The sequence below is a fragment of the Lygodium microphyllum genome, chromosome 7 (assembly GCF_053477565.2).
Source record: "Lygodium microphyllum isolate KBCC chromosome 7, Lygodium_microphyllum_v1.1.10, whole genome shotgun sequence".
Lineage (NCBI taxonomy): Eukaryota > Viridiplantae > Streptophyta > Polypodiopsida > Schizaeales > Lygodiaceae > Lygodium > Lygodium microphyllum.
In genome coordinates, this window is record NC_141141.1 from 110077291 (window position 1) to 110149375 (window position 72085).

The 72085-nt window shown below is 39.4% G+C and overlaps 1 protein-coding gene across 4 annotated transcripts; it reads left to right on the plus strand.

Moving 5' to 3' along the window:
* Nucleotides 1–25859: 25859 nt before the first annotated feature.
* On the plus strand, nt 25860–59709 carry LOC148033819 (uncharacterized). 4 transcript variants are annotated; one of them, XM_087681821.1, is made up of 23 exons: nt 25901–26039; nt 26273–26514; nt 26609–26937; nt 43055–43139; nt 43268–43483; nt 43812–43865; nt 43956–44063; nt 44245–44427; nt 51161–51232; nt 51319–51480; nt 51577–51705; nt 51785–51913; nt 52000–52065; nt 52142–52216; nt 52380–52474; nt 52565–52669; nt 52796–52913; nt 54459–54629; nt 54797–54954; nt 55075–55233; nt 55362–55518; nt 55617–55709; nt 59215–59707. In XM_087681821.1, exons 3-23 carry the CDS (start codon nt 26813–26815, stop codon nt 59302–59304), a joined length of 2550 nt encoding a protein of 849 aa, XP_087537947.1. In that variant the 5' UTR covers nt 25901–26039; nt 26273–26514; nt 26609–26812; the 3' UTR covers nt 59305–59707. The 4 variants fall into 4 exon arrangements, 3 of the variants coding, with proteins under 3 accessions (XP_087537945.1, XP_087537946.1, XP_087537947.1); XM_087681819.1 differs by lacking the exon at nt 26273–26514 and having other exon boundaries at nt 25861–26039; nt 59215–59709; XR_015691384.1 differs by lacking the exons at nt 26273–26514; nt 59215–59707 and having other exon boundaries at nt 25860–26039; nt 55075–55249.
* The last annotated feature ends 12376 nt before the right edge of the window (nt 59710–72085 follow it).

A 72085-nucleotide genomic window follows, 5' to 3' on the forward strand; every position in this document is an offset into this window, starting at 1 on the left:
CGACGACGGGGGCAAATTTTGTTGTTTGTATTTTCGTCACTTTAAACGTCGGTATAAGGTCTATATCTTGTAGTGTGCCCTATCCAATCACATTTGTATAGGGCATGATTGGATGTATATAGGACATGAAATCACACATATATAATTAGCTTTGAATGATTGGATGCATATTTGTAATACTTGGAAAGAAGTAAAGTTGGTAATATATTCAAACAAATACTAGCTGTTAAGAGGTTTGGTCATATTCAGGGACTTTATGAGAAATGAAAAATATGTGTGTTTATTTTCGCATCTATATGCGTTTATTTTTGCATCTATAGACACGGATATATAGACGCATTCTGTATATTAGCGTAAATAGATGCGCTGATACATGCGCTTATAAATGCGCCCGCTTTTTTGCGTGTACAGTGCGCGTCTATAGAGCCTTTCTCTTGTAGTGCATGCAAAAGTTGGATCCACAATGCAAGTAGAGTTTTTCTAAAATTTCTCTCTAGAGTGTAAAAGTAAGATCCACGATGCAAGTAAAGTTCCTCTAAAACATGTCTCTAAAACGTTTAAAAAAGAAAGATTCACGATGCAAGTAAAGTTCCTCTAAAATGTGCCGTCATTAGCTTGTTGCATTAACTACATGCTTGCTTTACTTTAGTTGAGCCACACAAATGGGTTGTGGTAGTTCCATACATGAGCCATCGCAGAGTGAAGTATAAGAGATAGATGAAGAGAGCACCATGAGTAGTGGTGAGAGAGAGAGGCCATTGGGGGCTAGCGAGGCTATTGGAGAAAAGGTTAAGGTTTTGGAGGTTGGTGCAGTTGGTGTGAGGTCAAGGGAGATAGAGCTTGAGAGGTCAAGGGAGATGGAGCTTGAGAGGCTGGAGAAGTTGAGCATAATCGAGACCACTCCATTCCCCCTACAACCCATGCTATTAAGGAAGGTGCAAGGAGAGGCCATAGTAGAGATTGTTTTAGCTTTGACAACTCAAAAATCCACCAATGCATCTATGTGCGCATGTGTGTGCATGCATATGTCTAATGTTTCTAGTAGTCTCATCAGAGCAACTCTACATTTTATGTTTACAACAGTCTCTCCCTCTCTCTAAAACATGTGTGTTTTACTCTTTTATCTTTTTACCATCTACAACTCTCCCTCTCTCTAAAACATCTGTGTTTTACTCTTATACCTTTTTACCATCTCCAACTCTCTCTCTCTCTCTCTCTCTCTCTCTCTCCATATGAAGCATACTATTTTCTTGAAGCACCCCTACACTGTCCCCACTCTGCTTTGGTTCCCTTCTCTTCATAGATGCACGGTGCACCCTGTATACTCATCCGAGAGAGGAAGAAGGGTCCAATCATGCTTAAGTTATGGCCTGGTAACGGTGTTGCAAACTAGTGCACCATCTCCCTCAATCAAACTCTTGCGGGCATTTCACAGTGTAACGTTCTCTTTCAGCTGTCCACAATCGTGCTCAAGATTATGGAGTCCACTTATAAGCCTGCAGTCTGTGTAGCCACCTTCTTTTCCCTCACTTGAATATACTATGTAGAATAAGCAGGCCCCTTTCAAGGATGTTGCTAACTCCAAGCAGCTGTCTTCTCTACCTGTGATCCGAGCAGACCTGCACGTGGAGCTCTCACCTTCTGTACTGTGAGAGAGACGCCGTCTCGCTCTCCGATTATCCTTGTCTCCACGCCTTCATAATCTGGATGTTGCATTTATCTTCTTTATCCCCGATTCAGATGCCTTACTTTATTCAAGTCCCATAAATAGACCCAAATATATGGTGCTCAAGTATCAGCCTCCTGCAGGGAAGACGCAGATGTGCTCATATTGGTCTTGTCTGATGATGACTTTCAAAATATGGTAGAGGAGAGTATGACAAGCTTGAACTAAATGTCTGATGACCTTCAGAATAGGATAGAGGAGTATGACAAGCTTGAACTGAATGGATGAGTGTCTCGTCTGATCTATTTGGTTTTCTTCGCATGCACATGTGAGCATGAGACACAACCTGTTGGCCTCCACCAGCCAGCTGCTGCAATCCCAAGGTCGGAACCTTCCCTGCATCTAGATGGGTCTCCCTGCTGCACTATGTCAAGAGAGGCATCAATGTATCGTTTGCTGTATGGCGAGAGAGAGAGAGAGAGAGAGAGAGAGAGAGAGATCATTAATGCAGCGCACCTGCAATGGGAGGAGAGGGAGAGAGAAAGATCACGATATTAATGCATTACACATGCATTGCATGCAGTATATTGCAGTATCACCTCTCCCTCGCCTTAGAGTGCATCCCTGCGATGGTTGAGTAAGTTGAGCTCGGTTGCGAGAACAACCTCTTCTTCAAAGCTTGCACCCTATTGCGTTTCTTCACCGAGTAGCATGGGTAGTAAGGCGTGTGCATCAACGGGTGCATGTGCCTTCTAGAATATCGTGTCCTGTACATACATAGCAATCATGATCGCAAGGCAGCAATGGTGGCATGGACACGGGCCAACACAATGGACAAAGTTGAATAGAGCTCCAATGCTTGCCACCCTCAAGCCCATCTGATGCAACATTGCGTCCATGGCACTGCATAGCATGTCGCACGCCTGCTCCCATGTGTTCAACATCCTCACCCAGTCAATCGCATGCCTCCCATGTGTTCGACATCCTCAGCTGTCAATGTTCCACTTCATCTGATCTTCTTATCCACGGTTACAGGAGGAGAGAGATCAGAGAGAGAAAGGTCGCTGATCAAGAGGATCACACCTATGAAGCTATCAAGCGCATGCTCACCTAATGGATGAAGTAGAGATCATGGAAGGCAATGGAGCGAGAGAGGTGGCTATGGGTAAAGTGGGGGTGGCGATGGTTGAAGCGGAGGTGGGAGTCTGTCGAGGAACCTCTCGCACACACAGAGAGAGAGAGAGAGAGAGAGAGAGAGTGTGTGTGTGTGTGTGTGTGTGTGTGTGTGAGGAATGTGAGGAATAAATGAGCCACCTCCTCTACATGTATCTATGAGTTGTTCTTTTATTTCTTTATAAGAAAAATAGAAAAAATGAGGTTTAAAAAAGGACAAAGAGTTCGGGAGCTCATACAATTGCCATGTAGGCTTAGGGTTTGGCTCGGGTGATCTGTCATCAATAATAATAGTATATAGAATGTGTTGATTTTTATAAGATTTTGAGATGACAATAATAGTATATAGAATGTGTTGATTTTTATAAGATTTTGACCATTCATGTTTCAAGTGGTATCAACGTGATTCCAATCTAGGATGATGGAAGCTTTAGAACAATGAATCAAAGAACAAGAAAAACTTATCTAGTGACTCCTAATTTGAAAATAAATCAAGTTGGAGGGAGCCAAGAAGACACCCAATATTGTCATTGATTCGGATGGTGAAGGGATAGCAACCACCCCCCACTGATGGTTCCAACAGCGGTGAGTGACCATAATAACCAAGTACGCAGTAGACATAGAGAAAGAAAATACATTTTGAAGAGATGTAGGAGAATCTGCCATTAAGTCTTCAAGAAAGTAAAGCTCAATGATTTTGAGAGCAAAAAAAATATTGATGGGGACTTGGAGGCTTGGATTGGAGAGCTTGAGGATTTTTTTGAATTACAAGAAATTCCAAAAGAATCAAAGGCTAAGATTATAGTCCCTACTTCACAACATGGCAAACCTATGGTGGAAATCCTACATGCAAATTAGGACCCAAAGTAGACTTGTTCTATGGGAGTAGTTTCGTATGCATTCTAAGAAGAGGTATTATTCTCCCCATTACAACATGAAAAAAAAAGATGGAGTCTTACAATTTTAAAGAGTATGAGGAATATAAACATGATTTGGCTCTATTGATGATTATAAAAAGAAGTTTCTACCATTGCACAATATATGCTCCTAAGGTCACTATAGATATTGCTTTGAAAAGTATGTTTATTGAAGGATTAAAGATGATATGACTATTAAGACAAGTGATCAAGCTATAACGATTTCCTCGATGCTATAGCAAAGCCAAAGAACTATGAAAAAGATGCAAAAATACAACAAGAAAAATGTAGCTTCTTCTTCTAATCCTCGAACTATTTCCATAGGCCATCCCCCATAAAGCTCTTATCCTACTACATCAAAGGATAAGCCATGTCAAAATCCAAACACAAGCAAAAGGCCAAAGTAACTTCTAGAAAGGATTGGTACAAGGTTTTCAAAAAGCACATGTGTAGAATTAGAATGTCTTTAGCAACAACAATAATCAAAAGAAAATACAACCTTCTCAATGGCAACAATACCCATAATTCCTAAAAGAGTAAGAAGATTAGGATTGCACTTTCAAATACCTAAACAAAGCAACATTAATCTCTTGCAAGCCACGATTGAAGATGCATATGAAGAATGAAAGTGTTCAAATTCTTCCATTAGATGCATGATTTCTACTACTCAACATCTAAAAACTTTTGCTATTAAATTTTTTGGAAGAATTGGAAAACAAAAAGTAAATTTTCTTATTACTTCTAGAAATAAACATTGCTTTGCTTCCCCTCTCACAAACCAAAAAATAAAATTTAATGAAATAATAAAATGACATGTGGAACTAGCTAATGGGAGGAAATATTTTATAAAGGGCTTGATACAAAAACCTTTCCTTCGCTTTAAACAATGAAACCTATATAGGAGAGTTTTATACACTAAATACGGGGGAAAGAGATGTGATAATTGGGATGGATTAGCTAGTCAAAAATCATGCCTTAATTGATTATGAAGAATGAGCTTTACTTTTCAAACAAAAATATAACAAAATTCACAAATTTTTAGGAAATCAAAGAGACTCTAAATCATTAATTATTTTAGCAACAAAACTTCTAAGGGGAATCAAACGAGGATGCATGATCTTCTTGATTTTTGTTAGAGAATTGAAGCTAGAGAAGAAGAAAAGGAATCCTAATAAATGAGTTTTGGATTTTCAACCAACTACTTTGTCTAGTTTTGTCTTCATGGTTGACTTGGCTCTTGTTTGGATTTGCATTAAGCATTAGTTCTCCTTTTTGTTGGTTTAGTTGGCTATGGTTGGTGCAAGCATCTATGCAAGCGGTTTAGGTAACCATATCCAACAAATTCTTGCATAGTGCCCTTGAGTGTGTTCCTTTTTGGTGGAGCTTTTTATATTGACTTGTAGCAACTATAGGGCTTACTAGAAGGATCCTAATAGTGTTATCTCCCTCCTTCTCTATATCCAATAGGAGTTGTTTTGAGTAGCTTTTGCTTCTCCTCTTGAAATTTAATGACCTTCTTAAGCACTTTCTTGCCATCTTCACTAGGTTTCATGATTATCCCTTGAAAATAGACAAGATTATCTTTATTGAAAGCTACAATGATTTTGATATCGAGTAAGCTTAGGTGTATTAAATGTTGTGCTCCACAATAAAAAACATATAATAGTTATGCTTGAACATTATTCTAAGCAATACTTCCTTTCCCACATCTTCATGGTTTGGAAGCACAAATAACATAGCATGCATGCTTTCAATTTTGATGGTCACGAGAATTTGACATTTTCATAGAAGGGGATATGAGGATCCTCCATAAGGGTTGATGGTTGTATTTGTTGATACAAGCTTTGATTGTCCATATTTCGTCCATGCATCACTAATTGAGGTGTCAAAACTACTCCTTACTAAAAAGAGTATTAATGACATGCTCTCTTTTCACAATACGTTGGATCCTGAGAAATATCGATGGTAATAGCTCTCCATCCCTAATGCCAATGTTCTCTACCTTGACCTTTCAAATTGAAATGTTATATCCTATAGATTCAAATGGCATATTAATAAATGTTTTACGTTTAGGAAAATCTTGATACATATGAGAAAGGTGCACTAATTGCATCTTAGGTCTACTTGATCTTCTGATATAGGTTCTTATTTCTTTGAACAATTGCTTAACATTTGCCCAATTTGATTGTAATTCCAATACTCAATTGTTTCTCGATGATGGTTCATGTCTCTTCTTTTTTCATGTCCTAATAGTATGATTGGAGTTGGTTGAGAGTCCATGAGGACTACATTAGCCTCTTCATCATATGTAACATAAGGGCCTATGTACTGTTTCTCTTGCATGGTGGAGGGTTAGGGTGATATGTTAGGATTGACTCCACAGGTGGGAAGGGTCTCTAATCGATTGTTGATTATGTAGCAAGGTATGGAAGCCTTCTAGTAGGGGCTTGATAGTAAGCAATATTATGGCCAAAGTGGCTAAAATTGGAGAAGATTTGATTGGTTCTACAACATTCTAATGGAGTGTGATCTCTATCACAATGTATGCAATGTGCATTTGATCTATCTCCTCTTGGTTGCCTCGTCACTTTCATGAGATTTATCAGCTCAAGTTTTTGTTTTTGGAAAGCAACAAGGAGCTCTTTTGTGCATTGAGTTCTATGTTGCTTCATCTCAATTGAGATTCTTAGGTTCCTATTCCCTTTCTATCTCCACTTATCTCTTTGAAGAGGTCATCAATTCTAATTGCCTCATTTAGTACCTCATTGATATTGGATTGAGATCCTTCGTACTTGGCCTTTCTACAAGTGAAATCCTCTTTTAAAGACTTTGCACTTAAGCCATATAATCCTTCATACTTTCTCCTTCTAGTTGACATTCATTCATTAGCCATAATATGAGGTTGTCTTCATATCTAGCCTCAAAAAAGTGCATTATGAAAAGGTTCTTGAGTATTGAGAATTGTGATTTGATTGCAACATCCAATATAGTGAATCAAGTTTGCCATTTCTTGTGAAGACTCAATTTTCTTTATAAAGCTATTGGTATCATCTCCCATGATATATTTCTTCACTTATTCAAAAACAAGGGGAATCAGGCCTTACTCAAGGTCCAATTATTCTACCTAGTCCTATTCGCAAGGTATTAGTTAAGCACATTTCTACTTAGAGCCTAATTGGAGTTAACAAGAAGACATTGTACAAGATCTAATAGGGAGTTATTGAGAGGGAAGCAATGAATGGTACACTTGTTCTTTGTTATCTTCCCTTGTATATGATTGTATAGTGTGAGTAATTATACAAGGAGTGCTCGATTGGCTATTAGCCTTTGGCTTTACCCCAACAACTTCCCACTTAAAGTCAAATGTGCCTTTATTGGAGTATAAGAAAAAAGTGAAAATTTTTCCAATATCCATAAGCACTTTATAGTGTGCAAAGTGCTGAGAAGGTAAACCCTTCATGAGATGAGAATATCTGCAGGGTTACCATCCATATGGATATTGATAAGCTCAATGTACTTGTCCTCAAGCACCTCCTTGATGGAGTTATGCTTCACCTCAATGCACTTTGTCTTTGAATAAATGATAGGGTTTCATGCCAATCGAATGGCACTTGACTATCACAGTGCAATGTAGACATCCCTCTTATAATACTCAAGTCTTTCACTAGGCAAGTAACCCATATACCTTCTTCCTTGTAGGCCTTAGTAGCTACAATACATTCAATATCAATGGTAGATAAAGGCATACATGAATACAATCAAGAGACCTAAGAGACTACACCACCTATGAAAGTAAGAGACAAAACCCATAATAAACCTCTTATAATATATACTCCTTGCAAAATGAATATCTACATATCCAAGAACAAATGCATCCTCCCCCAAGCATATGCACATAGACCTAGTACCATTCAATTATCCCATGATACTCTTCATTTCCTCCCAATGTTTCTTGTTGGGGTTTGCCATATATCTGCTACCCACTCCCACTACAAAAGTAATGTTTGGACATGTAGCCACTATGATATACATCAAGCTACCAACTATGGATACATAAGGAACCTTGACCATTTTGATCTCATGCTCATCTAACTTAGGGTCATCCTCATGGTTAAGTTTCAAATATGAAGACAATAAAACATTAATTGCCGTCACCCTCTCCATATTGAAATGCTTGAATACCTTCCCAATGTACTCTTTTTGAGACAAATAGAGTGTCTTTTTGTCTCTATCTGACATAATGTGCATACCAAGAATGCAATCAACATTCCTTAAGTCCTTTGTGTCAAATGTTTCATGCAACCTTTTCTCCATCCAAATCCATGACCGACTTCCCAAGCAATCCACATGTAATCCCCATTGAGAATCAAAATCATAAGGTTGCTATCCCTAGCCTTCCTACTATATAGTCAATAGTTAACCTTAGTTCTAGTCTATCCTTGAGGCCGCATAAAGGTATCAAACCTATGATTCCATTTCAAAGGAGTCTATTTCAAACCATATAAACTCTTACGTACCTTACGCATTGATTGTTTCTTGACTTTCAAAACAAATCTTGAGGCTACTTTTACATCCATCTAAACTAACTCCATGTCCTCTTTTGCAACCACTGCAAGTACTCTATGAAGGGTGGTCCTCTTGACTACTAGCAAGGATATCTCATCAAAGTCAATCCCCTTCCCCTACTTGAATCCCTTGGCCACTAGTCTTGACTTGTAGTTAGGCAATGCACTAGATGGAGCATACTACTAAAGTCATTGAAGACAACAAACTCATTGCTTCATGAATAGATATAGAACTCATAAATAACAACCCACTTTCATGATAGTGCATGTTTGTCCATAGGCAAAGAAATTAACTCCCAAATAGCCTTTTTCATCAGAGAATCCATCTCTAACTGCATATCCCTCCTTTACTTATAAATATCATCCCTATTCATAGCACAAACAAGAAGGCTCACTACAATTCGTAACCATGGCATAGTCTGGAGAGAGTGTGTATCTACTTAGTGGTCTAGAAACTCTTATAGATAGTCTTAAAATAGGGGCAATTAGAGCATGTGGCCACCCCACCTGTCCATCTTATAAAACATGAGGCTATCTATTTACCTAGAGTACTTTCATCTCAACATTAGCTAGCTATCAGAGCCATGCATTATGTGAAATAGGCCATACATACTACTCATGTGATGGCTATCCATCTTCTTGATACACCACCATATGGATCTCAACTATTTTAATGGGCTAGCTATGCACCTTATCCTCATTGAAAATAACATTATCGCTACATACTACCTTCTTAGACTCAAGATTCCATAAATGATAGCCCTGTTTTCTTTTAAATATCCATATCTAAGAAATATGTACTTCTTGGAGTAGGATCAAGCTAACTCTGCTTGTCCCTAGGTACATGCATAAATGCTTCACAATCGGAGATGTAAGTGATCATTACTAGACCTCTTTCTAAACCACAACTCCTATAGAACTTATTTATAGTTTTAGTCCCCCCCAAAACCCATTAGTGAGAATTGCATTTAAAAGCATAGTAAGAACCCTTTCTTATGTAGTCCTATTCATCTTCATAGCCACACCATTTTGAGTAGGATTTTTAGGAGCTCTTAACTCTCTTTTGATACATAGCTTACACAAAAGTTTTAAAGAAGTGAGAAGTGTAGTCATCACCATTGTCAATTCTTAAGCATTGATGCTTTTTTCATGATTCATTTTCTACATATGCCCATAGCTTTTGAAATGCATCTACCACATCACTCGTTTTACAAAGAGGATAAGCCCAAACCTTCCCAATGGCATCATCTATAAAAGTGAAAATAATACAAAGCTCCACCCCATAACACTTGGGCATAGGTCTATATAACTTGGTATGAACCAAATCCAAGCACTTTGATCTTCTAGTACCATTACCTCTCTTATGTGACAACTTAGTTTATTTGCTACAAAGATAATGCTCACAAAAATCAGGATCAAAAGAAGTTCAAATACGAAAGATAATTGAAATGTTACAAATCTTTCATTCTACTAATTAACATGAGTCCCAAATAGTGATGCCATAAAGAAACTGATAGGTGATAGCTACAGCATGGTCTTGAACCAATAAATATGAAAAAGATACAAAATATCATATTTTGACCCTTGAGTGGCAGCAAGAGACCCTTTTTAAATTGTCTATACATGATCTCCAAAGATCACACTATAACCACAATCATCAAGTTGTCCTCTACTAATTAGACTCTTAGTCAAGTCTGGAACATGTTCTGTATCTTGCAAGACAAAGGAAGATCCATGTAGTGATAAATATATATCCCCAATACCAATCATGTTGCATGCATAGTTATGATCAAGATGTATACATTCTCATTTCCTAACATCATAAGTTGTAAACCACTCTTTATGTAGAGTGACATGGAATGATTCTCTAGAATCCAAAAGCCACTTCTACATGCGTTCATCTCCTTTATCTTTGCCTTGCCCTTCTCTTCCTCTTTGCCATTATCTTCATCATGATTTTTCCCCTTTTCTTTGTTCTTTCCTTGTATTAATCCTTCTTTATGCTTGCCTTATTATAACAAAAGTAATATTTCATATTCTTTTTGCTATAAGACTTACCCCTTCACTTCTCCCTCCCATGAGAGTTCCCCCTGGCATTCAACTTGCCTCTTGCAATGAGTGCACTAGAGCTTTATGACCCTATATTGCTCTTTCTATTCACCTCTTTAGTGATCAAACTACTCTTAACATTAGTAATCATAAGACCACCTGTAGGTGTAGGGTTTACTAATGGCTGTCTTGAAAGCATTCTAACTCTTGAGCAAGATGCCCAACAAGAACATAGCAGCAACCCAATCATCAAAGGTGATTTTCTATTATGTCAATTGGTTGAAAATAATATTGAATTCATTGAGATGATTGGACATAGAAGCTTCATTTTCTATGTAAAGATCAATGAGTTTTTTCAACCGATAAAATTATGACGATGCATTTTCTTTCTCATACATGTCACAAGATTTTTCCATAAACTAAATGTAATACCTTCTACAACTTTTACATTGAAATACATGGACTTTGAAAGTCTTAAAACAATAGTGGAATGTGCAACTCATCCATTTTTTTCCATACATTAGTAATAATGCCATGCCCTTAGGCTTAACACCCCTTCACTAGGCTTTACTTGCTCTTCCTAAACCAATACATTATAGATTTGCTCTTTTCAATAAGGAAATTTGGTGCCATCTAACTTCTCAATGTTAAAGAATGCATTCTCTAATGTAGAAAAAAAGACCATAGTAGTTGCAATATGTTCTTTTTCAAGATGCAGACAACAAGCATGAATGTCACAAAAGAAGCTCAAATCCTTGATCTTCACGACAAATATTTTCTCCTCATGCTCCTTGCTCCAAGCACAATCACCCACAAACATTGCTCTAATACCGATTGAGAGGAAAGCAATGGTGGATGGACAATAGAAGCTATGGTGTGCAAGAGGGTTAAGAGAGAGAAACACACAATACAGTTTTTGTGGGAATAATGAATGGTATCCTTATTATTTATTATATTCACTTATATATGATTGTATAGTGTATACTTATACAAAGGATATCCACTTGGATATTGGCCATTGCCTTTTATACCAATAATTATTAGATGATCTTATAGCTCTTGAGTTAAAAATAAACCTCTTAATACCATCAATCTCTTTTAATGTTCAATTTCTCCTTAGTATACTCTAAGTTTGATTCACATTACATGCTTTGATGAAATCTCATGAGTTGCAAGCAATTGGTATTGTACAATGGCTTGGATGAGAAATTTAGGTCTAAGCTTTACTTAAGAGGCTATTTCAACCAAGCTAGTTTGACACGAACTGGTAGTGCTTAGGTGAAATCACTTAGCAAGTCTCAATGGGAATGAGTCAGTAAAACTCACTTGATTTTGGTTCATGGAGGCAAGCAATTTACAAGACCTTTTAATAGCAAGCTGAGCTAATATCTATTGAGCTAAGTAGAAGCTTGATTGTGGCTCTTGGACCTGGACCCTAGTTATACATGTTTTAATCATTAGCTCAAGTAATATTAAATACTAGTTAGTAAATGAATGTTGGGATAAATACCAATGCTAAATGTCATATATAAGTGAAGATAACAAAGAATAAGGGCACCATTCATTTTGTGCCCACATAACTCTCTCTCTCTCTCTCTCTCTCTCTCTCTCTCTCTCTCTCTCTCTCTCTCTCTCTCTCTCTCTCTCTCTCTCTCTCTCTCTCTCTCTCTCTCTCTCTCTCTCTCATTCATCAAAGTGGCATTCGATGTTCATGGATGCTCATGCTTAGAGCAATGAGTGTGAGGAGTGAAGCTTTGTTATGAAGGTCAAGGGTTCAAGCTTATTCTATGACATTGATGCTTTTTGTCCACACATTGATAGAGGTATTATTCTCATCATCACCAAGATCTAGATCTAAGTCAACTTGAGCTATTGAGGCTCAATTTGGAGCTCCAATAGCCCATTTGGCATTGCTTAGGAAATCCATTAAAAACTAGGACTGAAGTAAGATAGCTTGGCTCTACATGCTTGGGAAGCAATCTTGGTACATGGTTTTCATGCATGCAAGCACAAGGCTTGCTTAAGTAAGGGGGCAACTTATGTCTTAGAAGCATGGGGCCTACTTGTTGCAAACATAGGGTTTAAGAAGAGGGCTCAAGTGCGGGTCTTAAGTAGAGGCTATGCTTGCATCTATAACAAAGAAGAGAGAGACTTGTGACGATTTGCAAAGATCACAATGTTTATGGATTGTGCTATTGATTGGAATACATGAAACACTATTTATACTAAAAATGACCTACATTGATATATTTTGCCATTTTTCTACTCTTTTTTATGTTCCAAAGCTACAAAGCATTTTTTAAATCATAGAAAGCTTTTTGTAAGGTTCAAACATTAATTGAGAGTGTGACTAGTTTGCACTTATAGGCTCTTGGATTACTCTTTGCTTCAAATTGCATATAGATTTCGATGGATTCATTATCTTGAAATATTTTCCATGTTAGTTTATACTCCATTTCCCAAGATTATCTGGGCTAAAATTGATTTGTGAAGGCATGCTTAGAAGATAGATAAAATACTTGGAAAAGCTTGCAACAAATTCATGTGCCTTTGGAAGTGTTGAATTATTATTTTTGCATCATTTTTATGCTAGTTCAATATTTGATAGCCATTGTTTGCCTTTGAGGATACGGTCTATTTTGAGCTTGTAGTTGGGTATATATTATTGTTTTTTGTGTGCAAACATACTTTTGTCATTATGGCTACTTCATTGAATTGAGAGAATCCATTATTTGATACAAACCTTTCATATGAAAAGTAGAAATCTATAATGTATTGGTCCAAAAGAAACAAATAAAGCCAATCAAATATAATGGGATTAAGCCTAAGGACATGGATGTAGATGTATGGGAGGAATTGGATGAGCTACAATGCTCTCCTATTATGTTGACACTCTTAAAGCCCATGTATTTTCATATGAAATACATGACTAGTATATATGCTATAGAGAAAAACCCTAGTGACCTATATGAAAAAGAAAGTACAACCTTGCAAGTTTATTGGTTAAAAAAACTCATTGATCTCTACATAGAGGGGAGAGCTTCAATGTCAAATCACATCAACAAGTTTAACATTGTTTTGCCAAATAGCATCTCAAAAGATTTTCTTCCATGATTCAGTAAAGGACATGTTCTTGTTAGTCACCTTGCTTAAGAGTTGGGAAACTTTAGAACTACATTTAGCAACTCTGCATCCATATATAGCCTTACAAGTGTTTATGTGGAGAGCAGTTTGCTCATAAAAGAGGTGAATAGAAAGAATAATGTAGGGCCAAAGAGCTCCAATGCACTTACGGTGAGAGAAAGATCAAATGCCAAGGGGAACTTTCACGGGAGAGGCAAGTCACGAAATTCATTCAACAAAAAGGATGTGGAGTACTTCGCTTATGAGACGAGAAGAGACACATAAAAAATGACTACTACGAGTGGAAGAACAATCAAAAAGAAAAAAATGATGATGGCAAAAATAAAAAGAAAATCAAGGCAAAGATGGTTGAAATAGATATATGCAATAGTGATAATGGTGATATTTTGTATGTATCTTCTTTGGTCGATGCATTCTTGGTTGCCATAGATAATGACATGTCTCTAAACTACCTTTTGAATTCTAGAGCATCATTTCATGTTACTCCACATAGGGGATGATTTTCTACCTATGATGCTAGAAAAAGAGGATGCATCCAATTTGGAAAAAAACTATGCACATTTGTCACTACCAAATGGTTCTTCTTTTGTCTTGCAAAATGTACCCTATACACTTGTCACTGTCAAGTGTTTTTCTTTTGTCTTATGAAATGTACAATATATTCCAAACTTAACAAAATGTTTGATTAGTATTGGGCAGCTTGATGATTGGGGTTATTGAGTGATCTTTGATAATCATGTGTGGAAGATTTGCAAATGATCTCTTCTTATGTCAAGAGGCCCAAAATCTAGTGCTTTGTATCCTTTGCATATTTCTAATGTGAAAGACCATGCTATCATTGTATAACCATTTTTTTCTTTATGGCATCACAGTCAGGGGATATGTCAACCTCAACGAGATTGAAAGCTTTGTTCCATTTGCATTATTTTTTGTCTGATTTGTTTGCTCTTGGCTTTTGTGAGCATTGTCTCTTTAGAAAGTAAACAAAAACATCACATTAGAGGGGTAGTCGAAGTAGAAGACCAGAATACCTTGGTTTGATTCATAGTAATTTCTATGGCTCAATGCCCATAACTTCATTAGGAGTAGTATCGTACTTGTCACTTTATAAATAATGCCACAAGGAAGGTTTGGGCTTATTCTCTTTGCAAAAAGAGTGATGTGTTGGATGCATTTAAACGATTATCGGCATTTGCAAAGAATCTATCAATTAAGAAGCTTAAGTGCTTTAGGAGTCACAATGGTCAAGAGTATACTTTGCATGCCTTAATGAACTTTTATGCAAGTCATGGTATTAAGAGAGATTTGACGACTTATAATAATCATGCTCAAAATGGTGTGTGGCTAAGAAGATGAACATGACCATCTAGGAAAGGGTTCATACTATAGTCTGTAATGCTAGTCTCACCAATGGATTTTGAGCTAAAGTTATAAAGAAAACAATGCATTTGATTATTAGGTCTCTCCTCAAAATCCATTGGATGGTAAGATATGAGAGGAGTAATAATCTAGCAAGAGACCTAGTTATGATCACTTGCATGTTTTTAGCTGAGGCATTTATGTATATACTTAGGGACAAGTAGAGTAAGCTTGATCCTAAGTCCAAGAAATGTATCTTTCTTAGCGAGGGTTTTTAATGCATAGTGATGAGAGTGTTTTTGTGAATGTAAGGTGTTGAATTAAAGTGGTCAAAAGATATTGGAGAGGGTATTTATTTAAGTATTGAAATGGGCTATCACCTATAGGATCCTAAATTAAAGAAGGTGGTATGTAATCATGATGTTATATTTAATGATGATAAGATACATAATTAGCTTATCAAAGTAGTTAATATCCTCAAAGTGGTATTTCAATAGAATGGACAACCAATACGTGAGCAAATTGTATGACTTGTTCCACATGGGCCTACTAATGCTCAAGTGGAAGTGCATTGGGATGATAAATAACCTCATGTCCTATAGATAGGTGGGCAACTAGAGGCACATATTGAGCCAATTCTGTGAGGGTTTCTAAACCAAAATATAGATATACTTCATCTCGATACTATGTCATGGTTATGGATAATGATGAGCTTTTTTGTTATGCAAATGCCATGACTAGGGATGACAATTGTAAGTGGAAGAGTACTATGCAGTCAAAGATGGATTAATTGAAAAAACAACAACCTAGGAGTTGGTTCCTTTAACCAAGGGTAGACATGCACTACCAATTAAGTAGATCTACAAGCCGAAGGTAACTCAATTTGATGCAAGGCAAGATTGGTGGCCAAACAATTTGAGCAAGAGAAGGAGATTAACTTTGATGAGATACTCCCATTAATAACCACCCTTCATATAATCCTTGCTTTAGTTATGAAGTTGGTTCAAATGGATGTAAAGATTGTTTTTTTGCATGGTGACTCGCTTGAGGATATCTATGTATAGTATCTTGATGGGTTTGTTATGGAAGGCAAGGAGCAATTTGTGTATCAACTACATAAGAACTTATAGGATTTGTGGTTTCAAGGGTACAGAAGAAATGAGACCCCGGTTATTGCCTATACACTAGGAAGGCTAGAGATAATAGCCTTATGATATTGATTCCATATGTGAATGACATGCTAATTTTTGGGAAATATGTCATGGATGTGGATGCTTTAAAGAAAAGGTTGAATGAAACCTTGGACATGAAAGACTTGAGGAGTTCTGATCACATTCTTACTACGTGCATTATGCAAGATCAAGACAAAAATATACTCTATTTATATCAAAAGGAATACATTTGGAAGGTATTAGAGTGTTTCCATATCGAGAGGGGAAAGGCTATGAGTGCTCCATTGCCCCTATATTTGAAACTTAGCAAAGGGAAACATCCACAAATCAAATGAGCAAAAGGCTAAAATGGCCAAGTTCCCATATGCATCCACAGTTGGTAGCTTGATACATTTTATGGTTGCTACACGTCTCAACATTGTCTATGCAATGGAGACACTTGAAGAGCGCTAGGTCTATGTACATCATTGGTTGTTGTATGCAACATGCCATCTTGGAGTGCATTGTTTGCATGATATGCTGAACACAAGATATATGCGATAGTGTTGAATTGCAAAAAAAATGCTCATTGCATTAGAAAATTGTGTTTGATAAGATTATGTCTCCTTAAGCTTACATTGATAGACATTTATGTGAAATGTGATTCTGTCATGGAAGAACAAATAGGATTGGCTATCAATTTAAAGTGCACTATCCTGGATTGTATTGTGTACAATATGTACAATCTAGGTTTGAAGAGATAGTGCTGAGTTGTTTCAAACATATGCAACCCTGTATGACAAATACAGGGTCTTAATGCATTAATAATCAGACAATGAAAACAGATGAACATCTGCATGAACAGACACATGAAACAGTATTCCATTAGAGAATTTGATGAAGCAAAGTTTCATTTTCAAAGCTTCATCTTTCTTTTCATTTGGACAATAACATGTGTGTGACTAACAATTTGCATTGACCTTCACTGATACTTGTTGCTATTCAGCAGATCATGTCTTTCTTCATGCCATCTGCCGCACTGGACATCACTTTCCTTCTGTTCCTCCAACTCCTTCAATATTTCAAAGAAGTACGTGGTTGCAGGCACAAGTGGACTTGAATGCCCAGCTAGATGTGAATGAAGTGGATGTTGTCCTTAGCTCTCAACTCAATACATCTGATTCGGACTCTACATTATATCATAACTGCTCTTCTCTAGAGCAATATTCCTCTTTGCATCCATCCCAACTATCTGGGTCTTCTACATTTCATTGTAGCCAGCCTCAAACATATAGCCAATGTGATATCAATTTGGATGATGTCACCCTAGCTTGTCTCTCTACTCCGCCAATACACACTTTTGGCCTTTCCCAACCTACAGGTGATTACTCTGAACAAGTGGAAATGCATCCCTCCCCTGCACATGAGATAGTTACTCCAATTGCTGCAACAAGACAGAGGATGAATGATGCTAGTAGCCCTATTTCAGATCATGGCTATACACCCAATGATGAGAATCAACCTCCCATTAATTGCCCATCAAACACAAATACTAGTGACCCTCCAGTCCATGAGGCCATCACAGAGGATGGTAACAATGCTCCATCCAATGGCTCATTAGGAAGAGCTCATTAGGACCTTCGATCGATTGGCATTTGACTGAGTGTAAGAAAGCCTATGATGAGGGTAGGTTGGATGGTGGATTAATGAAGTCTATTAAAACCAGAGGGGAGCAGCGGAAAGACATTGCAAAAATGTGTGTAAGTAGACACTTGTTGGTCACTGCAGAGCAAGCATGCTTGAAATGGACAAGAATGTGGCCTACTTATCAACAAATTAGTGATTGGGAGAGACATATTCTGAGGAGGAAAAGTAGCCAATGCTGATCTTCTAAAAGGAATGGAGCTAGCAAAAGGTCAACATGCCCAACGTCATAGTGATAACACTCTATTACAATGAGAGTTACAACGAGAGTCAATTCAGGCAACATTACAAGCTGCAGATACCATTGCTTCATCAATAAAGGATGTAGATTGTGATTGCAAAAGTGTATGAGCTAGTAATCGAGGAGAGAACCAAAGAAGTACAATTTTCACATAGCATTTGGGAGTTGTTGATTCAATATGTGGAATAGTTAAGAACTTGCCAAAAGCTGATGCCAGGAGGCATATTCCACGATGGATTCCGTGCCACGGTGGATTCCGTGAGGTTTTACGGTGGATTCCGTAAACGTAGATGACCGGGGCTCATACACAAAGTGGATTCTTTGTGCGAGAAGTTGATGGGGACGCCTGTCCTTTTCGGGCGTTTCATTAATTTAGTGTGTACATGGGTGATTCCATAGCGGGTGATTCCGCAAAATGCATATTAAATTAATAAATGTTTATGAGTTTAGAGTGCGCACTCGTAATAAATTAAGGTTAGGATTTATTTCTAACCAGTTGATTTATTTATGTAGCTGAAGACTGCTAGGTATTCACTTTTGTCGGTTTAATTGTATTATTTTACTAATGATTGTGAATGCTTCAGTTGATGTGTAGAGATAGCAGCAGTGGCGGAGGAAAGCATTGGAGTCTAGCGAGTATTCGACCTATGGATTATATTTTGATAGGCGCCACGCCTATATTTTGTCATGTCTATTGAGACATTGATTATTGATTATTATTTTGTATGCGCCTATGCGCACGGATATGTTATTTCTATTTGGGACATTGTGTTAGGCGTGCCAGACTCCATGGGCACCGTCCAATAGCTTTATTTCCTATTTTTGTAGAAAGCAAACTCAAAAGCTAAAAGCTTGTCATATTTTTGTAAATTGGGCTATTATTGAGCATGAAGATGGAAATATACATAAAATACATGCTTTGTGAAGCGCTCACACAAGGCATGGGGGGAGATTGAACCCAATTGGTCTCTTGCTTCTTGTCGTTCATGCTTTTACATTGTTTTTTGTGCAAAAAGGTAGAGTTCATTGTTCTTGGAGATCTTCCGGGATTCACTACGTGAGCATACAGCGACCGATCTGTGCACCAGTGGTATCAGAGCGTTTTTAAAATGCACATGTCTGGACTTCTTGGACATTACTACGCTGAAGTGAACATGTTCAAGCCTGCTACCCTTGAAGACGCCATCTCACTAGCTCACGACACTGAAGATAAGTTACGTGGTAGAGACAGATGACCACAGCAATTCCAAGCCAATGGTAATTATGGATCTAAACAATTCAATTCCAATTTTAGAAGGTTTAATCCAGGTCGTTTCTCTTCACCATCTTTTCGCAAAAATTGGGCTAAACCACCTGCATTACCATCCAATGTCAATCCAAATCCTAAGCCTATTCCACAAGCAAATCCAAATGTACCTAGACTTCCAGCCATTGCAAATAATGTAACCAAAGCCAAGCCAATAGTATGCTATAAATGTCACCAGCCGGGACATCTCGCAGCAAATTGTCATTCAAAGAAGCCACCAGCACATGTCAACTATCTTGGAGCCATGGACGAAGATGAGCATGAGGATATGCCTGACTTCACTGAAGATGAGGACGACACTACTACTATTTCCGACACTTTACCAGGTATGCCTACTCCACATTCATTATTGACTATGAAATGTTTGGTGCATGGAAAGGAAAAGACTATCTTGCATGATGACGGTAGTACTCATGACTTTATTTCAGCAAAATTGGTAAAGGAATTGAAATTACAGATTGTACCTACGCATTATCGCATAAAAGCTGCATTTTTAGGTACTAGGTATAATGGTACACAAGAAGTTCAAGATTTAGAGATTCAAATTGGTTCATACACTAAAAGAAGAAATTTCGTAGTTGTTCCATTACAGTCGAGTGACATTATTCTAGGAATGCCTTGGAGACACCAGCATAACCCAAATATAGATTATTCCACACACACAATGAATATTAATTTTCAAGGAAAATCTATTACATTATATGGTATGCATGCATCTAATGTTTTTCCACTGCTTTCGCATACTCAAGCAAAACGTGCATTACGCAAGAGTAGTAAATCATATCTCATTTGGGTGAATGAATTGCAAGCAAAGGAAAATCATATGCATCCTAGGCACAAGGAATTTCTTGCATATTTTAAGGACTGTTTTGCCGAAGACCTACCACCAGGTTTACCACCTTCACGTCCAGAAGACCATAAGATTGATTTAATACCTGGCACACAAACACCTTGCAAAGCACCATATAGGCACAATCAAATAGAGCAAAAAGAAATCCAGAGTCAGGTTGAAGAATTACTAAATAGAGGTTTAATTCGACCTAGCAGTTCTCCATTCGGTGCACCTGTACTCTTAGTCAAGAAAAAGAATAATACCTATCGTATGTGTATTGACTACCGAGCTTTAAATAAGATCACTGTAAAGAATAGGTATCCTATTCCTAGAGTTGATGACCTTATGGACAAACTGCAAGGATCTTCTATATTTAGTAAAATTGACCTTAAGTCTGGATATCATCAGGTAAGGCTAGATAAATCTGACATATTTAAGACTGCATTTAGAACACAGTTTGGCCATTACGAATTCTTAGTCATGCCATTCAGATTGACTAATGCACCTGCCACTTTCAGTAGAATGATGAACCGTATCTTTTTGAAATATCAGCACTGTGTGATTGTTTTCTTTGATGATATTTTGGTGTTTAGTCAAAATGAGAAAGAGCATTATGAGCATTTATAATTAGTTTTTCAATTATTGAAAGAAAATCAATTGTTTGCAAATCCTGAAAAGAGTGAATTCTTTAAGATAGAAATTGAGTATTTAGGTCATATTGTATCATCTGAAGGAATTAAAGTTGATCCTAAGAAAATTGATGCAATATTGAATTAGCCTATTCCTAAAAATGTGCATGAGTTACGCTCATTCCTTGGTCTTGCTAGTTTCTATAGGAAGTTTGTACGTAATTTTTCATTACTTGCTTTACCATTAACAAAACTTCTTAAGAAAGGAATTGTTTATCAATGGACCGAAAACCAGTAGAAATCCTTTGACTTACTGAAACGTGCATTAACCAATGCCCCTGTTCTACAGTTGCCTGACTTTAATAGACCATTTTTTCTAGTTGTGACCGATGCTAGCGGATCAGGAATAGGAGCCGTACTAATGCAAGACAATCATCCAATAGCATATTCTAGTTGTAAGCTGAAACCCTCTGAGCTGAAATATTCCACATATGACAAAGAACTATTAGCAGTTGTACAAGCATTAAGACAGTGGAAACACTACTTAATGGGTTCAGAATTCATGATAAAGACCGACCAGCAAAGCATTAGACATTTACTTAGCCAACCCCAAATTTATGACCGTCATATCAAATGGGCTTCCTTTATTCAAAGTTTTCATCCTATCATTCAATACCAACCTAGAAAATAAAATGTAGTGGCTGATGCATTGAGTAGAAGACCTGCAATTCATAATATTTCTATCATATCTTTTGATTCTTTGAATGCTATGAAAGATACATATCACCAGGATATTACTTTTCATTCTGATTGGCATAAATTACTTCAAAATAATTTCATTCCTGTTGATTCATTGTCATATAATGATGAATTTATGTTTTATGAAAAGAGACTGTGTGTTACTATTCCATTCCGATCTTTTGTTTTGAATGAAATTCATTGTCCCCCATATCAAGGTCATAGAGGTATCATATCTACATTACGTATGTTAACTGAAGATTTTTATTGGCCGCATATGGATGCAGATGTATCTAATTTCGTTTCTGAATGTTTGATTTGTCAAAGAGTTAAGAGACATCATGGTAAACAGTATGGATTACTAATGCCTTTGTCTATTCCATCTAAACCTTGGGAACATATTTCTATGGATTTCATTACTGGTTTACCAAATACTAAATCTAACCATGATATGATTTGGACTGTTGTAGATAGATTTAGTAAGCAAGCATATCTCATTCCATGTAAGAAAACTTTAACAGCATCACAAGCAGCACAATTGTTTTTGAAAACTGTTTTTACTAACCATGGATTGCCAAAAGTTATCATTTTAGATTGTGATTCTAGATTTTGTAACAATTTTTGGATTACACTGTTTGCTAATCTAGGCACAAAGATTGATTTCTCATCTGCATTTCATCCAGAAACTAATGGACAAAGAGAAGCCACAAACAGCACCATTCTAGATCTTTTACGTGCATATACTATCTCTAAACCTTAGACATGGGACACTCATTTGCATTTATTACAGTTTGCATATAACAATGCACCGCACACATCTACAAAGAAAGCACCTTTTGAAGTCATTTATGGATATAGATTATCTACACCTGTTGCATCTTTGTCTAATAGAATTCAGAGTGCTGATGATATTGCTAGTATGCATAATAGTATTTTTGATGAGGTTAAGGATATGATTGCTAAAGCCCATCAATCATATACCAAACAAACCAACAAGAAAAGACAAGCCATGAATTTCAAAGTTGATGATTATGTTTGGCTGAGAATAGAAAAACGTAGACTGCAAAGTGTAGATAGACATCTAATTGTCAAACTAGCTCCTAGATTCTATGGACCATTTAGAATCATTCATAAGATTAATGATAATGCATTCAAGTTAGAATTACCATCTCATTGGAAAATTCATAATACATTTCACATTAGTTTATTGAGACCATTTAGAGGCCAATTACCTATCCACCCCGTTTATGAAAACCCACCTTTATTAGAGGAAGAGACTGAAATACTTGAACCAGAAGCTATCATAGACACTGACTTTATGACCACTAGAACTGGCCGAAGGTATTCTAGATATCTAGTTAAATTTAAGAACCATCCTGTAGAGAAAGCACAATGGATGCACGCTAGAGACTTAAATGCTTTCCCCACTCTGTTAGCTCCACATTGAGCTAATAGCAATTGAGGTCAATTGCTATCCCACCCCGGGGGTATGATTCCAGGGGGCATATTCCACGGTGGATTCTGTGCCATGGTGGATTCCGTGAGGTTTTATGGTGGATTCCGTAAACTTAGATGACCGGGGCTCATACACAAAGTGGATTCTTTGTGCGAGAAGTTGATGGGGATGCCTGTCCTTTTCGGGCGTTTCATTAATTTAGTGTGTACATGGGTGATTCCATAGCGGGTGATTCTGCAAAATGCATATTAAATTAATAAACGTTTATGAGTTTAGAGTGCGCACTCATAATAAATTAAGGTTAGGATTTATTTCTAAACAGTTGATTTATTTATGTAGCTGAAGACTGCTAGGTATTCACTTTTGTCGGTTTAATTGTATTATTTTACTAACGATTGTGAATGCTTCAGTTGATGTGTAGAGATAGCAGCAGTGGTGGAGGAAAGCATTGGAGTCTAGCGAGTATTCGACCTATGGATTATATTTTGATAGGCGCCACGCCTATATTTTGTCATGTCTATTGAGACATCGATTATTGATTATTATTTTGTATGCGCCTATGCGCACGGATATGTTATTTCTATTTGGGACATTGTGTTAGGCGTGCCAGACTCCATGGGCACCGTCTAATAGCTTTATTTCCTATTTTTGTAGAAAGCAAACTCAAAAGCTAAAAGCTTGTCATATTTTTGTAAATTGGGCTATTATTGAGCATGAAGATGGAAATATACATAAAATACATGCTTTGTGAAGCGCTCACACAAGGCATGGGGGGAGATTGAACCCAATTGGTCTCTTGCTTCTTATCGTTCATGCTTTTACATTGTTTTTTGTGCAAAAAGGTAGAGTTCATTGTTCTTGGGGACCTTCCGGGATTCACTACGTGAGCATACAGCGACCGATCTGCGCACCAAAAGCATGATGCCAATCTCAAAACTTAATCATGACAAGGTCAAAGAAACTTGATACAAAATGCAAATGTTTATGCGATCAAGCATAATACAAATGGTGAACAGTTACATAGTCTATAAGAGCTTCGCGGATCCGTAAAGCTTCAAGTCATTATTGTGGGGAAAGATACAAATCAGCATCCTCAGGTGGGTCCACAAAAGGGTTGTCAACAAGTGGATCCTTGAGATTAATACGTCCTCTTTCCTCCTCCTCCTCATCATGTTCTAGCAATATATTATGGAGAATGCAACAAGTGTGAATTAACTTTGGTAAAAAATCAATATCAACATTACTAATTTTTTAACCTAGGTACAACCACTTCTTTTTCAATCTACCAAAAGCTCTCTCTGCAACTATGCGTGTGGAGGATACTCTGAAATTGTAATCATTTCTTTCTGGAAATGTAAGCTCGTTTCTTTGAAACGGAATCATAAGCCATGGGAGCAAAACGAAGCCTCCATCTCCGACCATGTACTCTCTTATTTGAAGTTCAGCAAAATGAAAAGGAGGAGCTATCAATCTACCTTGCCCTTGGCACAGTTGGAAGGACCTTGAGTTGTGAAGCACTCTCACATTATTCACAGCACATGGCCATCCAATATTCACATTCATGAAGTGCATTTTTGCATCTACAATACCTTGCATGATCATACTCTACTGGCCATATTGATCATACCAATTGGCATTGCTCTTATCAGGAGGCAATTCAATTTGAAAGTGAGTGCAATCAATCACACCACAACAATTCGGGAATCCTTGCAGAGCATGAAAATCTTCCTTCACCCCATTCAATTCCCCTTCTGTGATAGGCCAACGAAGGAAATGGGAAGCATTCCTGCGAATGGAGATCACTATCTTGCATTATTTTGCTCATTGTGGAGCAACCAACACCAATGTGCTCTGAAACATCTAGTAGTCACATCTCGGAGGCTAGACACAATATTGCAATTGCGACTTTTCTTTCAACAGAAAATACACACCTTGGGACCCTTTGAAGTGAGAGTGGGATGTCTCCTTTTGTAAGTCATCACGAACCAAATCCGTCACTTATTGGAAAAGCTGTAGGGGCATTTTAAAAAGTTGATGAAATCTTTCGTTGAAAATATGAGCATAATGTTTCCACCAAATTATTGATTACCAAGGCCGTACATGCCACATGATTGGCTCTACTGGAGGGTAGCTGCGAAGTAGCGACCAATGATGTGTAGCACCAGCTCCAACCCATAAGAGCAACTGGAAGGACATGAGAAGTTCTGTTTCATCTTCCTCCTCCTCTATGCTCTGTAGAATAGTGCAAGTGCATAACTCCTGGATTTTACTAGCAAGTGCGAGCAGGGCAATCAAAGATTGTAGCAGAGGGAGAAGAGTAGACTCCTCACGAGTATGTGGGCTTAGTAGATTGATATGGTGTATTTGATGGTTTGGTAGCTACTGTGGGGTGCTTAAAAACATAAAAGGATGGGACTTAACAGCAGGAGAATGAAGTTGCAGGGTTGTCAAAATACATGTAGAGTGTGAAGGAGAAGGTGATGCCTTGGAGTTTTTTCCCCCAAGATGCAAATAGAGATTGAAGAAGGGAAGTAGCTAGGAAGAAAGAAAAAAAAAAAGTATTCAAAAACGGGCAGCAAACTATGAATGGGAGAGAGCAAAGAACGCCATGTCTTTTGTTCATGATTGTCTTGGTATTTTTGGGCAATAAATACCATTCGATGTAGGTGACTTTTATCGGCAGTAGTGGGTGCCTTTGCAAAGTCATAGAGCGTGTGACATGTCCTATAAAAAAAGGTATTGCTAGTCAAAGTTACCCTCGTGTGGCATCACTCCTAGCTATAGTTATCAACTCGTATGACCAGCTAGACACTATCATTGGCTTTCTTGTACCGAGATGAGGCGAATGTGCAGGTGTGAAAGGAGCTTGTGTGTCAACCGAATTTTCTTCCCATGACTACTCTCGTGTTTGTGAGGAGGAGCCCTCCTCCCCCCCCCCCAAAAGCCAAAAGCTCTCTCTCTCTCTCTCTCTCTCTCTCTCTCTCTCTCTCTCTGTGTCTCTGTGTGTATTGCAGGCTCGTGCGCCCACTTACACACACATTTTCCACAGATGGTTCGAAGCTCCGAGCAGAGCAAACTCCAAGAACCTCGAGACTCACCTGAGATCACCGTAAGTCTCTGCACTACTTATCTCACTTATCGTTCTTTTCAAAAATTTTCCTTCTCTCAGTTATGTTTAATTGGTGCTCTACGATCCTTATTTCTACAATACTTTTAATTCAAATCTCGTCCTCCTGGCATTCGGTTCTGGGCGATACCCAATTGTTGGGATGGGCTCATTTCTAAGTTTTTAACTGTTTTTTGTGATGGTTTTTCCCTTTCTTCTGGCTCCGTCGCAACAAGTTCTCGACATTCTTTTCTTGTGAGAAAATGGGCTCTTGTCCCTGTTTTTCCCCTATAGTGTTCAGCGTCATGAGCTTCTGCTTAGGAGGGACTGCACACCTTAGTATGGTTTGGGGCAGGGAGATCCTGGCCCCCAAAAGAACCGCATACCCAGCTAGGTGCAGTTGGGGTTGCTTCCTGTTCCCAACTGCACCTATCTAGTGCTGGCCCCCTGCCTCCTGTCCCCAACTACACCTAGCTAGGTATGCAGTCCTTCCCTTGCTCAAACATGATTTTGTCATAAATTCACAATGTGGGAATCATAGTGGCAATTTGTCTAAAATACCGTGTGTGCAGCTCACCAATGACCAGTACAAGGCAACCTTGCACAAAGGCAGGATCGAGTTGGAAAGCTTGCCATCACCACAGGAGCAGCAGCAGCAACAACAGAAACCTAGCAAGAGCTTCAAAAGTGGAGGGCGCACCCCTCCCACCAGCAGCAGCAGCAGCAGCACCCATACCTTCCCTGAGAAAGGATATGCTGTCGCAGATGTTACCTGCATGGGCTTGACTCAGGAGTTTTTGGTATATGGCAACAAAAGTGGGAGCATTTTCTACTTCTATCTTCATGGACAGAGCCCTCTACCAGTTACCGAATACCGACATGTTGACTGTGGAATTTCAAGGTGCACCGTGGCTTAACTAATATATATTTGTGAGTGTGTGCGCATGCACACGCATGTGTGAGAGAGCAAGTTTTTTCCCCACGGTTATTTAGAAGTGTCCAGTAACTCCAGAAAGTGATGCATTAAACACAATGAGTAATGTCTGCAGTTCATATGCAAAGATACTCGTGTTTCTTTTTGTGGTTGCACTTGCATGTTATAATACATGGCCAAACCCATTTTCATAGCATGAATCTACTTGTTTATATACTATATCTAATGTAGATATAGATGGACACATGCGCATGCATGCATGCACAGTTCTTTTTAGGTGGAAAAATAACATATTTATTATAAATATACAAAGTGGCTGAAAGTTGGGGGTGAATGCAGTCTAAAAGGTTCAAAAGTAGTAAGTACAGACTTCAAAAATAGGAGACTCAAAAGTAGCTAGATTGTGGAGTTTCCCTCTTGCCAAATCCAAAAGAAGGAAAGCAAAGTCTGAGAGTAGAAGACACCCACAAAATAAGCACCTGTGAATATGGATAGTACTGAAATATTGTGAGGAGAGCTCTCATGGAGAGCACCACATTTATGACAAGTAGTAGGAGCAATCCTTTTGCTGGCAAGCATAGAACTTGAAGGAACAACACTGAGCATACATCCACATAAGAAAAATCTCTCCTTAAGTGGTAGTTTTTTTTTCCTCCAAAGAAAATAATAGTTCTATTACCAAATCCCCTTGGGACAAAGTACAAAAGTGTCCCTGTCAGGGACTCTGAAAACAAAAATATACAATAAAGGGTAAGTCTATTACAAGGCCTGATTGAAAAGCCAATCAGGTCTATAGTGCCAAACCACGTGTGGGTTATAGTGAAAGAAAGTGCTACCATCCCAGGTCATGTGAAAAGCATTTGTCCTTCTCCTGTTCTTTGAACCACCCTATAATCTCTTCCATCTTTCACAGAGAATATGGACAAAATCTCTGTCCAAACCCTTAGGTGGTTGGACCAAATTTAGAAAGTCTTTGATGCTACTCAATGAGAGAATCCGTATGATGCCAAAGGGAATTAGCATGTTTAGATATCCAAGGCTTGGGCTACAAAATAATAAACAATCTTTTAGCCGTGATAATAAATGCTCAAGTCTTGCATTCTATCAAAGAGGAACTGGGTGAAAGGCTTGGCATATTCTGAAGTAAATTTCAAAAAGAGGCCTATAATGATGACCTAGAGCATATGCCCTTTGAGCTGGGGGAAGTGTGATAACTGTAGCTTGAGGATATCACTTATCCTTGAAATGCCTTATTGCCAAAAAGTAAGTCTTTCTGGGGTTCGTTGGCAGACATGTTTTACTGTGTGTTCTTTTGTGTTCATCTCCTGTTTGGGGGCCTCTGCTAGAGTCTGGTGAGGACATCTGGAGCTGTGACACACGTCTGTCAGTCCTTTGTTTGTGACAACAGCCTTCATTATAGGCATATCAGGTGGAGATAGGTAGGGCTTCTCAGATCAGCCCAGGGCTGCCTCTGGTCTTCTGTCTCAGTCTGTCCAGAGTGCATGTGGCTTTCTTCTTCAGCAGTCATCTCTCTTCTCTACATTCAGTAGTCCTGGTCAGCAAATTTCGGACTTGGTGACACCTTCTCCTGCATTTGCATCATGTTGGCAGCATAATCCAGCCTGAGCAGGACAGTTCATGGGCGGACATATCTGTGAACAGGATGGCCAGTTTCTGGCCCAAACATTAGCACTTTATGCAGTCAGGACCTGCATTCCTAGGTGTGAAGATAAGCTAGGGTTTGCATTGAGAAAACATAGAATGTACAAACATGACTAAAACACAATAACTCAGGCAGGAACATAATAAACACAAACCCTAACTGCAAAACATGATAACGTGAACACAAACAGAGAAGAACAAGAACTTTGAATTGAATGAATTGATGCTGTAAATGAAGGAAAGAATGCATAGAATACTCAAGGCTAGAGCTATCCAACAGCGGGTGGCTCTCGTGGGAGTGGGATGAGGGAGAGTAGTCAGAGTGTGACATCCATTGGAGATGGATCCTGAGTGTTGTAACCACTAGTCAGAGGAGAATTCTGGTCACTTGAGGCAATTGTTATTTTACCAAGGGAGCCTAAGTGATCACCCCAAAGAGGCCAAGACATTGGACAAAGGGTGCTCATTGGCTGCCCTATGGCCTACTCGGACTTGCAAAGGTGGATGGAACCACATTGAACTTTTTTTTTTTTGGGTTGGTGGGTGGAGAAGATATGGCTTGTGGCCTATCAAGTAACTGTGCCCTAGGGCAGAGAATGAAAAGGTATGGTTAGATCCAACACATCACAAAACAAACAAGCTAACTCAACCACTCGTGGTTAGTGTTGATGACGAGGGAAAGGGGTGAAGAAGTAGGGTGATGTGGTGATAAAGTGGTGAAAAAAATTGTTGATGGAGATAGCTTAGGATCCACCTAGGTGTGCTCAACAACATGAGATGCATAGAGTAGTGTGCTACATGATGAGAATGCACATGTAGTAGGTGCCACTTGGACCATGTCCCTCGTGGGAAAAAATTTCACTTGCCCAAGCACCCTTGTACAAAGATAATGATGATTATACAATGCAAAGGGAAGGTATAATAAGGAAGGGAGGCCAAGGTTGAAGAGAAGTGCAAATTGTGTAGAATACCACGAAAGGGTAGGAACTCTCTCTCAACCCTAGATATCAAGGGTGAAGGAGAAAGAGGAGCTTGATGTCAGTCTTTGTGTGGAGCCGAGAACCATTATGATAGATGAAGATGAGGATAAAGCACAAGGTAGAAGTCACTGCCATGATAGCATGATCTACCTCGGTAGGGAAAATCTCAATGCTAGTAGAAGAGCAAATCTCTTAGGAAGATGAAACCATGAAGGGAATAGTGCACATCCCATGTCTCCAGCGGAGGAAGGATCGATGCAAACTTACATGTTAACCCTACACTAAAATATGCAAGAAGAGAGATCAAAATTTGCAAAACAAAGGTTAGTAATGAGATGCTTCAAAGCAAAACCAAACAAAAAAGTAATGCTAAATGAAAGATGTGTAATGTGTGTATATGAGTAAATGAGTAAACGCAAGAGAAGACTAAAGAAGGGGAATCTAAGAATGTGGCTACCATCGTGTTTTTTCATTAGTAGGTCTCTGCCAATGAAATGCATAATAAGGTGGGGAAGTGTGCTTAGGGTTGGGTGCAGGAGAAGACCTTAGAATGGATGGAAAATATTGCAATGGTGAGGAACCAATAGACCAATCAGCTAATCCTTCAGGGATACTGAAAGATATAGGCTGCCGAGGTTGTTTGTGGGTCACATGTCTAGCAACAATTGTGCTAGATGGAGAAGGTGGGGCAGCAACGGGAGGCATAGCCCTGTTGGATTGTCCATGAAGAGTGGGGGTGGTCGTAGCAGGTTTGCTGAGGTTTCTTGGGTGGGGGACGTTGGGCCTTGGTATGACATTGCTCATCCACATGACCCGATCTTTGGCAATGTGTGCAGAACCTATTCTTTTTAGGGAGTTGAAAGTTGTTGCTAGATGGGTTTAGTTTCTTTGTTTCCATTTGAGGAAAGGGTGTCACCCTTGTGTTGCCTTTGCATCTTGAGAGTTTTTGCCACCTGTGGTTTTCCTTTGTGAAGAAGAGGCAACTAGACCCCATTTTGAATAAGAATGTGGGGAGGACTTCTTGTGGACTTGATCATGCAATCTTGCGTAACATGAGAATTGACATTTGGACTCATAGAATATTGGCAATTAGGGCAAGAAGATGTTTTATCCCGAGACGTCCCACCCCAAAGTAGCTAGGGCATCGAATAAAGGGCTATCTCATGTAACATGAGAATTGACATTTGGACTCATAGAATATTGGCAATTGGGGCAAGGAGATGATGTTTCATCCCAAGACATCCCACCCCAAAGCAACTAGGGCATCGAACAAAGGGTACATGTTAGTTGCCCAATTGCCTACTAAGACTACAGAGTGATGGGTTATCTCACCAAAACAGTCCAAGTAATCACCCCCCAGAGAAGACATATAAGGGTGCTTGTTGGTTGCCCAATGGCCTACCAAGTCTTGCAAAGATGGATGCAACCATAATAAACCTTTTTTTTAAAGGGGGAGGGGGAGATAGATATGGTTTGCGGCCTTTTAAATTATGGTGCCTTGTGGGAAGAATGAGAAAGGGATGGTTGGATCCAACACATAACAAGATAAACAAGCTAACCCAACCACTCGAGGATATCGATGACGAGGAAACGTAAGGTGGTTAGGTCTCGCTTCCATTGGTCCTGGTTACTTTGCACAATGAGATACATATAGTGTGCTATATGATGAGGATGCACATGTAGCAAGTGTCACTTGGATATTGTTCCTTATGGAGAAATTGTTTACTTGCCCAAGTGCCCTTTATAAAGATGATGAAATCATACAATGCAAAGGAGAAGATACAACAGGGGGGAAAGGCCGATGTTGAAGACAAGTGCTGAAACCTGTAGAATACCATGAAAGGCTAGGAACCCCTCTGAACCCTGGATGTCGATGCCAAAGGAGGAGGAGCTTGATGTTGGTCTTTGTGTGGTGGTGAGAACCATGATGATGAAGATGAAGATAAGGATGAAGCACTCTGACTGGAAGAGCAAGGTATAAGTCACCACCATGATAGCATCAAGAGAGATGTTGCATGATCCACCTCAAGAGAGATAGCTTCCATGCTAGTAGAAGAGTAAAACTCCTATGATGATGAAACCATGAAAGGAACGGTGCATATCCCATGTCTCTAGCCTAGAAAGAAGTGGTGCAAACCTGCATGTTAGCCCTACATCGGAATACAAAACCATGTGTGAGAGATTAGAATTTGCAAAATAGAGATCAGTAGTGAGATGCTCCAAAGAAAAAAAAAACAGAAAGTAAAGCAAAAGGAAAAATGTGCAATGAGTGAAAAATCAAAGATGGGGCTACCATCATGTACAACCATTAGCAGATCTTTGCTAATGAAACGTCTGATGAGGTGGAGAAGTGGTCCTTGATGAAACTGCAGAGCTAGCAAACCAATCAACTAATCCTTTAGAAGTATTGAAAGATATAGGCTGTTGAGGCTATTTGCATGCCACACGTCCAGTAGCCGTTGGTGCAGATGGGGCAGCAACGGGAGGCGTAGCCCATTGAATTGTTCAATAGGAGTGGAGGGAGTCACAATAGTTTGTTGGGGTTTCTTAGGAGGAAGACCTGGGCTTGGGTACGATACTTATTGTCCACATGGCCAGATGGGTTTTGGTTCTTTGTTTCGGTCGGAGGAAGGGGTGTCACCCTTGTTTTGGCTTGCCTTTGCATCTTGCGAGTTTTTGCCATCACCAGTTTTCCCCTTGTGAAGAAGAAGTAGACCCCTCTGCTGAATGAGAGTATGTGGAGGACTTGTTGTGGACTTGATTGTGTAGTTGTGTGTAAGGCAAGCACTGATACTCTAGCTCATGGAAGGTTGGCAATCCGGCAACAAGATAATGTGCTGAATGAAATGGAAGTATTTTTTAGGAAGATTGTTTAAAAAGAATGTAACTTGATCATCTTTTTGTTTTTGGAGAGTCACTAGTGGCAAAGTCAACAAGTAATCGTGGATATTCACCCAACTGGACTTTCAGATCATCCGCTTTCTTAATGGAAAACTTTTGAACCTCAAAATCAAGATAGATACGCCGACTGCGATCTCGCGTCGCATAGCGGTCAATGAGATGACTCCAATGCTTAGATGCGAGGGGAAAATGCTATAATTGAAAATGGAACTTAAGAAGTAACCTCTACATTAACTCAACGTTGGCTATGGCATTGTGGCCTCTTCATTGATGGATGTGCTCAAGGTGAGCTAATGAAGGGTTTGGCATAGGTTGTAGACCAACAACAAGGTCCCGAAGTCCTTGAGATTCAAGCATTTGCATGCATGAAGTTCGACAAAGTGGTGAAGTTCAACCCATTAAAAGGAGTCTTATGCGTGAAGGAGAATGAAACATAGGAATGCTATGATGAATGAATGCTACGATAAACATGCAGTAAATGAATGCTTTGGGGAATGAAACGAATGCTGTGTACACGCAGTAAATGAATGCTTTCTTTGTTGTACTATGACTGCACTTGGTTTATGACACTTTGCAGATTGTAAACAGTTTGTACTACAATGTATACTATAATCATGATAGAAAAGATTGACAATGAAGGGATCACAAAACCAAGCATGGAAACAATGTTTCATACACTGCCAAAGGACCCTAGATACAAAACCTATGGGCTTAAAGCTTGAGATTGGAATGTCTCTCCAGAGTCAGATAGATATGGGAAGGCATCCCACAAAATCAATGAAACACTATATGAGGAGATGTTGACCATGCTTTGTGCTGAAATGCATATCTAAGGAAGGAAATGAAAAGTGATATATGAGAGCGAGTTCGAGTTGAAATGATGGAAGAACTAAAAAAAGAGATGCAACAAACACTAGATGCACACATGCTCAGAAAGATCTCTAACTTAAAAGAAGAACTGGAGGAATGCAAAAAGAAATTGGGAACAGAAAAGGAACCACCAATCAAATTGGAGTTGCAAAAAGAAATGGGTGTTTTAGAAAAGGAAATGTACATTTGTGCAACTGTTGTGAAAGGTACCCAAAAGAAAACGGAGAATGTTGTCAAAGAAAGTGTAGAATGGATAGATGTGGCAAAAAAGAACAAAGGAATGCATGGCAACAAAGTGAAGTTATGAATGCCACCTTGGAAGAAGAGGCAAAAAGATGGGCACACGCACTCCACGTAAGAGTGGTTGGACTAGATGAGAAAAGTTCTCCAATTGAACGTGCTACAGCTCTTGCCACCAAAATCTGGGCTACAGATGTACCCATCATTAGGGCTTGGTGAGTCGGAAAAGATGACATAAAAACAAAAGTCCTCATCCTGAAGTTTGGAGACTTGAAAAAGAAGAGAGCCTTTCTCTCCAAGAGGATCGCTCTCAAAGGAGAAAAGATCTACCTAGATGAAGACCTTATCCTAGCTGAGATAGCCCACAGGAGGAGGGAAAACATGCCATGTGTTCTAGAGGTACGAAAAGCAGGTAAATGGGATGTCTACAGAGATGGAAGAGTCATTATCACAAAGAAAAGGACAACATAATGGTGCGTAGCCTATGAGACCATGAAACTGCAATGGCTTCTTGAAGACAAATGTAGGTTATTTCAAGGATACTTTCAAAGGGTTAGACATTGCTATATATTGAGACACACCAGTGTAAAGACAACTGTCTACCTGATGTATAAGAATATAGATGGGAAGGTACATATTGCCCTTAGCCTAGGAGGCCTGGAGAGAGGAGGGGATCAAGAGGTGTGGCAATTCTATTTAGAGAAGAGCTCCGAGATACAGTCCAAGTGGTACATAGAGATGTAGAGACAAGATACATGTGGATCATGTTACGTACAAATAGAACTCGTGAAACCAGTCTTTCTTCTTTGGATGGGTGGTAATTCCCTAACTACAACTTAGTTACAGTAGTAACATTTATTACAAAATTGAGAAATGCAAATTAACTTACAATCTTGGACAATGGACACCTTGTTGGCCCCAAAATTGGTGCCCCTTTTGGTATTCATTTAACTTAATTTAAAGAAGAAGTTGATGTACAATGGGATTCTCTCAATCCCTTTTGGTATTCCAACTCCCCTTACTGTCCAAAATGACCAGCAAGTCTTCAATGTGATTTGTCCCTTGATTCGAGTAGTCATATGGCCTTCACCCACTTTGATGAAGATGAAAAATGCCCCAATTTCATTGATTTGCTGGTTCCTCTACTTGAATTTTACTAAAAACAGCTTCAGCGCTGTTGAATCCAAGTTTTGGAGATTTCAATTTTTGGTATGCTTCTCGACGTTGTTGCTAAGCTCTAATTTCTACTGTGCAGATTAGGATTTACAGTAGAGGAATCTGAAATTTCTGAGCCTGTGGTGATCTCAATGCTGTAATCTTCGGAGCAAGGCTGTAGAAAGGGGGGAGATGAGAGAGAATGTTGAGGAGAGAGAATTTAGACTTTCTTCGCGAAGAATTGAAGAAAATCTTATTGCTGCTACCTTGTCTCAACAGCTTGTAGATGCAAAGAACTAAAGAAAATCAGTCATTTACTGCTATTGCCCTGTTGCAACAGCCTGTAGATGCTATCACTTGCTATTGATTGGTTTTCTCCTGCCCTTGGTTGCCTCAAAAGGTCCTCCAATGGCTGCAAATTAGACCATTAGCATCTTCTCCCTCTCTCTTATAGACTGAATACACTAAAATGCCCCTCTCTAGCTTCTAAAGGCGTTTTTCAGACTTGCACAGGCATTTTTGACAAGTGTCAGTCTTTCCAAATGGTTTTGTCAGCATTATCCATAATTGAATATTGATTTTCAGTCTTTCAATATTGAAAATTAATCTAATAGCTATTTCAGTACCTTGAAAAATAATTTGATTGGCCAATAATTAAATTAGCTAGGCAACTTTCATTCTCGAGTGTCTCTGCACCATCTTTGACTTTCAAATTGACGCTAGGTATCATTAAACATCACTTCTCTAGTATCACCAACTGACACTTATGGCCAAATGAATGACCTAGGTCAACAATTGGCACCAGATACCACCAAGTACACGTGTGGTATAACTTATAGCAAGTTTTGTCTTTAGCATTCCGTGATTTCCTCGGTCCTGGGCTTGTAAATTTACTCTAACCCCAGTTACACCTCACATATGCAACATTTACTTAACCATGTGATTAAAAATTAATCCACATGTTAAGTGAGGTTTCAAAAATACATGTCCTCATGACAACTCGAGACATGTATATTGCCATATGCTACTTTTTCCCTATATACTCTAAGTTTGCCCCTAAAGAGGCATCCTTGTATATACCACTATATGAGGACATAATGAGATTTATGAGCATTGGGGATATTTTACTAGCAGTAGACTTTAACACACGCATAGGAAGCAACCAATATGCTTTCTTTGACTCTAGCAATGAGATGTTCAGAGATATTGCATTAGATGAACTAGGATTAGTCAAATCAGCCCAAGATAGATAGATAGATAATAGAATATGAAACACAACTATTAGCATTGGGAAGTCCACATGGTTTGGCCATCCTTAATGGGCTGCCATAGTGGCCAGGATCTAATGGTTTCACATGTAGGAATAACAAGAAAGGGTCGAGCACAATGGACTACTTGATTGGATCATCTAACTTGCTACCTAACATAAAAAGCTTTGAAATCTCAGACGATAGACCAATTGGATTAGCAGCAAACGATTCTATTCTAGCTTTCACAATGGAATATGGGCACATACATGAGGCATAGTCACACATACCAAAATTACCATGCTATGATTTTGTAGAAGCAACCTCACACATATACAGCACTGCTGTGCGAGATGCATGGAGGGAGCTAGAGATACAGGCCTCTCTAGATGAGTTTACAAGACAATTGTGTCAAAAATTATAGGTACGCTCTGATATCATGTCAAAATAAGTGATAGTGCACACAGACAGTAGGGTTTGTGGGGAGTCTGAGAGAGAAGAGAAACTTAGAAACACAAGAAGAACATGGTGATGATGCATTGAATTATGCTATGAGAAGAAAAGCTGATACAATGAAACCAAAGCTCAGACGATAACTGCACTATCCTATTTGAATGAGGCAGCAACACTGGCAGGAAAGCTGCATAGTGAAGGGAGCGAAATGCAGTCCTCCAGGTAGTGGGCTATTGAAATAATCATTGGAAGGTGAAGGATAGCTATTGAGGGAGCGAACCCCAGTCCTCTAATGCCGTTGCAGATATGGAAGATGATCACCGGCTATTGAGGGAGCGAACCACAGTCCTTTGATGTTGGGGAGTGACCTGGGCAGCAAAATGCAAGTATCAAATCCGAGAGTGTCGGAGCTATCAAACATACGGAGAGCAGCCCAGATACTGACACTAGGTGGATAATGATGACATTGTGATAGACGAGTGATGCCAGGTGATGGAGGAGAAGCCAATTGCAAAAACGTAGGTCCCAGTAGTCTTTGTGATAGATGAGTGACACCAGGTAATGGAGGAGAAGTTAGGTTGCAATAAGGCAAGTCCCAACAGCCCCTGTGATAGATGAGTGATGCAATCACTGGCACTTGGTGATGTAGACTGTTGCTAGAGGCTAAGATGTGGATGCCAAGCTAGAGATGATGACGCCAGCAAGGAGAAGGCCTCCAGACTGAAAAACGTAGGTGAAGGTGAAGCTTGAAGGAGAAGGGTGCTGACGCCAAGCTGATGATGGTGATGCCAAGTGAAAGATGCCCCAAATGCAAGACTTGATGATGGAATAGGGTGCTTGAAGTAGAAGAGGAAGGGTGAAGGCAGCCACGAGCCACGAGCCACGAGCCACGAGCCACGAGCCACGGGCCACGAGCCACGAATTGCATGTCCTCTTGAAGGGGTGTGAGGGCAGTGAAAGGGGTTGGTGAGAGAAGAGAAGGGTGTTTGATGAAGGAGAAAGAGGGGTGAAGAATGATTGAAGAGAGTGGTGGTGGAGTGAAGAATGAATGAAGCGATTGCCTATTTATAAGCATAAGCTATTCAGAATTGTATTCCATGTTCTTGGGACAAGACAACAAGAGAGCATGGATAAGGATGCACCAGAGCCAGCCACCTATATAAATTACTAGACTAGATGATTGGGATGAAAATGCTTGCACTCATGAGAAGAATGCAAGACATTGATGTGCCTGTAGAGATATAGTGGAGTATCTATGCCTTGTATGAGATAGTGAGAGGCTGAGTACGGACACCTGAGGGCATTTCCTCAAATACAATTAATAGCACCATTAGGGTGAAACAAGGTTACCCACTTTCACCGACACTATTTGGGCTGTACATAGACGAAATTTCAGAATATGTGGACAGAATTGTCGGGGCCAGAACTAGCCTAGCTGGAGTGTTGATACCATTACTACTTTATATCCCATGGACAAGGAGCTACCGTCAGGGCCAGAGGGAGAACCTCCAATGTTGCCAACAAAGAGCTGGGTGATGAAGAAGATCCATCCATGGAAGCTGACATTGAGAGGGCAACGGTTCATGCCGCTCTTCACAAGAAAGGCCCGAATCATCAATTCTCGGTGATTCAAACTCCATTGGATTATCAAGGTAAAAGCTTCAAAACCTTGATTGATTGTGACAGTACACATTCCTTCATTTCACCAGTCAGTGCAAAAATATTAGGAATAGCCACAAAAGATGCACCTACCTTACTTGTGGAATTAGCAAATGGTCGTGAGGTCTCTTGTACCAGGCAAACTGCTAAGGTGAGATTCCTAGTTGTTCCTCAGCTCATCTCTAACATGCACGAAAGCATCGTAGCCAAATATGCGTAAATGGTCATATAAGGCCGATTTGCCAGACCAAGCCTCCTCATGGATGCCATTATTTAAGGACCTATTTGGAGAGCAGTGTGAACCGCGATTTTGAGTGCCTTTTCCAAAATTCATGAGGGAGATTAGCAGTGGACAACATGCACCCACTCTTTCACATAAAGTCCTATTATATCTTTCAGCTACCCCATTTGAAGAAGGGCTGTAAGGGGCTGTAAGCTCCCTCTTAATTCCATGCAAGTCACAAAAGGACTTGAATTCAGTTGATGTGAACTCGTCCCCATTATCGGTTCTCAAGCACTTCAGCTTTCTATCTATTTGAGTGGTCACAAATGCATGAAAAGTTTTAAAAACAGCAAATACTTCACTTTTCTTTTTCAACAAGTATACCCAAATCTTTTTGGAATAGTCATCAATAAAGGAGACAAAATATGCAGCACCACCCAACGATTTCATGGGCATACTACATACATCAGAATGCCCCAAGTCCAAGACATTGGACTTATGAGAGACACCAGAGTAAAATGAATTTTTTATTTGCTTTCCAAACTGACACTTATTACAAAAGTCAAGTTTAGAGCCTTTTCTATTAACCCTCTTCAGAGAGGTAAGGACATCAAGTCCTTTTTGGCTCATATGGCCTAATCTCTAATGCCATATCTCCAAGTGGCTGCAAATTTCAGCAACTGCAAGAAACTTGCCATTCAAGGCTTTACAATGCAAACAATACAAAGTGCCCTTCTAGGTTCCTTTTGCAATCAGCATGGAATCCTTTTTCACCTTTCACAAACCACCACCAAACAGTGTAGTGTAACCATGCAAGTCAAGCTGACCAATAGATAGTAAACTCTTTTTAATGCCAAGCATATATCTGACATCTTTCAACACAAGCTCTTGCTCATTGTCTAAAGACAAGTATACAATGCCAATCCCATCAATGTTGCAAGCATGGTTATTTCCAAGATACTCCTTTCCATAACTGCTTGCATTGAACTTAGAAAAACACTCCAAGCAATGAGTTCCATGGAAAGAGGCACTAGAGTCTACAATCCAAGTCTGAGTGACACCATCATCAACTGACAAAAGTGCATCAATCATATCAACCTTGGTAATCTGCATATCCTGCATGTGGCATACAAGGGCATCATAATCAACTGCACATAATACGTTAGCTTGTATTTGAAAGCTCCTCTATGATCACACTAGAGGCCACATTGGCCTTTTCCTTGCCTTTGACTGCCTCAGATGCATATGTCTTATCCTCTTTCTTTTTATCTCCTACATTCTTCTTTCTCTCTTGTTTCTTCTTGTAATACCTGCAATCAGGTTTCTTGTGGCCCTTCCGACCACAGTGATAGCAAGTAATGTCACTCTTTTCCTTTCCTTTGCTCTTGCTCCTGTTTCTCTGTCTTGCATTTGCATTTTTCTTTCCAGCCCTACCTCTTACATTATAAGTTGAGTTGCTGCCTTCTCCACTAGACATATGTCTAATATCTTCATTCAAGATTGAACCCCTCACCCCATCATATGAGAGATTGGGGTTATTGCTGAGAGAAACCACTAAGGTTTCCCAAGAGTCAGACAGTGTCATGATAAAAAAGATCACCCTTAACTTATCATCAAAGCCCAAATTTGCATCCTTGAGCTGATTTAAAATGCCTATAAATGCACTCAAGTGCTCTATTGCAGGCTTTGAATCATCTAGTCGCATGTTCACCAACTTGCGCATTAAATGCACCTGATTAACAGGTGTGGTGATCTCATGAGTAGTTTTCAGCTTCTCCCATATTGCATAACCTGTATCTAAACCCTTAATGTCTGTCAAGATGTCATCAGTGACACCCATCTTTATGTAAGCCACAGCCTTTTTATTTACTCTGGCCCAACCTGCATCAAACATTAGTGTGGGTTTTTCTTCCTGCAAAGCATCCTCACAATCCTTTAGGAATAATATGCCATGCCTACGGTCTTTCCAAAGGTCAAAGCCATGACCATCAAACTATTTGATTTCCATCGAACTCTTGATGTTTGAACTGGAAAAAGTTGCAGCCATTTCATCACGAACACAAGAGTAAATGCCCCTGAACTGCAAAAGCACAAGTTGAATCTCTTCTGTTTGTACATGAACTAGCCACCACACATGCAAGAATGTAGAAATTTACCAAATTTTGCTTCAACTCCCAAAATTTTAGGTCCAAAATTACATAAATGTCAGTCAATCTGACCCAGCTGAGCAGAATGTTATCAATACATGAAAAGGCCCAAATTTTTGGGATCCAATGTCAAGAAATTTTACTCAAAAGAGCAAAATTTTGACTAATTTGGCAAAATCCCTAAATTAATTGAGATCACCACTCGCAATGTGTGCAATTTTTGATTTCAAAATCACTGACATGCATAAACAAGGTCAAATCTGGGAAAAGGCCCAAATTTTCGGGCTCAAATTTGCACAAATCTAAGATTTGTGCCTCTAGCACATGAACTCCCGCCAAGGCAAGTGGTAATGAAAAGATTAAAGGGAAAATTTTGATTTTAAAAAAACTGACCCGAGGGGGTGGGTGTCTGTTGACCGTTATGTGACTGACGACTGTCACACCTAGTTGTTAGTTGTTGCCAGCCCATCACGCTAGCGTGCGCTTGCCCGGTAGACCTGTCGTGTCGCCATGCTTGCTGGTCACCCCTGCCCGTCACGCCTGTTGTGTCAATGCTCCACTGGTCCTGTTCGTTGTGCTTGCCAGTACCTGATACGCTCAGAGCTTGGACTGTTGCACCTGGTGCCTGGATTGTCCTGGTCACCGTCCACCTGCTGATGTCAGTTGGCCGGCGCCTGGACTGTCCTGGTCACTATTTACTTGTTGACTTTTGTTGGTTGGGAGAGTGTTGGGAAGCGAGCACGAAACCATCAGCTCTGATACCAGTTGTTGGAGCTCAGCTGGATGCAGTAGAAGTTCGAGTATGAGAGTGAGAGAGGAGTGAAGTACGATTCGATATGAGTGTACCAAGAATGTGTTGGTACACAAAGAATAAAATATTTATACTTAGAGCACATAAGGGTACATTCACATATACAACTAAATAATGTGCGTGTACTATACACGGAAGTTTAAACGGGCCTTTATCCCAACATCACACTCCCTCTCTAGCTCTGGAGAGTCGTGAGGGATGACCTCATCACCACCACTAGAAAGCAGCTGAGGAAGGGGCCACCAAGCCCTTCCCACGATCCAAAGAAGAGGATCCCTTCCGCACCTTGGACTTCACCTTGGCTAGAGGATCTAAGTCGGAATATGATCTTCGTCTTCGAAGCCTTCTTTGAAGTTGTAAGAGCCTCACCTGAACCTACATAATGTGACGGAAGCCGCTTTTGGATAAACCGGTTCTTCATCACCGCACTCCACGTGTAATAATCAGGTCCATGGAGCTTGTCATCAGTGGATGTGCATGGAGCCACCATATGGAGAGGATTTAGAAGAGAAGTAGAGAAGAGAAGGTATTTGGGGAGGGAACACAGCCAAAACACGAGCACTGACTACAAAAACCAAAAGTTTACATATAGAACAACCCAAAATCTGACCAAAAGAAGACAAAAGTTGTTGCAAAAAATAAAAAAATCAGTCAAAAACTGCCAAAAACAGCAAAAACGGCCTGAAGGTACAATCGCCCAGCTAGGAAGGAGTCAAGAACACCAAACCACAAGCTGAGTATTGCCACAAATAGGCTGGAAAACTATCGCAACAGCCTGAAAACTGAAAAATGCAGGCAGTAGAGGGGCTGTAGACAGTAGGTGATTGCAAATCTGCAGAAAATGCAGGTTAAACAGGTCATCTGTATGGAGAAACAGTCACCTGATCAACAAGGGTGAAAACAGTCTTGAAATTAGCAAGAAAACACAGCAGGAGCACAAATCTTGAAATTTGATACCATGTCAGAAGTGGAGCAGCAATGGAAGCGTAAACATATGCTGTAATAAATTACTGAAATACAAGACAAAAGAGAAAGGGAAAGAAAGATCACAATACAGATGAGAACTCAGATGTATGCTTGGGAAACGGAATCCATATATTAGACACGAGACTATCGCATACAACAGTGAGTCACTGTCTGCGTGGGCACCGGCACCGGCTCCTCTCTCCACGGGACCTCAAGGTGGTGAACTGACCAACCGAGGAGGAGCCCAGAATAAATAGGCATGAATAATGTCATAAAATATGTTAGGTCGACCAGCAATAAATGCCCAATATGACCATAAAAAGACACAATAAAAAATGCCTAAATAGCCTAAATAATATTCCCAAGCCTCTACAGCTCAAACTCACACATGAGCTGACATATCTACTAACACTATACACCCACCATTGGCTTCCTTCCCGTATCCCATTAGTGACCTAGGCCACCTTGAGAGGCCTTGTATATCTATGTCATGCCAGTACGCTTTTCTCCAAGCACACTGTTGAGCCCCTCTACTTGTTTTACTTTGAGTAAAATAATCATTCACACTTTGTTTTGGAAAAAAAGTGATGAAGAATATGCTAAACTTGGTACGCCTAAAGAACCTGACGAAATGGTTTGTAGGTTAAACTCAATATGAACAATCTGAAACCCATAAGAATGCATTACTACCAAAAGCAAAAGGTTTTTGATATAAATACATGAGAAAATTGTGTTTACTCAGTGTAAGAGAGAATTGTTGCTTTTGTCAGACTTTGGTTGAATGGATGTGGATCTCGATTGATCTTTGAAGATGAACGGCACTCTGTATTTATTTACAACCCGCTGGATGATCAGGTATGGACTGAGCCACTATTATTTCAGCAGGCTATATGAGTGGGCTTTCTTTGAGTGTGTTGGGTTCTCAAAGATGAGTAGTATTCATCCAGAACAGCTTATGATTTCAATGAAAAGATTGTGTGCAGGTGCTGATTATACCAGGATTCTTTGGGACCTTACAGACAACACTTTGGGATGCAAGTGACAACCGAATATTTGTTCTTGCTGAAAGCACTGAAAACTTTGTTTATTTGTATTCCCACATGAACATATGGTGTCCATATGTGACTATGCTGGGGGCATCATCCAGGCCCTTAGGCTTTCAACCAGTAGCTTTACATAATGGGATTCTTCAGTGTAAGGCATGCTTTTTTTCTATATAAAATGAAACCTTGTTGATGGTTCAACTGGTTAAGATAAAACTGTCGTGAAATTTTGTAGCTTCAACGTATGCTACAATATAGTTTCACTTTTGCCTAATCTCTGAAAGTAACACGTTAAGAATGGGAAGCATTCAAGAGAGCATTTGTTTTTGGGGCTTTTGAGGGTTGGAGTGATTGGTGATTTAGGAGGCAGACCAATTGATTAAATGATCCTACAGCTTATTCTGTCTTGTTCTCATGGTCAAAAAGCCATTCGGTTCAAGAAGTCTGACACTTCTGTCCTGATTTGCTACTTTGTACTCAACAGCTTGATAGTGGTGAAACAAAGAACTTGATACTTCAAACACATCAATGGAAGCATGTAAGCTTGACATCATTCTGTTTAATCCTATTTCAAAGTTTGAAGACAGTGCAGCCTCCTGGATAACTTGTACATGAATCCTATCTCCAGAAAGGTGCTCAAGGGAACACTGAATTGAAAGAAAGATTCAAGGAAAGTCTGGCCCTTCTACAATTTAAGGAGGCCTGGAATGATGCACTTGCCATTAAGTCTACGGAGGTAAAATTTATATCAAATGAGCCATATGACTGAGGGCATTCCTAAAGTTAAGCATGTCACTGTTCTCTCGTAGAGTCTATAGACTTGTGCGCAGTCATGTTCATTAAGTTGCACAACAGTTCACGTCAGTCATGTTTACAAAGTTGCACCCCAGTTCACATCAGCCTGGTGTGTTTCACAGATTTGGGATAGGTTTACACAAAAAGCTTTGGAGCACTTGGAAGTGGAAATAGCAATAAAGTCATGCCAGCAGTCTAAGAATATAAAATTGATTCCATATCTCAATCAAATAGAGCAAGTGGAAAATCGTGCTCTTCTTGCAGGCCATATCTTCCTCCTTTTTGGTGATCACGATGCAGCTCAAGTAATGCCTTTCTTTTATGTTCCCTTACTGTGAAAGGAAATGCTAGATTATTAGCTTTCATATCATAGTTGAGCCCAGAGTGGCTGTGCTTCCACCTAAATGTTTTGCTTCATCTTCCATGTCCACTTGTGCATCTTGCCATTACTTGTGTGTTTGGTGGTAACTAATAAAATAGTTTCTCATTTAAGAAAATTGGACTAGATCATTAATCACCACGTCATAGGTCATAGGCCTATATTTTAGTTGGGATTGATTTTATTCCTTCTCTATCAAGTATGGGTTTGGGTTTCATCAAAACTGTCTAATCCCTCTTGGTTTTTACCACACTATGATGTTGAAGCCTTTCTGAAATGCCAACCTTTATGTGACATTAGATACACTAAGGGAGAATCAGAACCACAGCAAGTAATTTCTGCATGACTGATTAGGCCCATGGATCCTGATAGGAAGGTTCAATTCATTAACGGCTTTTTGGAGTGCCAGTGGCAATCCGTGATGTTTCAGATGGAGACCAGACCAGAAAATACACATAAATTCCAGTAAATTCGATTTGATATTATCATGCCCTCCGGTCTTATGATAATTATCATCATTCTTTTGTTTATGATGTTTATTTTGGTTGATTTCATATGTTCTTCATTATAAGATGTTTCTTGTTTCATAAAATTAATCCAGAAATTATCAAAGTACTATATTTAATTCTTATTTGCTTTAGAATTGCTCTAAACATGTATACTTGAAGCATGCTCATTATGTGTGATGGATAGTAGCATGAGCAGAGCCTTTGTGCTGCTCATTTGTGTCTTGTATGTGGATTGCATGGATAAATTTAAAAAAGAGACACATAAGACCATTTAGTGGATGTTTCTATGAAAAGATCATAGAAGATTGTCTAGGCTTACACACCTTCTTTCTTGAAAAGAATATGTTTGGGCACTTTAGCATTCATGTTGAGCACACCATGCCACATATTCTAGCATGAAACACCGATGCATTGCAATTGCTTTACTCATACTGAGATTGGTGAGATATGGCTGCTCATTAGTCCCCCTTTTTTTTCTTTTTTAGCGAAGGCTATGAACTCTTTTTTGAGAGGCAGATCCTTGAGTATCATAGGCATCAAGCTACCCACTCTTGAGTTTAAGTAGCTTTTTGATGTGTAGTTTGCTGATGACAGAACAATCACACGTGTGAAGATCTTGTTTCATTTCCTTAGGTTTTGGTGCTGTTGGCACAACTAGGTCACCTGAAATGCCTTTATCTTCGGTTCCACCTCTAGCATTCAAAGTCATATTGCTTAGCTCAAGGGTCTTCTCCATTGGCAATTGAATCTTAATTTAGCATGTTGGCGTTCTCCCTAGGGAGGATTTAGTTTCTTGGCATACAACTGTTTCTTCTGCTAGTCTTCTCATGTGATTAATATAATTACGGAGAGAGAGAGAGAGAGAGAGAGAGAGAGAGAGAGAGAGAGAGAGAGAGATATTAACGTCTACATAAGGCCAATGTGGCCTATGAGACAAAATCCAGAGTACATCCATGTCTAATGTCATCCCATCAGTAAGGAAAAGTTAACATTACAAATAAGTGGGTGGCCTATGAAACAATAATGAAAATAACTATATGATGGGACTATACTAGGGTTGAACCATGTGTAGTGTTGTTCCATCGATAGAAAAGAAAAGGAAAGGAAAGGAGAACCAGATTTGATAGAACCATGTATAAAAGTTTGGTGGGGACTATGGGCTGTAGCTGATCTCAAGATCTGCACATGATCTCAGCTATGATGCGGTCCCTAGCTGCTTCACTGATATACCTGGTGGTGAGTTTGCTGTGTCTCGTGATAATGGCTCTAATCCGACTGTGGTCTGGCCTCCTCAGACGTGGTCCTGGTAGACGGGGTTGTCGTGCTCGACGAAGGGAAATGGCTCTATCCAATGTGACTCCACGGTGTGGCCTATAAGGTGTCTGGTGTGGTGGCTCTGTCTCTGCTAGGTTGGTAGTGTCAGTAGGGCCGGCTCTATAGAAGAAGTCTGTCACTGCTCTGTGTGTGTGTCCCTCTGGGTGAGCTGACCTCCTGTCTCGCAATAGTGCAGTTCGGCGCCTCTCGAGCTCCAGGAGGAAGAGCCCTAGGCATCTCCAGTCCTCGTATTCCATGACGCAACGAAGGGGTCCAAATCCATCACGGAAGCGACAGTGGTACTGTCCTCGTATGTCATAGTATACTGTGCATCTGCATATGTAGTGCTCCTCTGTCTCAGGCTCTCGACCGCAAAGTTGGCAAGTCCTATCCTCTGCTAGGGTATTTGTCCATGTGAAGCCTATGTGAGGAGGTGCGAATCTGTCTGATAGCAACCCGTACGCTATGGGAGAGATGGGTGTCCATATATGCTAACCGAATAGTGAAACCATCATTAGAGAGACACAAGAAATGACTCCTGTAGAACTCCATCCTCGATCCTAGGGGGAGTGGTGGATGGATCCATGTCCTTGTTGTCTCTATCCTCAAGATATTAGCTCTGATCACTTGGTTCAGGCTGAGAGAAAGTGTAGGGCAGTCAAGGCTATAATCCAAAGGTGGAAGACAGTCAAACCATGTAGGCTCATCCAAATAGTCATCTGTGAAAACTGACAATTCTTCTCGCCTCCTGCTGCTAGTTGTCTAGATGAGGTTAGTGCCAATCTCGAGTATCTATGGCGTGGAAGTTCCCATAGTCTGTGCCTAAAGGTCACTGCCCTGAAGAGTGCCTCCGTAACTATAGGTGCTGCCCCTAGCTTTGCTCTGACAATGGGATCTGGGGTGGAGGGCTTACTCCTAATCATATGTGCTATCATCATGATCAATGGCCTTTCCATGCTATCCCAACCATCATAATAATCCCTCTCTACTCCAATCTGATTAGTGAGTGGGCTAAGACGCTTGTGGTACAAGCTGCAACCCCATGCCTCTGCTCCATATAGTAATGTAGGTGTGACTAGGGTGTCAAACAATCAGAGTTTGGTGCGGGGCTCTTGGAATTGTATGTGAGCACATTGACTCTTGAGTGCCCCTAGTGCTGCGTATCCACGTGCCAGATGTGCCTCTGATGCCCCTCTCAATGAAAAACGTGGGCTAGAGAAGGTGACTCCCAAATAGACATATTCCCTCACATGCTTCAGTATGTATTCCCCAAATGTGAACTGGTACATAGATTTAGTAACCCATATTGTTGAAGTATTGAAAACCATGGTTTTGGTCTTCCCAAGGTTCACTGTGAGGTCTTTATCTCTACAGAAGATGTGCAAAGCATCTAAATGGCGCTGCAATCCCTCCGGTGAATCTGAGATGAGAACAATATCAGCTGCATACAGTAATATCGGTATCAACACCCTTGCCAGGCTGGTTCCAGCTCCTCCTCCTCGGTCTATGTAATCAGACACTTCATCTATGTATAGACCAAACAATGTGGGTGAAAGTGGACATCCTTGTTTCACTTCTATGGTACTGTCAATCCTCTCTGATAGCCTCCCAAGTGCTCATACATGACTTGTCACTGCCTCATATAATGCATAGACACCCCATCGTATACCCTGTGGTACTCCAATGTCTTGCAATCTCTACATGATGTGTGTACGAGGTACTGTATCAAAAGCTTTGCGAAAGTCTACAAAGCAACAATAGATCCTCTTGTCTCGGGTTCGACCCTCCTCAATAATGGCTCTAAGTGTGAGAATATGGTCCAGTGTGGTATATCCTCGTTTGAAACCTCCCTGTCCTTGTGCTCACTTGCCTTGCATTTCAGCCCACTCACTGAGTTCATGTTCCAATATAGAACCATATATCTTGGCCAGAGTATGACCGATCATGATAGTCCTGTAGTTGCTAGGAATCAGGGGATCACCACTTTTAAATAGCGGAATTATAGTATTGTCTGACCAACTGATAGGGAAACCTTCACATACTGCTCTATTGAACATATGTGCTAATATGGGTGCTAATATGTCACAAGCATGTGAGAAATGTTTTGCTACTAATCCATCTTCATCCTGTGCCCTTCCATTTTGTAATCTATAAATTGCATCCCTAGCCATTTTCCATGTGAAGAATGACCACTGTGTTGGCCTACAAGCTTGTGGGGGCTGCATAGGTGGCTGTCCTGGCAGGTCATACAGCTGTCTCCCATAGTCAAGCCAAGCATCTGGTGATGTAATCTGTATGGGGGGTTGTCCTTCATGAAACATCTTCCATGTGCTTTTGCTATCCCGCCCCAAAAATAGCTTATATATCTCTGCTTCTGCTTTCGCTAAGTAGTCTCGTTTCTTCTTCTGCTCAAGGCGTTTGAAGAACGCCTTTGCTTGGCAATGTGTCTGAGTGCCTAGCTCCACTTCCCTCTGTAAGCGAGCTCGAGTAACTCTACACTCATCATCATTCCAGCTATTTTGGGGAGCAGTAGATCGTGTGGGTCTACATCGGGGCAGGGTGTGTGGGAATGCATACATGGCTGATCCATGTATGGCCTTTGCTAAATCCCTTGTACATTCTTCCAACAATCTACTGAAGTCCAATGTATGGAAACTGGTCTGTAGAGAACCACTGTAGATGTGTGAGGTGTCTTCTGTAAAGTAGTATTTGGGATGTGTAGAGAGAGAGAGAGAGAGAGGGGAATTTTTACGAAAAAAAAAAAGAGAGAGAGGGGAATTGACCGCTCCCCTTTATGAAAATTTATTGAAACAAACCATAGGCACAAAGTGCTTGAACCAACTACAATGGGGTTTATTTGTTGCAAATCTGAAAAATAGGTTTTTTGAAACCCTAATTTCTGCATAGTCCAGGCAAGAGATGTTTTTTTTCTTTTATGCTGCGATTTGATCAAGCCAAGTAGAGAGTGCTCATTGGATGATTATTAGATAGGTGCATACATATTATGTGGTTGAAATTTTAGTGGGAGCGCTTGTGTAAGTGAACAGAGAGACCTCCAATATATAGATGTGAGCTGTGGATGCTCAAAAAAGTGAAAAGTGGAGGCTACTAAAGACAATTGTTTGTTGATAATGACAAGTGTTAAGTAAAATGACAAGTGTAGGTCTTGTCGCTTATAAATGATACATGTTCTATTCTAGATGCCACATGTCAATTTTCTAGGGAAAGAAGCTTTTAAACCTTCTACTCTAAAAATCTCTCTATTGGTCAAGAATTTGATACAAGTGCTGGAGGCAAAATTGTTCTTTGCAAAATTTTGGATCTTGTGATGCAAACAAAATTTCCATCAGAGTAAATTCCAAAAGTAGTAACCAAATTTGGATTTAGGAGAGCTTCATTGTATAGATTCACTGATTTATGGTTTACTTTTTTGAATGAATCTCTCGTTTTGCCTTTTATAGCCACTCATTATGTGGGCTTCTAGTCAATTAGACCACATGAGTGAACAAGCTTTAGTCACTTGGTTTTTCTGGTCAATCTCACCACCTAGCTAAACTTTAGTTTCTCATGGACATCTCCTTCCTAATGACCCAATAGTAACTTCAAGGCATTCTAAACATTGGCCACCCTTGAGAGTGTCTAACTATAATTTTAAATTCTCGAAGAATACAGAAATTACATTTCAAGCTCTATGACTATCAAATTAATGTGAATCATTGAGCCAATATATCTTGACAATGGTTGATATAGAAAAGGTTGGTTACGTAAAGTATTGGCTAACAATGAGAAATGAATAGCTCCCCTAGAAATCTGCACATCCACATGTTGGGCTTTGTTCGTGACCCAAGCCATTGCTACTCAAGTTGCTACCAACTTCTCAATTGTGCCATGAAATACCATCTTGAGGGCTCTTCTCCACACCTCTTGGGACAATGGCATGAATAGTGGCTCCAGGTCTCATCTAATTCTACACAACTTGCATTTGCTATTGAGCCCTGCAAAAGCCAAGCCAACAGCCAACTGCCAAACTTCTAGAGCTACAGGCCATAGGAAGAGAGAGATCTTTGTGGGCATGACCCTGCACACGGTGCCATTGATTGAGCTCCTATTAGTTGCCTACTTGGAAGTGAAGAAATAAAATGCTTAGAGAGGTGGTTTTTGCTGAACTGCTGACTCCCCAAAAGGTTAAGAACAGTTGGATAAGGTGTCCTTCCAAGGAACTTTCTGAATTCTTGATCCTCAAAAGCTATGAGAAGAATGATCCCTGAACTCTTCCCTTAATTGTGATACTGTCTAAGTGGGTCAGCCCTTCAAAAGATCCATATTAAAATTTGTCGCGAGCACCATCACTCCTTAGAGCTTGTCCTCAGCACAGCTGCTTGGTCAGAAAGACTATGAATCTGCTGCAACCCATGAATGTGTATGAACTCTTGACCCTCGTTTTCTTAGCCAGAAAACCCCAAGGTGCTCTAAGAAGAATCCCATTACCTCTCCTCCAGGCTTGACAGTGCTACTCTTCTGGGCCAAGCAAACCATGGATGCAGTAAGAAAGCTCCCATTGCCTATACTGCTGACTTTCAAGGTTGGCCAAGGCATACAGTCGGACCATTTCGCAGTAAGTGATTAGGCCTTCTCTTTGGAGATACTACTTTAATGGTATAGGAGCATGTGGTCTTGTCTTATGTCGTGTATAAGAACCAGTCTCTCAAGTATGCGAATCAGACTTATCATACATTTCGTGGTAAAGTTTAGCCATAGGGCTATTTTTGCTAGTATGTAGTAAACATCTGTGCTGTTCTGCATCTTCTGATTTCAACCTGGCCATATGGCATGCAGGATGCGTTTTTGAAGTCATGCAGCCCTGAGGCAGCCCTTGAGATGAGAAGCGATCTGCAACAGTGGGACAAGGCATGGAAAGGGAGAATTTTAATGTGTATCTTTCTGCAGCAAGGGTTCTGAGTCTTTGCACTCTACTAATCTTTATTTCAACTTAGGCCCTTGCATTGGCTATTGAATTGGGATCTTCCTCAGCAAGTGAGGTTAAAAGAGAGTATGCCCAACTTCTTGAAAGGCAAGGGGAGCATCGGCATGCCCTTGCACATTATGAGGGTCTCCTAAAGTCTGGTCTAAATTCCAAGCAGCTGCATGCCATAAGAGTAAAGTTATCCAAAGCATCTGATGTTTTCATGGTGTATTTTGACCAGAAAAATCTGTTTCATTGAGAACTGAACCTGTCTTCTGGTAAAGAGTAGGCTGGAATAGCACGAACATCAATCCACTGTGGTGATCCTTGGAAGGGAAAACAGAACGCAAGGCAATGTGATGATTCATCCCTGTATAATGAATGTGCAAAAATTTCAGAGGGCATGAGTTTATTAGAGGTATTGAAACTTTTGGTTGAATGTGTAAAACACATGACATGTTGTAACTTTGGAATCAAAGTTTACTCTGAATTTTTAGGATGCTGCAGAGCTTTATGAGCTGGGAGGACAGCTGGAGAAAGCTGTTCTATGCTATATCAGCGTGAAAAATTTCTTGAAAGCATGTTCCATTTTGAAAGTTTTAGCAAGCCCAAAGCTCTATGTCGAGGTTATACTCTGTACAATTTTTGTAACCCTAGAAGTTTAGCAATTTTTTTTCACTGTTCTGACTCACTAGATTTTGGAACAATGTAGTATGCAAAGGCACTGGAGATAGCTGAAAATGTTGCTGATGCAGCATCAGCTTTTGAGTCAGCTGAGGTAAATATCTATACAAAGATAAGAATGTAGCCATTTTAAGAGAGCCAAAATTCATACTCTGAGAAGCTGCTGGCAGGACTATGAGAATGTGGTGAGACTATACTTAGATCCTTTGCAAAACCCATCAAAAGCATATTCAGTCATACGCAAGGTGTGTTTCTCATTTTGTGTTTTAACATATTCAATGATGCTTCATCAGGGTGCTGTTCGTGCCAACAGAAGTTTCTTTTGAGCATTTTTGTTTTTCATATGCACATTCAATTAAAGAAGTGGATGGGTTGTTTATACTTCTATTATTAAAATTGGCGTAGCAGACAAAATCAGTTTCAGGTGCTGTTCTGGCAGCAAAGTTTTGCAAAAATAGTGGAGACTATGAAAGAGCGATTGAGTTTCTTATCTTGGCAAAAAGGTACTCTATAGCCCTTTACAATATTCAAGTGAAATTAGTTGCTACCTTGAATTTTGATGTGACAAGTACAAAGGCTTTTCCTTATCACAGGCCCCATGAAGCCAAGGAACTTGCAGAACAGCATGACAAAATGGATGTTTATACAGGCCTTGTAGTTGATGTTACCTCCAAGGATGAATGCCTCCAGCTAGCCAGGTTAACTACTTTTGTCAGTAGTTACCAGTTTGCTTGCTTTATCTAGTGTTTGTAGTCATATATTTTATATTGTCTACCTAGGAAAAAGGTGAACAGTTCATGAGTTCAGAATGATTGATTAAGCAGGTATTATGAAACCATGGGAGAGTACAGCAAAGCTGGGACTCTTCTAGAGCGCTCTGGAGAAACTGACAAGGCACTAAAACTTTATTTGTCCTTAAGAAGTAATTCTGGAATAGAACAGGTAAAGTGACATATTTCATTTGTTTCATAAAGAAGTATAGTTTATTGTTTGACCGTAAAGAACGTGGCTGAACTCTTGGTTATAGTAAACATGTAATCAACTGCATATTCAATTCGAGAGAAGAAAGCCACCTTGTGGGTTTATATAGGACCACTTTGGGGCCCCTTCCTAATGAATGATGAAATGTCATGATAATATTGGAAAAGGCTTCCTGTCATTTGTAGGTGCTTTTCATGCCATCCAACTGGGTTATCTAACTCCAAATATCCACCAAGGTCTATGCTACTATAGTGGGCTGTTCCATCATCACTTACATGGCTTCTAGATATGCTGGCATCAAATACAACCGAGCTCTTTTAAGCTTAGAATACCCATTGGGTGCTATGATACGAGTGTTTATGTGGGCGTGCTGTCATCAATGAACCTTTTTTGACGTATATGGATGATTTCTTGCATGGCTGCCTCAGTCATGACTCTTAGCATGCTCTGGATAGCCAGTCTTCAACATTACGAAACACTTCAAGGAAAGGATGGCCTTATATGATACCTCAAATAGCACACCCACTTGAGGACCCACTTGAGGGTATACCCACAGATCATAATAGCATGGGAATGTGAATGGCAAATATAATGAGCCACACTTGAGGGTATTTTCTTTTGAGTAACATAATTAGGTACACCTTATTTTGCATTAAGAACAAAACAAGAAAGTGGAAACCTGGGTACATTTTTGATACTATTGCATGAATTCTGATTTGTAAGCAAAAAGAAAGGGATCGGATGGGAACATCATCAAAGTTGATCAAACGAAAGGCTTGCAAAACAAAGTCACAAAGTCTCCCACAGTGAAAAATGCAGTTGCCTTGCTACTGTGACACAGGTAGCACTTATTAGACTCCCTTCAAGATATCCAATGGTGGAAGTGCCAACTTGGTAAGCCATTTGAACCACAGGGGACTAAAATCCAGAAAAGAAAAATTTACATCTTCAATCGCCACTAGACAGACAGGCATGACTAGAAAATATGCAGTAATGTTGCCCATGGGAAGCTCTTGACCCAAGGATTCTCTTTGTCAGTTGGGCACCAAGGAGCTGACTAGGAGGTTCCTTTGGATGTGAGAGCATGCATTAATGATGTCAACAGGAGACTCTGGGCCTAACAATTCTCCTCCCCACTTGGGCATGTATTCAAGGAACTTATTAGGAGGCTCCTTAGGCTAGTCTAAATGCCACCAAAGCCATAATCTGGATATGTGTTCTCTACTTGTAAGGGTTCTCATATCAGTGCCGCCACTGGCCAACAAACAGGCTGAAATTGCAAAAAAATAGGGGGAGGAGGGAGGACCAGGTTTCATCCAGGAGGAGAGTTATGATTAGGACCCTTTCATTCATGTTAGAACATACTAGTTACTCTGACCCTCTGATAAGGAAAACATAAGGAAATTTCTGTGTGCAGACAGTAAAAAACTATGATTAGAACCCTCTGATTCATGTTAGAACATACTGGTTGCTTCAAACCTTCTGATGGGGAATTTGTGTGTGCAGGCTATTGAATTGGTTGGAAGGGAAAGGAGTGAAATGTTAACGAGCCAGTTGTTTGATCATCTAAATCAAGAGCAGCAAACTTCACTGCCTTATCTTTACATGCTCCACAAGGTGCTTGGTAACTACCAAGAAGCAGCTGGATTGGTTGCCATACTTGCGACTGAAGAGCAGGTTCATAGAACTGAACATGCTTTTGTTCATTGTTCAAGGACATTATTGCATTAACCTTTCCATTCCAACTAGTTGAATGATATTGGTCACCTTCCAAGCACATGGAACATGTGAAAGCTTTTGTACTAGGTGTTTAGCACAACTCTCAATTTAAAATTCAATGCCAGGAGAAAGGAAACTACAAGAAAGCACATCAGCTTCTTTTGGACTTTTGCTTGGTACTCCAACATCAAGGACAGGTTGCTCCTTCAAAGATACTTAATCAGCTGATGCTCCTGCATTCTTATGTGTTGGTAAAGGTTCATATACGATTGGGGGATCACAGGTGAAAACAGCAATTTTATTGGATGCGTTCTGAATCCTGATTACCTTTATGCTGTTGTTTCTTGTATTTTATGAAAGTAGTGCTACTGTTGTCTTCAAGCATGTTTTATGTTATTTTCAGCACAGGATCCCAACTCCTCATCAGAGTGGCTCGCAACATCTCAAAATTTCCGTCTCATGTGGTTCCAATCCTAACGTCAACAGTAATTGAGTGTGACAGAGCAGGCTTGAAAACTACAGCATTTGAATTTGCATCCATGCTTATGCATCCTGACTACAGGTCATATGTCTTCAAAGTAAATGGTTCAAAATTTCCCTACATGTTTTTCAATGAGATGGTTTTATATGCAGTGCTGCAGGTTGTTATGCTTATAGTTCTTTGGATGCTAAGGTCTTGGGCGATTGCAGGAACTTGATCTCACCAACATACAAACGCAAGGTGGAGAAAATTGTGAGGAAGTGTGAGAAAGTAGAGGAAAAAGAGCCGGCTACGCCATGTCCTATTTGCTTGGCTCTACTACCAAACATGCAGCTTGAATGTGAAAATTGCAACAACAGCATCCCTGTATGTACTTCTATTTCTGCAAAAGGTTGTGAAGTCAGTCAGCTTTAGTTTTAATGATATAGGTGTGATTTTTTTTTCCTTTCTGTTTGTGCTACTAGTTTTGTGTAGCCTCTGGACGTCACATGGTGCTTGGAGACTGGACTGCTTGCCCCCATTGCAAGTTTCCTGCTCTTGCTACAGAATTTTTGAAGGTAAAAGGATGTTTTGACATTGATATCCACTGGAATATGCCTTAAAGTATTGAGTTATATAAACACTGAATTGACTCACTGATGCTTATATTCTTACAAAGAGGTCTCCATGTGCTGTATACAACATTGACATGAACTGCCAAGCTTAAACCATTAACTAAATGGAAAATTGAGCAAACATGGGGCAGCTCATAACAATTTGACCGATGTACAGCAACATAATGCAGGTGCACACATTATGCACATTTGCTTGTGCCCCTTAATTCAAGTGGGGCTCATAACAATTAGTGGTTATGGAAAAACAAGGTTTCCTTTGATTCCTCCTCAAGCAACCATTTTGAAGAGCGTTCTTTACATGCATCTTGTGTAAATACCATCCCTTTGCTGTAGCTGTAGGAGTAACAGACCTGGCATTTGCCATTTTCACAACCAGATCGAAGGTTCCTTATACTCTATGCCATAAGTACACATGCATAATGGACCACCAAGCCCTTCTGAGGCTGAATACCGATATAAGGGAATTCTAACTTAGGGAGATAATCCTCACATGATCTTTGTCATGTTAAAAGATAGTTGTCACACGAACTTTGTGTCTTAGAAGAAGATGCACAAAGCATATCCTCTAGAACTTGGTCAACTATGTTGGTGGAAGACCACATTGCTCAACGTTTGAACCTCAAAGATCAGGTAAAGTGTTCATCAGGAGACCTTCTGGGAGAGGATTATCAACTGCTAAACAATTGAGAAAAAGAAAGATTAGTCATAGTCATTGTGTCTTCTGTACAACTTGCATGGAGGTGTTGCAATTATTTAAGTCATGCCCAGTAGCTTGTAAGGTATGGTCTTGCTTCTTCACTGTTTGGCAGGTTGTTATGCATCACAATTTGAAGCCTAGAGACAGGATCTTTGGAACCCTTTCAGGAGGACCTTTGGAAGCGGAACAGAACATCTGCTTTTTAGTTTGTATGTTGGTAGGGATTATGACATATATTATGCTTGACAAGAAATGGCTTCACTCTTATTCCACATCAGGCATTTCTTTGCATGTGGCAAGCATTCAAGGGTTACTACTCTGTCAACTTTCTTCTCTAGGAGCAGCTGGTGTAATGGCAAAAGAGAAGCTTCAATAATGGTTTCGAGTAGTTGGGGGTACTAGAGTGGTATGTTAGTCTCTCCTTGAGGTTTAATGTTGCTTGTATTGCATGTGACCTTCGTGTTGGCCAGACAATGTTATATTCTCTTGATTATTTTATAATATCTCAAATATTACATAGGGGGGAGAAAGAAGAAAGGAAAGGAAGGAAGAAAGAAATATTAATGTCTGCAAAGGGCAGATGTGGCCTATGGGACAAGACCAATGTCATCTCATCATGAAGTGAAAGAAAAAAGCATTCTACTATAAGGCTAATATCTAAACATCTAAAGATCTTCGATTCTAGAAAGTGTATGTACAAGATACATAACTACAATAGCTCCTCTCTAAATCTCAAGGTCAGCACATGATCCCAGGCTGCCAGCTATGATATTGTTCAGGGCTTCTCTGCTGATGTGTCGAGGTGCCTCGCAATGATGGCTTTGATCTAGGTATAGTATGGGCACCTGGGTTGTCTACCAGGTGGTTGAGGTCTTTGTGCCTAGCAAAGTGCAATGGCCCTATCTAGTGTGATTCTGCAGTGTGGGGTAGATGTAGTTTGGCAGCATGACTTTGTGCTTGCTGAACTAGTAATGCTTGTGGAGTGTGATCTATGGAAGAAATTTTGTCATTGCTCTATGCTTGGGTCCCTTTGGGTGAGCTGGTCTCATGTCTCATAGTAGTGCTGCAGCAACTTTGGAGCTCCAGGACGAAAAGCCTAGATATCTTTGATCCTTGTACTCCATGGCACGACGAAGAGGTCCAAAGCCCTCAAGGAAGAGCAATGACATCTCCCTTGTATGTCATAGTACATTGTACATCTGCCTTTGTAGTGCTCCTTTGTCTTGGGCCCTCTATCTCACAAAGTAGGTATATCTTATCCTTTGTTGGGGAATCTGTCCATCTGCCTGTCTTTGTCCTCAATTGGTGGGAGGAGGTGTGTATCTATCCAATAGCAACCTGCATACCATGGGAGAGATGTGTGTCCATATATTGTGGTCAGATAATAAATCCATCCTCAAAGAAATGTAGTGGCTCCGGTAAAACTCCATCTTTGGTCCTAGGGAGAGATGGCTGCTTCATATCTCAACTCTCAAGACATCGTCCCTAATGATCGATTTCAACTCAAATTGGTTGAGGGGAAGTGTAGGACAATCAAGGCTATAGTCAAAGGGCTGGAGCTAGTTGACATCTAGCCAATGTAAGCTCATCCAAGTTGTCATCTATGAGTACCAACATTCCTTCTCACCCACATTTGCTAGCTGTCTAGAGCTGTGTAAGAAAGTCATTGCTCTGAGGAGTGCCTCCACAACCATAGGTGCCACCCCTAACTCTGCTCTAACGATAGGGGATAGGGTGGAGGGGTTATTCTTTATCATGCATGATATCATCATTGTCAATGGCCTCTCTATGTGGTCCCAACCATCATAATTGTCTCTCTCTAGGCCAATCTAGCGAGCGGGCTCAATCATTTATGGTATAGGTTGCAACCCCAAACTTTAGCTCCATATAGAAGGGTAGGTGTGACTAGACTGCTAAACAACAATAGCTTAGTGCAAGGTTTTTGAAATTGTATATGGATACACTAGCTCGCCAAGGCCCTAGAGCAAATTATCCTTGGGAAGAACATCTGCATACTATATGATACCAAACCCCTAGTGACGAGGACCTCTTAGTTGAGCAATATGACTTTACGTGGGAATTTGGAAATCCTAATACCCACAGGATCAAATATCTTAGGATTTCCAAATACCCAATCACAGGGGTGCATGGTACCTCCAACCACATGACACCGAATCTTAGATAAAAGAGACTAGATCTTTATTACCACCATGCACGAGATAAACCAATGATGACATGTCTCCACACTTGTAGTACAAAAGAAGCACAAACCCTTGGAGGTGTTCCATTTAAAAAGTGCAAAAGCAAGTGCAAGTCCACCTACCAACATTTGCCAAAGAAATACATTGTGTTTAAAGGGAGTTTTGTTGAGCTAACTGACCATCATCATGGATTTTCCACCATGCTATGCTTCTATGGTAATTTATACAACTACCCTTTATGAGAGAGAGAGAGAGAGAGCACCTTCAAATATTCAAAATGCAATTGGTGTTTGTTTGTTTCTAATATCTTTAATATATGAATTTAGACAAATCACTTGATCACTACTTGACATTTTGGTTGATCGAGTAAATGCTCATGGAGTCCCTTTTGGTGATGATTTATCCTCACTCTCTCTCTTTGTGATTCTTTAAGAAATGTCTATAGAAATTTCTCCAAAGTAAGCTTATGTATAACTAAATAAATTATACTTTTTCAAACAATGTTCCAAACTATTGGATGACTTGGCCACCTTTTTGTTATGGTGTGTAGGTAATGAAAATTGATTCTTTATGCCCAATGTGCTCGAAGAAGGTGTTGCCCAATGAACTAAAGTGCATAGACAATCCTTTAGTAGCTTGAAAGATAATGATTGAAGGTTTTGTGGACGGATAAACATTGAGAGACTCAATTTGAAGAATCTTTAAATGCCTTTGAGCCATTCGTTGTTAAAAATATGATGGCAATTGAAAGAATAGGAAAACTTTGTTTTATTTGTTCCTTGCAAAGGTAGCTCTCATTTGCACACGTTGGCAAGCTAAATGAGTATCAAGATACTTGACATTGATTTTAAAAAATTCACCCAATGTTGAATACATCAAAGCATGTCAAAGTTCATCAAATGGCAATCCACTTAAAATATGATAGAGAAAGTGCTTACATTATATACATGGATAACTTTGTTGGCCAATCAAAGATTTTTTATGAGTTTTGGGCACAACATATGTACATCTTTATATTTTATAAAAGAACAAAACTAACCTACCAATGGGATTGTGGCATAGCTTTTTGAGTTTTGAGTATGAGACTTCAAGCCCTTCAGCTCAAACCCCTCGTAGTATCATTCATTATCTATTCATTTTTTGCAAAAGAATAGAAATAGTATCCCTAAACCCCAAAATAATGAGATGTTGAATCATGACACGTTTGTTTTTGGTTAACAAGACACATTCAATTAAGTTCATTGCATGAATTAATGTCTTTAGACCATTTAACGTTGATGATGGCCTCCTTTAACATTTTGTAGTTGTATATGTTAAAGAAATGCTTAAATCTTATAGAACATAATATAAGTTGTAGAACATTTGTTAATCATGTCATTAGTTATCAATGGTATTAAGTTAAACTTTAGGAAGCTAGTGACATGACTTCATTCCTTCTCTTCCTTGGTAGTTGTTTAATCTTAGTGAGCAAGAGTACAATTATTTGTTCATGCCTAAAACAAAATACAATTATTTGTCTATGCAAAAAAAAGGTGATGTTTGTGAGGAAGAGACTTGTACATGGGGATATTTAGCAAAGTAGAACAATAGGTTAATTAGGTCTCCCTAAACGATGGGTGAGTGAAGAAGTTAGTATGCAAACCAAGACACCATGAAAACATGTACATGTTTTGTTGGTAGACCAAGATAGTAGGTGAATCATGACACCACCCACATGATTAATTAAGGACGACCATTTCTAGTCAACAAGGACCTTTGCAATTGCAACTTGATTGCTTGTAGCAATATGGATGTTGGTGGTCCAAAGTGATCGTGGGTGGCATTAATGATTTATGGGGGTTCTTTATTGTATAAGGTAGGCTTGTTAACATTCAAGGTTGAAGGCAGGTTCTTTGAAGTTGGAGTAGAGCATGTTGGGCTTCAGATAGTGGTAAGAAGAAGAACTACACATGGTCCATGCAATAACACATTGATAGAGAGAAGGTGGTGTATGGCATTAGTTTGGTGAAGAGTTTGGCAATATGAAAGTGGCTTGGCAAACTAGATCAATGAGGAACTTGGTTGGTGATTGTATAGAAGCTAGGCATCAAGAGGAGCTTGGTTAGGTAGCATTTGGTGTTTTTTTAATGCATCAATCCAAATATCCAAATTATTAAAATGTTTGGATGAGAGATTTTATCCTATAAACCAACTATTCTTTGGTTTATTGTTATATTTGGCAAGTGCATGGACTTTAGTTATTTTTCTCTTACTCTTGGTCTCATCTATGGGACCCAACTTGGTTGCAACACTTGGTATTTGTATATGTTGGTTGGCCATGTGTGCCTCTATTGGATCCTTAATTAATGTCATACCCAATTTTAGCCTCTAAACTCGCCTACTGTCCATCTTACTAGTCACTTTCATAGTAAACAGTAGCTCCATTTAAGAAATTTAGTTTCAAGCTGTATTCTTATTCTATTTCATCAAATCAAACTTTCAAATTTATTTATATAACATTATCACTTCCATCCTCTCAATGGCCAATTAAGAAATTAAGGCTCAAGGGACATCATGATAAAGTGTGCAACATTGCACAAGCTTTGCATTAAATGTGGGATTTTAGGAGGTTCTCATTTAAGGGTGAGTCGATGTACAATGTCCATTTCTCACACTATGCCCAACATGAGGCTACAAAATCTTAGTAGTGGCATTGTGGGTGTGATGTTAATGTCCTTATGTATACTAGCTAGTGGTAGTTACGTAGAGATGTTGCAAATGTGTTTGTGTGCTAGCTCTTTCAATGCACCTTACCCAAAGGTCATGATGACAAATGTGGTACATTGCAAAATTTCAATAACGTAAATAGACACATAGTTGTAACATTAGCAAAGTAGGAAAACTTTAAAAGTTGGCCTTAACCATCATGTAATCAAGGATTATATAAACATTATGCATACTTTTATGGACATATTGTTTTATGCATCCATATGCGATTACCATAGTATATGTTTCTATAATGGTTTGAATTAGATCAATAATATGAACCACGAATATCAATTGGGATTTCAAAACATGTAGTACCCTTCGTGATTGTGTATTCCATGGTGTGATAATTACCAGTTTCACACTCGAAATTAGTAATTGTAATGTTATCTACGTTCAAAACTTGATATACTTATAGTGTAATTTGTACGTGTAATGGTATTTATGTATCCTATCTTGATGGTGGCACATGACTTTTAAACCTTTTGAAAACCTACCTACTAGGAGCCTTGAACCTCCCCAAGGCTGGCTCTACTCGGAAGCATTAAAACTCAACATGATTGGGACAAATGGCACCATCTAATGGAGATTATGATGTCATCACTATATCCAATCTAGATTGCCCTTTTGTATAGAAGGAAGAACATTGGTTCACTTCATATAGTCACAAAGGCTTTTGATTCAAGCTCCAATGAAGGCTTTATTTAAAACCAAGTTAATAAGACTCTAATCATTGAAGCTTAATTTGGGCCAATGAAGGGGGGGGGGGGGGGGGGCATGCATGTCCACTAAGAGAACACCCACTCACATGTGCACTACCACTCAAAGTCTTGCTACCATGCATGCTTCCACACATGTAGCTTTTGCTCCTACTCTTATCCATGCTTCATTTGTTTCTTAGTCTTGCTCAGGGCAAAGTCTTACTACCATGCATGCTTCCACATGCATCTTTTGCTCCTCTTATTCGTGCTTCATTTTTTTCTTAGTCTTGCTCGGGGTAGTGCTACCATTGTAGGTGCTCTCTTTCTATATGTGTGTGTGTAACCCCTAAGCACAATGCCCCCCACCCCATCACTATGCATGATATCGGCCCCCACCTCATCACTATGCATGATATCATTGCCTTCAACAAATTGAGCCATCACTTCTTGCCATAAGAGACAAGTATATATATCCTTGCCTTGAGGAGAGTATAATGTTTCTAGAGAGTTTTAAATCAAGGTGGGACCTTATATGTCAGTTGAAGGATTATCAATAGATCGTTTTGTACTCATTTGTGTTTCTCATAGCCCATTCATATAGGGTGCTTTGAGCACACATTCAAAAGATCTTTATAGGTTTCTATGATTGAATATAGGGGGCCTTGAGCACACATTCAAAGGATCCCTACAATTGTAATTGATCTCTATAATTGGATGTAGGGTGCTTTGGGAATACAAGAAGAGACATTGTAGTGCACATTGAGATACATTAGTGCACATAAGATAGGTTATTAGAGGTCCATGGCTATGGATGGGAATTACTATATTGGCCTTAGCCATGCATGGTTCTTGGAAGTAGAGGATTTGAGGGTGTTGCAATGTTGCACATAGAAAGTCTATAGAACATGTTTCATGTGGCACATAGAGATATTGATATATTCTATGTGTGGGTCAGAGTGAATCTCATTGGCACACTATAGGTACGCATTACATAATAATTCACTATACATGCCATTATATGAGGACACAATCAAGTTTGATAGCATGGGAGACATAGTTCTTGTCAGTTACTTTAAAGCATGCCCTCATACTAAACAAATAGCTTTCTATGAGTTGTCAATTGAGGACATGCAATGCAAAGACCACCTTAGATAAAGGAGAAGCAATAGAATTCGAGATGCATTCTCTTGCTTTGGAAAGTGCTCATGGACTAGTTGTACATAATTGCTTGTTTTTGTGGCCAAGTTTGAATGTTTGCATATATTGGAATAGCAAAAAGTTAGCTAGGATAGTGGATTACTGATTGGGAACACTAGCCTAGATATTGGATGCATAAAATTTATTTTTTCTAGCTAACCAATGGGAATAATTGTAGTCCATGCATACTTGATCTTGTTTGTAGCTTGTGGATAGATGAGACACAAACGTAACTCCCAATACCCTAGACATTTGAGATACAACCTACATATAATGATGTAGTAGTCTAGTATACGAGAGACTAAGTAACATTCATTCCCATTTCCCTCTAGAAGAGCGTATGAGGGTCTTGCTAGATACAATGCATACTTTTTTGTAATGCATATCACTTGGAATTTGCACACATAAGCATGTGAGAACATATTCCTAGGACAAGACAGCAAGAGGGCTTGTAGGATGTTCCCCAAAAGAGAAGAATGCACACCTTGAATGTAGTACTTGAGTGTTAACACTTTCACTATAACTTTGATTATTAATCAACCAATTATGATGAATCCACCCCACAAAAAGATATAATTTCCCCCCATGATCCCCTCAAGAATACACCCTAAAGCGTAGAGGAGAATCATTTATGGCGATCATCTCTTGGGATGATGCCTCCTAACAACATACTCTCAAGGTGGAAATGTTGTTGCCCTTAGCAATTGCTAATTACAGGACATGTAGAAAACAAAGTGAGATAATAGCACAAAGTGTGAAGTATCATCCATTGGGAATCCTTTATTAGGGGATTCTTAATTTAATTAAGCATCTAGAATAAGTATTTCCTATGCTAATCGTCATTTGGTTAATATATATGATAGCGTGTGGTTACACAATTTTAGTATCTTCTTCTAGTAAAGAAGGTGGATCTTCTTCTAATATTTATGACAGCATATGGTTTCAAAGAGAAGGTAGGTCAAGTTTAAAGGCACTGCCATTTATTTTTCTAGATATTTTGAAAGGTCCATAAAATCTAGGGGTAAGCTTGATATTTGGGATTTTTTCAATACTTTTAAATCTACATTTCTCAAAGTACAAACCTACAAAATAGTCTTCTTTAAATTCCATGCCTTGCCTTGTCTTATCAACTTGAGTCATGTAAAATTGTTGGGCTTTACCAATCACTTCTTTCACTTGCTAAAAAATGAAATGATCTTAAACTAAATCATCCACAACTAGGAGATGATTAAACAAATGAAAATGCACACATAGACATCAATCTACCATAGACAATTTCAAATGGTGCCTTTTCAGTAACTCTATGATGTGTGTTATTGCATGTGAACTGAAGAAAATGATTGTAAGACCCCCAAGTTTTAGGAAGTGATAATACTGTAAGTATGCAATAAGTGAATAATTGTACTATGATTGACTTGAGTTTGACCATTAGTTTCAAGATGAAATGGAAGGCTAAAGTCAAATTTAGTACTCAAATCAACAAACAAAGATAACCCAAAAGTTATTCTAGAAGCAAGAATCATGAGAACATATAATAATTTTAGGTAAGTCACGATACACAAAAGCAGTCTTATGAAAGAGATAGGCAACTTGAGAGACAGTCAAAGTTTTCTTACAATTAATAAAATGGGATAGTTTATTAAAGCGATCCCCAATAGTCCAAATCATGTTTTTTTGAGAAATGATAGTTTAAAAATTGGTGATAAAATCCATTGAAATTTACTCCCAATGTAGAGTAGAAATTGGAAGAGGGATAAGGAAACCATATTGTTTCCCACGGTGTGATTTTATTCTTTGATAAACTTGGCATTGAAAAACAATAATAGTAATGTAACATAAAAAATATACTTGGTTAGGTTTAACATAGATTTGGATCCCATTAAATAATGTTTCCGTGTGCACAATGCATGAAGTACAACTAACAATTTCTTGTCATATGTGTTTAACATGAGCTCAAAAGGCTTAAGTACTAATTGAATGATAATCTTGCCTTAAGATGCATCAATACTTGAACAATTTGCATCAATAACAACTAAAAACAATGTATGATCGAAATAAAGCAATTGTGGAATGATATGGTTGCAAATTCCAATAAATAAAAAAACTTTTGTTGACTTTTATCCCAATGAGAAATAATTTCTTTGTTCACCAACATTATCATATGTAAACCAAGCAAATAAAAGTTACAAAAAAACTTGAGATAAACACTAGCCAATCATAAGAAATATCTAACTTCATACACACTTTTAGATGTAGGTAAATTTGAAATTGCTTTGACCTTTTTGGGATCAACTTTAACTTTCATAAAACTGTATGACCTAGATACTCAATTTTGGATTAAAAGAAGTTACTCTTTTCTAGGTTCACATGCAATTGGTTTTGTTGAACTAAACTCAATATTAATAAATAGCATAATGGATGTAAGCATGATAAAAGCAAGCATAATTAGCTTTTTAAGCACCTTGTTGTTTTTGCATTAAAGAAATATAATTTCGTGTTTCTCTTCATTTTTACTAAAAACAAAAATTTCATTGAAGAAACAATCACATAACATTGAAATTTTAAGAAAGTGTGATTCATCATGTGACCAAAAGTGATTGGGGTATGATTCAATGAAGGTAGAGCACATGTTTCTCAAGTAAATGAACTCAATCACCATAATCACTAAGCACCTCTACATATGTGCCTATTTGCAATCTTTATCATGGGGCATGTACAAAATGTTGCCCCATTGTGCATTATGAATAGGGTCCAGTTCCATGACCTCCATCAATGGGCTCTCTAGGAATTGGGCATAGTATAAGGATGTATGCATCTTGACCTCACTATATGCCTCCATGCATAATCTTTGAAGGTCCCACAACCGTGAATCTGCTAAGATTCAAGCCTTAAAAGGTTATCAAAAGTGATCTCTTATGCCTGTTGTATATGGGTAGTCCTATGGTAAACCTCTAATTATTTGCACATTGACCCACTATTTTAGGGATTTGCATGCATGCCTCTAAAAGATATCCTATAGGTCCTCATATGCACTTACTCATCTCAATGTTGTGAAACAAGCTCTCGGCTCTCTCAACTAGCCATGGAGCAATCAAATCTCGCTATAGTGATGAAATCTCTACACTAAGCATCTCCATCTATTATTACACAATAGTAAAATCTCTTGACTAGGCAACCTCTCCTAGCTCCATGAACACATAAAGGTTGCAAATAAAATTATATAAACATATAAATCTTTGCATTATCTTTTGTCTTATCATTCTTTTCCACTCAAAAGGTTTACTTTAGGGTTTATGGTTTAGACTATTTGCTTTGAGGTTAGGGTTTAAAATATAGGGTTTAGGGTTTAGGGTTTGGGGTTTGACACTCACCAATCCTCATATGGTCCCACATTGTTGCTATCATGGCTCTCCATATGTTGTTCATGTTGATATAGGGTTTAAGATCTAGAGTTAATGGTTGAGGTTTAAGGCTATAAGGTTTAGGGTTTAGGGTTTAGGGTTTAGAGTTTGAAATTTGATAGCTATGTTTGGGGTTTGGTAAATAGGATTTAGGGTTTGGCACTCACCTATCTTCACGTGGTCTTGCATTTTGTCCACCATCACTCTCCATATGTTGCGGTTGTTTCTCTAAGGTTTAGGGTCAAGGGTCAAGGGTTTAGGGTTTATTGTATAGGGTTTAGGATTTAGGGCTTAGGGGTCTAAGGTTTATGGTTGAGGTTTTGAGATTTGATAGCTATGTTTTGGATTTTATATGTAGGATTTAGGCTTTCGAGGGTTTGGCACTCAGTTATCCTCATGTGGTCCCTCATTTTGGTCACCATTGCTCTCCATATGTTGCACGATTCCATAGCCCATCTTCTCTATTGTACGACTAAAATTCAGCCTAGGAAAGTCCTAATATGGTAGGAAGTAGTGTTCATGCTTAAGGGTTAAGGGTAATTGTACATGGTAGGAGTGTTTAGGCTTTAGGTTGTAGGTTATAGACACTAGCATTTGGGGCTTAGTATCTAGGGTTTTGGGCTTAGGGCATAGGGTATTGCATCTAGGTTTTAGGGTTTAGGGTGGCACTAGGGCTTGGGGTTTAGGGTGATTAATGTTCAGGATTTAGGGAGAATGAGGGTTACATATTTGCATTTTAGGTTTATCAATCTTGCTTGGTTGCACACAAGAACCATACATCTTGGGTAAATTCTCTCATATAGTCTACCATAGGACAACAAGTTCTTGTAATGTAACATTCTATTATACAAATGTTATATCATCAAGTGCCAAAAGTAGATGATATAATGTTCAAGCAATCCTTTTTTAAAGAAAATGTGCATGCACAACAATCTTTAAGATATTCCACGAGATGCATCTGACATAGACATTCCTTTTATTGTTACTATGAGAAAATGGCAATGACTCTAACTTATGCTAGCATATTCTATGTTGTAATGCAAACTTAAAAAACATGTATAAGATTATGTGACTCGCTTTTATAACCTCATGCAAGTGTAGAAGATAGAAAAAGAGGCATTCTCAATAGTGGCCTATGGAAAGATGGCATTTGTTTGATTAATAATTGTGCTTATTATCCTATAGTATTGTTTCTGTGATGTTGTGTAAATGCCAAAAGAAGTTGCATACAAGCTATCGAACATCCTAGCTTCCAAATAGGCAATGATAATACACAAAACAACTCAAAAATGGAATTATTTGTTGGTTTGAGGTTGGGTTGGTTAACTACGAGATAAGCCATAACTATCTATTGCCAAAAACAAAAATTCCATATTATGTGGACAATCTTCAAACCAATAATTAGTGGTGCAATATTAGAACAATCAACAAATTCAAATTAATACCCTATACCATCCACATTAGTAAGGGGAGATCAAGTCATGCCACAAATATTATGTAAACTACCATGTACAAGAATGAATCCATACATCCTATATCAGACCATTGTTGAGCATTGATAGGTTTAAGCTTCACAAAAAACCAAAAATCCCAATTTGTAGACTACAAATCAATGAATGTCTATTGATCCTACTTGATGTTTGCGTAGTAGGGTGGGCATTAATACTTTGAACTTTGAGGTAGCATAGTCCATTGTGGCTCCTACTTACAAGTAAAATTCCTCATGGAGGTACCATTTCATGTGAGGAAGAAGCTTTGTAATTGCTAGTTATAGAGCCACCCAAATTACCAACTATATTCCTACTCGAGCATAATCAATCGTGCAAGTGGCTACACCCATGTGACCTAAAAGAGCATGCTAGTTGTAAGGGGTAGGTAGCCATACAACCAGTGATCTTAATAAAAATATAAGGTAAATGAATACGGCACTAGACCTGTATAGATAGCTATGATGGAACTTCCTATAATCAGCAACAATGGTAGGAATTCACTAATTTCTAGCACAATAATTTCCACATGAAAACCACCTATTATATAGCTAGCATGTGTATTGGGCATTTAGGGCTCCTAAATTCATAGTGCATGAGATACCTTAGATAGACATACATTAAAAGGGCACAATATTGTACATATGAGTGAATGCATATCTTATAATATGTCCAAGAAACAAAATGGTCATAAACTTGCATGTGTGTTAAATGTATGTTTAGATAGAGAGTAGGCTATGAAAGCCCCATAATAGCCACCTCCATTGCTCCCTATGCTGCTCGTGGCTCAGCTTGAAGTAGATCACTGCCAGAAACTGTGCCAAATTTGCATCTATTGCAATGTTGCTGTTGCGCCTTGAGCTGGGGAAGTGAACTTTAGGAGGGATCTTGAGCTGAAATGCTCTCTTTTGCTTTCCCCAGGTCCTCCAATGGAGGTGGGTATGGCAGGAAGCTATGGAAGTGGAGAGTATGATGAAGAAGATGAAGACTCATGTGCACTTAGTGATGGATGATGCAAAGGAAGCTGAGGAGATCAAAGATGGCTCTAATGCTGCGAAGGCAAGCAAAGAAGCCATATAGCTTACTCATCTAGTGGCAAACTTAGGCCTTGGTAATGACATGCCTTTTCTACATGGTGATAGTCAAAGTGCCATCATGTTAAAAAAGAATCTTGTGTTTTTATTTGAAAACCAAGCACATAAAAGTGAGCTATCACTTCATTTGTCAAGTGGTTGAGAATAAGCGAGCCAAGCTTATCAAAGTGCATATGTATGATAAGCTTGTAGATTTTCTCACCAAGATTCTACCCTCTTTTGATTTAAAAAGAAGTTTGATTTAATTAAAGGAGAGAGAGAGAGAGAGAGAGAGAGAGAGAGAGAGAGAGAGAGAGAGAGAGAGAGAGAGAACCTAGGCCCTACACATGAGAGAGAGGGGGGAGGAATTTAATTAACAAGAGGAGGGGGAAAAGAAAGAGAGAGATTATAAGTGAGAGAGAGGGGAGGGGGTTTCAATTTTAAATTGGGGGGAAGGGTAGGAGGACTCATAGGGATTGTTGAGATGACAAGCTCAACACATGCGGACATTGATGATGGACCGCCTGGTTAGATGGATCCACACGTCTACACTTAGCACGTCGGTGGTCATTATGACTCTCACATGGCCACTGACTCATTACTTATTATATTCAGGTTGTTACACCTATCTACAGCTGGCATAGTTATAGCGCAGTCGACTAGTGTAGTCGATTATGCATTGTTTGACTTAGTAGGTCACTTTCCTTTATGTTGTATCTTATCTATACTTTGTGTACATTGTAAAGAGTGTGAAAGAAGAAGAAGAAACCAGCAAGAAAACGTTTTGGCCTCCATCTCTCTTCTTGTCTCTTGAGTGAGCTTCTCCTTGTGCATTCTGTGTGTGTTCAGCACAGCATCTTGAGCAAGTCCCCTCACCAGGGAATTCTTGACATGGTATCAGAGCCGCGTCACTGAGAGAGGCTAATTTCGAAGGCTGAAGTGAAGGAGAAGAAGCAAGGTTCGAGCAAGCAAGCCATGTGTAAGAAGCTCTCCTATCCTTCCACTCTTTCTCTTGGATAGTGCCTGTGGAGGCATCGGAAGCAGGGCAGAGCAAAAATCTCAGATTGCAGTGAGATTTGGTGTACGCGAAGAGCGCTGTGTATTCTACAGATAAGCCCTTTAGCACTTGCCCGCAGTTATTTTGGGCATCTGAGGCCATTTCAGGCCTCGTTTTAGAGCCGCAAGGTTACGGACAACAGTTTCAGGGTACACTGTGATTTCGGCTGTTTTGACCGAAACTAGGTGCACAGGTTACAAATTGCGAATCTGTAATTCTTTAGGTGTTTGCAAGAAGCAAACATAAGGTTTATCTGCAAACAGGTTGCAGATTGCATGTATTGTTGAGTAGACAGTGAAAAAGATTGTCTAGTGTATTGCTATGCACTACAGGTCGAGGGTTGCAGAAGATTTGCTTGTTGTTTGGTATTAGTTTTGTGATAATGGCAGAGAACAGTGGAAGCCCCATCATTGAGAAGCTCGACAAGAATAACTACCCTTCATGGAAGTTCCGTGTCACAAACTTCCTTATTGGAAAAGGCCTCTACGAGTTTGTTTCAGGTGAAGAAAAGGAGCCGGAGGTGAGTGATCCTCCAACTGCAAAAGAGACAAAGGCACGGAAGGAATGGAATGCAAAAGACAAGAAGGTCATGTATTGGCTGTCTGCAGTAATTGACAATAATATGCTGGGACATATTAGAAATGCAGAGAATTCATATACAGCTTGGACCATACTTGAAAGTATGTTTTCCCTAAATACAAAGGCACAAAAGATTCAACTCAAGCAAGAGTTGAATACATTGAAGAAAGGGAAGATGTCTATCAATGAGTTTGCACTGAAGGTAAGGAGCATTGCAGATGCATTGGCAGCGATTGATGCAATGCCCGATGATGATGATTTGGTGTCATCTACGTTGGGTGGACTTAATAATGAAAAGGCTTGGAAGTCTTTTGTAACTTTCGTATATGTCAGAAAGCCATTTTCAGATTTCGATGAGTTCATCTCCCTTATGATCACTGAAGAGATCAACATGCAGAGTGAGACATCTGAAAGAAGTGGTGAACAGGTCCAAGCTTTCTACCTCCAGTTTAGGAAGGGGACGTGGCAGGTTCTCTTCAAGAGGCCGTGGTACAGGACGTGGTAGTGACAACCAGCAAAACAGATTGCTTGGCGATATGCAGGTTTCAGGAGGTCGTGGTAACTTTAGAGGCAGAGGGAGCTTTAGAGGAAGAGGTGGATAGCAGAACAGATGTTCTAACAACTCTGGTATTGTGTGCCACTACTATGGCAAAACAGGTCATATTGCAGCCCAATGTTATGCTAAGAAAGATTATATTCGCAGTGGTAAGTTGCAGCAAGGAAATTATGCATCAACTTCACGACAGAATGAAGAGAAAAATGAATGTCTGTTTGTTATGCAGCATATGCTGAATGCTATTACAAGAAAGGGAACACATGATGATGTTTTGTATGTTTATTCAGGTGCATCCAATCATATGACCAGCCATGCAGAATGGTTTGGAGAGATGCAGGATTTGCAAAATGTAGGTTATGTGCAGACAGGTGATGATTCATGCCGCCCAATTTCACACATTGGAAAAGTTCCCTTGTCCTTGCATGATGGTAAGACAAAGAGTCTTTCAGATGTATTACATGTGCCATCTATTACAAAGAACTTGGTGTCAGTCGGTCAGATGGTAGAGCAAGGGCTGCAAGTCAGATTTAATGCAAAGGGCTGCTTTGTAGAAGACTTCAATGACAAGTGCAGGTTAGTTGCAAAGGGAAGTAGAGTTGGACGTATGTTTACTCTGGATGCTAGA

Coding starts and splice junctions, on each gene's coding strand:
- LOC148033819 (XM_087681819.1), top strand. CDS start 25,980: ATGGTTCGAAGCTCCGAGCAGAGCAAACTCCAAGAACCTCGAGACTCA. Junction 26,938..43,054: donor GTTGACTGTGGAATTTCAAG/GTGCACCGTGGC, acceptor TGCTTTTGTCAG/ACTTTGGTTGAATGGATGTG. Junction 44,064..44,244: donor TTGCCATTAAGTCTACGGAG/GTAAAATTTATA, acceptor TGTGTTTCACAG/ATTTGGGATAGGTTTACACA.